This window comes from Manihot esculenta, chromosome 6 (assembly GCF_001659605.2).
Source record: "Manihot esculenta cultivar AM560-2 chromosome 6, M.esculenta_v8, whole genome shotgun sequence".
NCBI classification, from domain to species: Eukaryota; Viridiplantae; Streptophyta; class Magnoliopsida; order Malpighiales; family Euphorbiaceae; genus Manihot; species Manihot esculenta.
The window spans coordinates 9,631,250-9,703,338 of NC_035166.2; the positions used below are offsets into that span (position 1 = coordinate 9,631,250).

The 72,089-nt window shown below is 35.4% G+C and overlaps 1 protein-coding gene and 1 non-coding gene across 2 annotated transcripts; both read right to left on the minus strand.

The window, feature by feature from the left end:
* Positions 1-37,437: 37,437 nt before the first annotated feature.
* Positions 37,438-37,544, minus strand: LOC122723919. Its single transcript, XR_006351114.1, has one exon. It is a non-coding gene; the product is annotated as a small nucleolar RNA R71 (small nucleolar RNA).
* Positions 37,545-41,067: 3,523 nt separating this feature from the next.
* On the minus strand, positions 41,068-47,537 carry LOC110608059 (serine carboxypeptidase 24). Its single transcript, XM_021747272.2, has 9 exons — positions 47,084-47,537; positions 45,112-45,219; positions 44,576-44,671; positions 44,392-44,484; positions 43,711-43,796; positions 43,092-43,501; positions 42,556-42,651; positions 41,607-41,712; positions 41,068-41,529 (listed from the first exon to the last, which is right to left on the minus strand). Exons 1-9 carry the CDS (start codon positions 47,343-47,345, stop codon positions 41,386-41,388), a joined length of 1,401 nt encoding a protein of 466 aa, XP_021602964.1. The 5' UTR covers positions 47,346-47,537; the 3' UTR covers positions 41,068-41,385.
* Positions 47,538-72,089: the final 24,552 nt, after the last annotated feature.

Here is a 72,089-nt window from a genome sequence, read left to right on the forward strand (position 1 = left end):
TGTCTTTTCTTTCCTCCTCCTCCTCCTCCTCCTCCTCCTCCTCAAAAGAAGAAAAAGAAGAAGAAGAAGAAGAAGAAGAAGAAGGAGAAGAAGAAGAAGAGAAAGAAGAAAAAGAAGAGAAAAAGAAGAAGAAGAAGAAGAAGAAGAAGAAGAAGAAGAAGAAGAAGAAGAAGAAGAAGAAGAAGAAGAAGAAGAAGAAGAAGAAGAAGAAGAAGAAGAGAAAGAAGAAGAAGGAGAAGAAGAAGAAGAAGAAGAAGAAGAGAAAGAAGAAGAAGAAGAAGAAGAAGAGAAAGAAGAAGAAGGAGAAGAAGAAGAGAAAGAAGAAAAAGAAGAAAAAAAAAAGAAAAAGAAGAAGAAGAAGAAGAAGAAGAAGAAGAAGAAGGAGAAGAAGGAGAAGAAGAAGAGAAAGAAGAAAAAGAAGAAAAAAGAAGCAAAAGAAGAAAAAAAAGCAAAAGAAGAAGAAGAAGAAGAAGAAGAAGAAGAAGAAGAAGAAGAAGAAGAAGAAGAAGAAGAAGAAGAAGAAGAAGAAGAAGAAGAAGAAGAAGAAGAAGAAGAAGAAGAAGAAGCAGAAGAAGAAGAAGAAGCAGAAGAAGAAGCAGAAGAAGAAGCAGAAGCAGAAGCAGAAGAAGAAGCAGAAGCAGAAGAAGAAGCAGAAGCAGAAAAAGAAGCAGAAGGAGGAAGAATTGATGAAAAAGAAAAGGAAGGAGGAGGAAGAGGAAAATAATGAGGGGTAATTTAGTTTTTTACTATATTTTTAACAGTAAAAATAGATGAAATGACTATTTCGTTGACGGAAAAAAAATATAAGGACGTTTTAATAGGTTTCTAAAAATATAAGGACTGGCTTGTTAATAATGGTAATACCCAGAAATTAAATTGTAAATCTCCCTAAAAAAATAAAATAAATTGAGTCATCTGTTCTTCAAGATCTGTACTTCAAAGTTACAAGTAAATTAAATAAATTAAAATATTAATTTAGAATATATTTATTAAAAATAATTTGCCATTTCAAAAAAGTGGAGATATGATTATTGAAATTAGTGGAGTTTGGAGTTTTTTTAATAATTATCTATTTAATTATATTAAAATATTAATTTTAGTACCAATTAAGATGATAACGTAATTAAATTTAACTTTTAAAATTTATAGGATATAAATAATTTAATTTGTTAATTTAGAGTATAATAACTTCTATAATTTGAAATATATTTATTAAAATTAGCCATTATCCATTTTAAAATTTAGTCTGTTAATTTTTTAAAATTGTTTTATATTTATAATAAAACTAATTATATAAAATTTAAATATTAAAATAATTTTTCAATTAATTTGAGTTTAAATAGAACTCCAATATAATTAAATAATTAAATTAAATATTTTTAAACAAAAATAAAATAAAACAAAATTGTAATTATCAAATTTATGTAAGGCTATATTTGGAAATCTAAATATTTTTCCCTCCTTCTCATTTTCATATATATATATATAATCCATTATTATCAGTACTGTTATCCTGTTATGGTTGTAGTTGTTAGCACTCTATCATAGCCCTAAACATTCACACGATAGGGAATGAGATGTAAATTCTGCTAAATTCACCTTTACATCCACACCTTTCTTATATATCTTTGTAAGACAAGTTATAGATAATTTTATAACTACATATTTTATACACTTGCATTACACTAATGCAACTTTAAGTTTATCTAATATATATATTGGTAAATCATTTTTAATTATATTATAAAAAATACTTTAATATTTATTTTTTTATTATAAATATTATAATATATATTTTATAATTTAATTTTATAATAAAATATTAAAATTATAAAATTATAATATTATATATAAAAAATTTAAATATATAATTACCTCATTCAAAAATCATTTTTAAAATTAAGTTTCCTTCTGTGATTCATTTGTGAATCGATATTCTCGCCTTTTCCCTTCTTTAAACCTAATTTCTTCTTTTCTCTTTTTTATGAAAGACGATCTGCGTCAATTGACTATCGATAAAGAAGAAAATGTTGTTATCTCTATTAAGAGCTCATATTCCGATGATTTCTGTATAGTGGGGGGATATTTATCACATACAATTCAATCAATTTTCAAAATATACCAAGCTTTTTAATAGATTTATGGTGGTAATTCTCAGACAGTTAATACATTGAAAGATTTGATTCCTAATTACAGGCCGAACATTTTATTTTTGATGGAAACAAAAATTTTTAGTTCTCGTATAGAATTTTTTCGTAATTTTTTACATTTTTTTATGGTTGCTTCTCAGTCAATAGACAAATATTGGAAGGAGGTCTTTCGTTAATGTGGAAGAATCATGAGTCTGTTTCTATGGTTGGCTTTTCTTCAAATTTTATTGATTCGGTTGTTTCGAAAGGTAATGTTCGATGGAGGTTTACTAGTTATTATGGGTTTTCGGAATTCCAACGACGACGTCAGTCTCGAAACTTTATTCGAGTTTTATTTCGTAAAAGCTCTCTTCTCTTCCGTGATTTTGTTTGGGAGACTTAATGATTTATGCTCGAGAGATGAGAAAGAATAAGGAGTATTTTTGCCAAATTATCTTATGCAATGATTTGATTTGAATGATTGCAAATCTTTGTTAGACTTTAGAACTGATATTTCTGTTAAATAGATTTGTCGTAATACTACTCTAACTGCTCATATTTTGACTAGAGAATCATCAGGTATAATCGTTTCTATATTTGTGATGATATCCTTCTTTATTTGATAGAATTTTATTAATACAATAAGTAGTTTTGTTTTAAAAAAAATAATTATCTCATGCAATTTTTAATTTATTATTTATATATAAATAAATCAATTATAGTAATAAAATTTTAAAAAATATAAAAAAAATAAAAAATATTTTAAATATAATATAAAATTATATTATAAAAAACATTTTAATGGTTATACTTTTATTATAAAGATTATAATATAAATTTTATAATTTAGTTCTATAGTAAAGTATTAAAACTATAATATTATAATATTACATATAGAAAATTTAAATATACAATTAATTTAATCCATCTCTAATTTATTACTTATACATATATAAACCAATCTATAACAATAAAATTTTAAAAAATATAAACCAAAATAGAGAAAAATAATAATATTTTTACCCAATCTTTCAAAAAAGAATAATCAATAAAAATATAATATTATAATTAATTTATACAGAATGAATTTTTTTTTTTAAATTTTGTGTAGCGCTATAACTATTTTCCTTTTACTTAAATTATTTTTGATGGTGAAGAATATTTTTTCAAATTTATTCTTACTGAAATAGTATGATCATTCTAAAGAATTGATTTTGTTTTAGTGATATTTATATACAAGAGCAGTATTGAGATAAATATTAATTTATATAAGAATAATAATAAATTTATCATCTTAGGATGTGATTAATTTAATCAACCTTAAAGGACAAGTATAGTTCAACTGGTATGACTAATAGTAAGATTAAACATGATTAAAGTGAAGTGAACAGAAAAACGACATCGTTTAGCAAGATTAAACATGCATCTAGTATGTCAAAATCCTTATCACGGTCATGTTCAGGGGCGGAGGGACGGTACGGCAAGAGGGCACATGCCGTATCGGCAATCGGAAAATGTTTTGAAGGGGGATGAAGGTGCCGCAGCGGCGCAGCCGGTGGTGCCGCAGCGGCGCAGCCGGTGGTGCCGCAACAGTGCACTACCAAAAGAAAGCTCCTGACTTCGCCACTGGTCATGTTGCTCGTACAAGAAACAATAAGGATAGAATTTGGCAAATGCAATGTAGCAAATATAATGTGCCAGATTTGCCACCTTCTTTTAATAATCTAAAAAATTCAAGGAGCTTACTAATGAGTTTTGCTTGTGTCTTTTACATTTTTGCGGACTAAAGTAGACTTTAGGGGTAAAAAAAAATCGTTTCTTACACTTTATTTTTTATAACTTAGGAAAATTTTAATTTTTAATTCGTTCAAACCATTGTAACATGTATTTTAAATTTTTTTATTTCATAGAAAAATAATTTCAAAATTATTTTATTTATAAATTTTTATTTTGATTTCTCAAAAGGTTATGGAATAAAAATTTAGCTATAAACTTTTGGTTTTCAATTTATTTGAATTACTATAATATATATTTTTAGAATTCTCTACTCTGTAAAAGAATAATTTAGAAAACGCTCCATATTCAAAATTTTATTTTGGTCTTCAAAATATTTTTTTTAAAGATAGACTATATTTATAAATTTTAAAAAATTTAAATTTGTGCCAAATAATTAATTAATTGAAATTCACAAAACATAAACTAACAAATTTTATTTTGGTCTATTTCTTAAATAAATTTCCAATACTTGTACTTAATTTTCAAATTTAAAGTAATTTCATTAATTTATATTAATGGTGTACAAATTCACATAAATATTTTAAAAATTAATTAATAGTAAATTAATTATTTATTAGTATTTTGATAAGAATTAGAATATATAGATTCAACAAATTTATAAACGCTTCTAATTGTTGGTCAGATGGACTAATATTCTATTTAGATTCTTTCGAATTATGGCGATTGAACTTGCTGCGCTATATTAAATTGAAATTGCGCCTCTATTAACAATTTAAACTTTTGGCATGGTGATAAGTGCTCCACCTTGCAACCGTAAAGAAGTTGAGTTGGGCTTTTAAATCAATCTTTATTAATGAATTTTTTTATTTTAGATCAACATTTGGTTTTTGATACTGTAAGGAATTTTTTTTTAAAATAGATATTGGAAAATAGAATTTGTGACCTCTCAAATTTGTTTAGATGCACTTACCACTAAATTAAATTACGATATAGCAAGGGATTTGACCATTAAGAATTCCAAGCCCACATAACAAGAGTTTGATGTATTTATAAATTTGAATGCTCATAAAAATAATATTTACATGTATCACACATATATATAATATTAATTTTAATTAATTATATTAATTCTAATTAATTAAATTAATTACATGTTAATTTAGAGTATATCTAATATTAATTCTAATTAATTACATGTTAATTTAGAGTACATTCATTTTTTATTCTGGTTTTCTGTTTTTGTCTTTTATTTAATAAAAAAATAAAAAACTTATTCTATTATTTCATTTTTATTTTTATTACTTATTATAAAATATATAGATTCCATCAAACCATTATATTTTTTTACAATTTTTATCAAATTATTATTATTAATAATTTTAAAATCTTATTTTCATCAATTAAATTCATTTTTTAAATATATATTCATTTAATTAATTTATAAAATACATTTTTATTTTGTTATTGTAAAAAAATTTATTATTTAGTCATATATTATAAAAAATTAATTAATTAACTCCTTAATTTTAAAAAATATATTAAAAAGTACTTAAAGTTTTAATAAATTTATTGGCGAGCCTTTCTATTAGTTTTAGTTTGTAAATATTTTACTACTTAGTATTCATAATTTTAAAAAATTTATTAATTGGTTCCTTAATTTTATAAAAATATCTATTAATTATTCGCTCTAGGGTATTTTAAACTTGTTTACAATAAAATTTATTGTTTAGTTTATACGATATAACAAAACTCATTAGTAAGCTCCTCAATTTTTTAAAATATATTAAAATATCTCTAAAATTTTAAAAAATATACCGATTAGTTATTCTATTAATTTATACGTTAAGTATTTTACTATTTAGTCTCTATAATAAGAGAAAATTTATGAGCTGACCGCTTGATTTTATAAAAATATTTACTAATTAATCCTTTTATATCGAGAAAATTTTAAATTTTTTTATAACACTTAATATATAAAATTAATTAAAAAATTAATTAATATATTTTTTAAAATTTCAAATATATTTAATATATTTTTAAAATTAAGTGACTAATTAGTGAGTTTTCATATATCACAAGAATTAAATAGTATTTTTTTTTTTTTTGTAATACTTCACGGTTAAAATTAATAGAGATTAACTAGTAGACCTTTTAAAATTTAAAAAATATTTTAATATATTTTAAAAATCAATAAATTAACTAATGAATATTTTAATATCACGAAGATCAAATAGTAATTTTTTATTATAATATCACATAAGTTATAAAAATAATTTAACATTCATTTTTTATGTACAATTATTTATAAAATTATTTATATCATATTTAATAAAATATTTTACTACTTACTTTTATATAACAAAATATAAACTTATTTTATGTAAATAATTTTTAGAAAACAGTTTTTAAAAAGTAAATAATAAATATGAAAAAAATATTTTTAGCTTTGAGAAAATAAAAAGCAGAAATTGTACAATGTTATCAAACGTAATTTTAATTAATTATTTTCTTACTAATTAATGAAATTAATTAGATATAAATTGGACCAACATTTGATGGTCCGTTAAGAAAATAAGTTTTAAATCTGATTATAGTCCATCTCACATCAATTTGAGCCTATGTCCCATATGGCTCAATGAAATGTTTTATCTTCTTTCAAGCTTATGTTCTCTTCTTATATGGCTTAAATTCATCGTATAAATTTTAATTTTTCTATATTTTTTATTTTGTTCATTATATTTGAATTTACATTACTAATTAAATTAATTAATTAAATATTTTAATTAATAATTAATTAATTAATTTGACAGTCTCAAGGCATTACTTTGCCCGTTGTAGGCAGGGGTCAGCATTCGGTCGGTTCGGTTTAGAAACTGAATCAAATCGGATCGGTCTGATTCGATTCGATTCGATTTTATCGGTTTTGATTTTAAATTTTTTTTTATTTTTTACACTTTATTTTTAATATTTTAAAATTTTATTAAAATATTTTAATCTTAATATGATTTAATTTCTCAATATTATTGAAAAAATATATTATTATCACTAATCGGTTCGGTTTAATTTTTTCAGTTTTTTCTGATAAAAACCGAATCGAATCGAAATAACCAAAATTTCTGAAATTAAAAACCAAACCGAACAGAAATGTATAAAAAATCGAACTAAATTTTCAAATCGATTCGGTTCGATCAGTTTTTTCAGTTTGAACCAAATACTGCTCACCCATAATTGTAGGTGATTTTTAAGCAATGGTGTTTTCTATTAGTTTAGCTATTTCTAGCCCTAATTGGATTGTTCAGTGTTGTATTAGTTTTTGCTCAATTCTTTTATTTGAGCAAGTTAATTTGAGAGTTTACTGCCTTTTAGAGGCTTGATTTTGAGATGAAATTAGTATTTTATGAAATTTATTTTTTTATGTATCATTAGACTTGAGCCTTATAGTATCTTGCACTCTTTGTATCAATGGGTCTCTTACTTTGCTTACCACTCAATAAAAGTGTTGAAAACACATGTTGGAGAATTTGATAATTAGGTTTCAAGCCCTTTCTAAATAGCTGTGCATAAAAAACATCAGCCTCTTAGTCTAAAATGACTATATATAATTTTTCATTTTTTCACAAATGTAGTTAAAATTTTTAATTTTAGATAAAAAAATCTTAACTTTTAAATTTATTGTGATTTTAACTATGTTTAAAATAATTTTAATTAGTTTTAAATTAGTTTATATGACATGTCATATGTCATTATTATATAGATTTAATCAATATAAATAATTTAATTAATTTAAGTTAAATAAATAACTTGATTAATATGAATTAAACTTTGATTAAGATATGAAATTCATAATTACCTGAAATCCACAAAATTATATAGTTAAAATCTTTAATTTAAAAATAAAAAACTATAAATATTGATTTTCTTATTATATTTTCTATCGAACTATTATTTTTCTTTACAATTTTTATTAAATTATTGATGACCGTCTGGACAAGGTCAGACCCAAGTAAACTAACTGGCCCAAAACCCACAAAATCTCTTGGACAGGTCGGATGGATTATCCGCGACCCCAGATTCAGCAGGAAGAAACCCAACCCGGTGATGTGGCGTGAGGAAGAGGAGCTAGTTCAGTCACTTCACAGCTTGTATGCCTGACATGGAGAGGGTCTGACACGTCCGTACGTACGGGCCTGAGTAACATAGACAGGTAGCACAATACCAGGGAGGCCGTAAGACGTCACTAGCAGATAAAAAGGAGAGGGATCTTCTTTTGGAGATCTTCTTCTTCCTTCTTCCTCAGCTCCAAATTTTTATTTTTCTCTCCAACTCTTGCCTATTGATATTACACTAGTTCATGAACCTGACTTGAATGTTGGAGGGTCTTCACTGGGGCATCCCAGTAGATCTATAACCATCGTTCCTTATTTGGCAAACCATTTTCTCAAATCGAATATTGAGGGAGCCATGTGATAGAGTAAGAAGAAAATCAGATCTATCAAGTGGAGTAAGAGAAAATTTCAGATCATTAAAAAATTTTAAAATTTTATCTCATCAATTAAATTTAGATACATATTTATTTAATTAATATATGAAATATATTTTTATATTATTATTATAAAAAAATTATTATTTAATTTTTATAATATAAAAAAATTCATTAATTAATTTTTTAATTTTAAAAAATAAATTAAAATAGCCATTAAATTTTAAAAGATATACTAATTAGTTATTTTATTAGTTTTAATTATTAAATATTTTATTATTTAATTTCTATAATATAAAAAACTTATTAATTAATTTTTTAATTTTATATAAATTCTAATAATTAGTCCTCCATATTTAAAATATTTTAAAATTTTTTATAAAAAAAATTTACTATTTAGTTCATATAATATAAAACAATGATCACTTTATTTTGAAAAATACATATATTAAAATATATTTAAAGTATTAAAAAATACATATATTAAAATATCTTTAAAGTATTAAAAATATAATAATTAGTCCTTTCATAAGTTTTAGCTATTAAATATTTTATTTTTTAGTCCCTATAGTAAGAGAAAATTCACTTGTTAATTTTTTAATTTTATAAAAATATCTATTAATTAGTTCCTTTATATTGAGAACTTTTAAAATTTTTTTGTAACACTTAACAATTAAAATTAATTGATGTATTAAAGTTTTAATATATTTTTAAAAATTAATGGATTAATTAGTGAATTTTTCAATATCATAAAGATTAAATAGTAATTTTATTTTTATAATGTTTAACGAAGAAATTAATCAATAGACTTCTTAAAATTTTAAGAATATTTTAATAAATTTTTTAAAATTAAGAGACTAACTAATAAATTTTTTTATATGATACAGATTAAATAATAATTTTTTTATCACAATATCATATATTATGTAAATATAATTTATTATTTATTTTTATGTATAACTATTTACAAAATTATTTATATTGTTATTTTATTATTAAATATCATATTTTTAAAAATATTTTATTTTTTGTATTTATATAAAAATTTAAACTTAATTTTATACAAACAGTTTTTAAAAAGTAAATAATAAAAATAAAAAAACTGTTTTTAGTTTAAAAAAAAAATAAAAAACACAAATTATGTATAATACTGAATGCACTCTACAAATATTAATTTTTTTTTATTACAGATTTTATCAAAATCATTATTTTTTTATAATATTGTTTAGATGATCATTAAAAATTTTAAAATTTTATCTCCATCATGTTTTTAAATATATATTTATTAAATTAATTTATAAAATATATTTTTATTTTATTATTATAAAAAAATTTATTATTTAATTCTTGAAATTTATTAATTAGTTTATCAATTTTAAAAAATAAATTAAAACATTACTAAAATATTAAAAAGTCTATTAAATAGACTTTTAATTAGTTTTAATTATTAAATATTTTACTATTTAGTCTCCATAAAAACACTCACTAATTAGTTTTTTAATTTTGTATAAATGCCTATCAATTTGTTCATGTGCATTCAAGGCATTTTATACTTTTTTACAAAAAAAATTTACTATTTAGTCCATATAATAAATTATAACATTAGTTGGTTCATTTGTTTTTAAAAATAAATTAAAATTTCCTTAATGTAAATCCTTTCATTAGTTTTAATTATTAAATATTTTATTATTTAGTTCGTGTAATAAGACAAAATTTATTAGTTAATTTTCCAATTATATAAAAATATTTATTAATTAGTTTTTTCATAATCAGAATATTTATAACTTTTTTTTATAACATTTAACTATTAAAATTGATTGAGAGATTAATTAGTAAAATTGATAAAATAGGAAAAGAATTAAAAAACAAACAAAGAAAGGGAAAGGTAAAATTCAATATGAGGAAAAAGAAAACACCTTTCACCCTCTCAAATCGTCTCTTACAAACACCAAAACAAGGCATCGATCAGTATAGTGGCTGCCCGAGTCTCAAACCTAAACAGACTTAGTGACCGAAAAAAGTCTAACCTTTCATCATTTCCTCTGGGTATATCTCTTTCTAGATGTATTGTCTTTGGTTGCTGAATAAATTAAGCATGTATTGGTTGTTGACAAAATCAAGCATTCAAACTGACTCAGAAATTGAAAATTTTCTCTTAAATTTCTCTTCTATTGCCTATCGTTATTGCTACTGATGTTATTTTGAAATTAATTCAATTGGTCATGAGTTTATATTTCACATGATGATATTAGTTTATAGGGCTAATATGGTAAAATTAAAAAATATTGGCTCTATGTCTCTATCTATTACTCTTATTACCAGTAATTGATTAATTTGCATTATATTAGAATGCAATATTTGATTTGTACAAATTGAAAAGAAAGTAAAAGAATTTACTTTCTTTATTCATAGAATCTGATCGTACACAATTTACGATGAAAATTTTATAATATAATTGTGCTAGAAACTAGGATGTGAATTAGTAAGAAATTAAGTACAAAATTAGCTCGAAACTAAGAAGGAAAAAATATAATAGCTGTACATCTTCTAATATAGGAAAGAACGAGAGATTTAAGGTAGAGAAAGAAGAAGAAAAAAATCTCAAAACTCCTCCTCAAGTTGGTACATAGATGTTATGCATGCCTAACTTGTCAAGACATTTTAAGAATACTTTACTTGTGACTGCCTTAGTCAGAACATCGGCCAACTGATCTTCAGATCGAATTTTCGACAACTCTAAAGATTTATTTTTTAACTTTTCCTTGATGAAAAATCTATCTACCTCAATATGTTTTGTTCAGTCATATTGAATTGGATTATGGACAATGTCACATGCAACTTTATTATCATAGTATAACTGAATAGTTTGTTCAGTTGAATATCCCAATTCTTAAAGAAGGAGCTTCAGCCACCAAGCTTCACAAAGACCGAGTGTCATACCCCTAAATTCAACTTCTGCACTTGATCTCTAACAACGTTTTATTTTTTTACTCCTTCAAGTAACTAGATTACCTCCCACAAATGTGAAGTAATCTGAAGTTGATCTTCTATTGTCTCTTGCTCCCGCCCAATCAGCATCAGTATATACCTCAATATCTTGATATTTTTCATTTTTTGTGAACAACATTCCTTTTCTAGGAGCAAATTTTATATATCTCAAAATACGCATGACAACATTCATATGTTGTTCACCTGAATTGTGCATATATTGACTTACAATGCTCAATGCATACGCAAGATCTAGTCTGGTGTGTGCCAAGTACGTCAACCTTCCTATAAGCTGTTGATATCTTCCTTTGTCTACTGACACTTGATATGCCTCAATACATAGCTTCAAGCCTTCTTTTACTAGAGTATTAACTGGTTGATATGCGGACATACTTGTATATTGTAATAAATCTAATACATATTTCTCTTAGATAAGAAAATATCCTTCTTAGATCTCGAGATTCAATTCCAAGAAAATATTTCAGGGGTCAAGATCTTTCATTCCAAATTCTTTTGATAAGTATTCTTGTAGTTCATTTCTTTTTTCTGTATCATTTCCGGTAACCATCATATCATCCACATATATAAAGAGAGCAGTGATTTTACACTGTTGTTTGTTCAAAAATAAAGTGTTGTTCCTTCATTGACTTTGTGAACCTTCTAAACCATGCTTTTGGAGATTGTTTTAGCCCATATAATGATTTCTTCCATCTGCATACATTCTCACTATGTATTTCTAGCATCATACATTCTAGAGGAGGTTCCATATAAACTTCTTCAAATAATTTTCCATGTAGAAAGGTATTTTTCACATCAAATTGTTGTAGAGGCCAATCTAAGTTTGCAGCTAAAGACAACAACACTCTAACAGTATTGATTTTAGCTATAGGCGCAAAAGTGTCTGTATAATCAATACTATACGTTTGTGAAAACCTATGGTTTATATTAGGTTGTTTATGTAATTTATACTAGGAAGTTTTATTTTGCCCAATCTACAGGCTATTGTTTATTTTTTTTTTCTAATTTTAGCTATTTCTAGAACAAATTTTAGGCAAATATGCAAATGATTAGAAAATAACACTAAAAAAAAAATTTAACTTTAAATAAAATCCCAGTCTCATTACTAGGGTAGAAGTGAAGATAATCAAGAACTTCTTAAACACTCATTTTGGTGGTAATAAGGTTATTTCTTTACTATCTAATAGTTGTTTTAGTTTTAAATTGATTAATGCGAATAATATTTTATTGGTAATAAGATTATTTCTTTGCCATATTGGTGTATTTGTGCTTATTATTTAATTGTGTATCTTAATTAATTATATTTAAAATATATATTCATTTATGAATTTTGTAATTTTTTCAAAAGATTTGCATAGCGAGAAACCGTTATCATCAATTATCACAATGACATACCTATTCCATTACCTCAAACGTGGCTGCGGTTTAAATTTAAACTATGCTAATTTTGCCACAAATTTAAAAGATTTTTTTCTATATGCGCACATATGTAAAGGAGATTTAGCAGTCCACTTGTCCATCCTAGAGTTTGGGTAATGTTGAATAGATGGTAACAAATATTTTCTCGTTACTTTCAGACAATGTAAGCTTAAATGTAAATCCAGTTGGTAAGCACCATAAATCTTTGTCTGACAATTGAAAGTCCAAATATAGTAGTAGATCTCTCTTTGTACATGGTTTGTTTGGAGGAAAGAAGGACAATAATGAAAAGAGTGATGATGCATCATCAAAGATCAACCATTCTCCTTTTCATTGGATTGAAAATTAAACAAAGAATTTGAATACAAGTTTCTTTTGTTTCTTTTAATGAGTAAAACAATTATGTGCACTGCCCTGACATTGGACAATCTGTCTTTATGGGATTGTGTGTTATGATACTTGGATTATTCTTTCTGATGATTAGAGTCTCATCAATTCAATTGGTTAAGGTTCTTCTTTTTGGATAGCATATGTGTGTAGATAAAGGACTATTTAGACTCCGTCAGAAGTTTCAACCAATATCGTTTGACTAAGACGAAATAAGAGAAAAGATAGTGCCTTTCTAATAGCCAAGGGAGACTATTTATAATAAAAATAAAACCCTAATATGCAAAATTATGAAAATATCTAAAATATCTAAAAAAATAATTAAACTGCAAAATTGACCCCCTAAATGATGGAATTTCCATGTTGAACTTTGTGACAGGCCTATGGCCCTCGTCACACTTTTAAAGTCGTGCGTCTCGAAATTCCCTTTCTGAAAAGCTATCGTGGGTCTCTATCGGATGTCGGCAGCAAAAGTTAGGCCCGATTTAAGTCTGCCGTAAAGTCCAAGGCTAACTGCTCCATATCATAGGAGAACTACATAATTGATTGGTCAATAATATATATTAACTAGTCCCGACTATCATATTATTCTGGGTTCCTATAGGCTACTTATAAGTTAATAATCTATATGAAATATCTGCAGTTGTTAATATGTTATAGCGGTTGAGAATGTGAGTATTTTGCCCAACTACCTAATAAAATTTGCTGAAAGATCTTCTAAAAGCAAGTGCTGAATTGCAATTTGCAACATTATTCATCTAATCACGGTTTTGCAATTTTGTAGTTTTGCAGATGTGAGTATGATACGATGCGTAATAAAATGAAAAGACTTCAAAATATTGAAACTTTTCTTCTTGTAGAAATTTGAAAATCTGAAAGTAATAATTGGTTTATTTTAGTTTGGTTAGTGTCATGTGCCCAAATAATAAATAATTGAAACTTGAGCTCATAAAAGGTTAAAAAGAGATGAGCTTTACTCAATCACACTCAAAGCCTAGCAATCCAAAATTCTCTAAGCCATTCCATTACTATAAACTTGTTTTTGGAATTCAAGTCACTAATTTAGAACAAAATTTATCCATTACTTGATCCAATTAGTTGCCTTTGGAATAAATTGGGTAGTTTCATATAGCTGCGTCAGAGAAATACAACTAAATATTGAATTACCATTTGAATAATGCAGAAAAATATAATAAATTAAATATACATATGATTAAATGTGATCCATGTGTGCCACATGATGGATAAAATGTTACCCAATTAGTATACAAAATTCAAAATATTTCTTGCGATTTTTCTAAATTTTTAAATTCATTAAAAATATCCAAAATTGTAATTTTTTTTGTAATTGTAACCCATTTTTAAATTTAAATCAAAGGAAATGTGTCTTGTTGACGTGATAATGATACCTGAATTATTTTATTATATTTCTTAATACGTGGATAAATACTACTGTTACAAAAAAAACCAAAACTTTTTGCTTTTTGCAATTTAATTCAAATCTTTAAAAATTAATACATTCAATTCAAAATATCTAAATTTATCCTTCACCAAAAATTCCATTATTATTCTTCATCCCCATCTCATCTTATGTAAGGGGCCATAAGGTTTTTTTTTTTTTTTTTTTTTCTATTTTCTAGTTCTAGTCTCTTAATTTCTTTGAATGTTGATCATGCCTATATTTACTAGGAGGGTTGAGATTTGCAAAATCAATAACACAACTAGAGATAGTGAGGCTATAATTTTTATTTTTTACAATATTGAAATGATTTTTTATAAAAAATATAGTGAAATTTATCATAATGAATACCTGATAAAATATTTAGAAAAGGAAGAAACTAACAAAAATTATAATTTATTATAATTTTTGTTGGAACTAATGCAAAGAAGCTAAGGTTGTAATCCTTTGCACTAGAACGGATGGGGATAAAAATAATATACTTAGAGATTTTGATTTGAAATGTATTAATTTTTAAAGATTTGCAAAATAACAAAAAATTTTGAATTTTTTTATATCAATAGCCTTTATCTATGTGACATATGAGTATAATATAGAATAAGTGACATGGCAATGCCACATCAGTAAGACACTTTCCTAATTCAAGTTTAAAATTAGATATATTTGCAATTTTAGATAATTTTACTAACTTTTAAAGTTTTAGATTAAATCGCTAAATAGCGAAAAGATTTGGATTTTTTATATAAATAGGTCTAATATGTTTTTTTTATGTTGCGAAGGGATGATAGTAATAAGTAGTAACAATCATGGTCATTATCGATGTTGTTTTGGGCATAGTTAAGAATAATATGACATGCTTATGAAGTGAACTTGAAATCAGAAGGCACTACTATATATGTTCCTTACCACTTGAAACCAGTAAAAAAAAAATTTAAACTAATTAGCTTGAGTGTTACGGTCCCGGATAATGGATCGCGTTACGGGATGGTTGATAGAAAAGGAGCTCATAACACCTCAGACTCGTTAATGAAAGAGTATTAAATCTCACAATTTTAGGAATAAATTTTGCCTATTTTATTGAATAAAATTAAACTTCTTATATAGTGGAGGTACGCACAATCATAATATTTCTAATTAGAGTAGAAGTCTAAGAACTCCTAAAATAAGATAATAGAAATCTAATACCAAACGCATAAGATAAGATAAGATAATAGATAAATATAATATGTTTGCTAAGGATGTTATGGATTTAATCTATCTGTTATTCATAACATCACTCCCCTCCTGAAAAAAGAGCTTGTCCTCAAGCTCAAAGGTATAATATACAGCCTGAAAATAATTATTTAACTCACCAACTAACTAATAATTTATAAATTTGGGTGTCTAGATAAAAAATAATAACTCTATGTCTCTCTTCATCACACGAGAAAAAGTCAACTTTGACATTTTGGGGCACCACAGATCTTTATCCTCTCCAAAATTTTGTTGGCTACAGTTTGCCTCCCTATTGAAGGTGTGAACTAGTTCAAAGATTTGTTGAGCTAAGACATTCAAACGTGATCATTGTATGAAGGAATTAATCTTTTCTGGTAGATTTGTTGAATCACCCGTGACAACTGGCTTTTGTCTTTTCTGCCAAGTTTAAATGCTTAGCTATAGCTTCAAGCAAAACTTGTATCTCTTTTTGTTTATGACATTGCTATTAATACCGTTTCTCAGATAATTGGATATAGGAATCCAATTTCTGTTGTAAATTATATTAATCTCCTATGACGCCTTGCTCTGATACGAAGTTGTTATGATTCTGGGTTATGGATCGCGTCACAGGATGGCTGATAGAAAAGGAGCTCATTAGAGGAAGCTCTTAACACCTCAAACTCATTAATAAGAGAGTCTTAAATCTTACAATTTTAGGAATAAATTCTGCTTGTTTTATTGAATAAAATTAAACCTTTTATATAGTAGAGGTTCATACAATCATAATATTTCTAATTAGAGTAAAAGTCTATATAAGCAACTATTAGATAAAGAACTCCTAAGATAAGATAAAAAAAATCTAATAATAAACGCATAAGATAAAATGAGATATTAAAGATAAAATAATAGATAAATCTGTTTGTTATAGATATTATGGATTTAATCTATCCATTATCCATAATTATCTTGTTTGAGCATGTTTTTATACCCTTATTCTCATAATATGGGTTAGACTTATATTACACTTGATCTAGCATATTCAAATTTATTTCCGCACAAACTTCACCTCTATATAGTGAACTGATTCAGCTTCTATGGTTATTTGTTTCAGTTAGAACTTGTCATATTTTCCCAGTTATGATGACCACCTTCTTAATTATATACTTATTACATGGAAAAGAGAGATTATCATCTTTTTCTCATTAGTGGATGCTAACATTACTCCCCACTTGATTTTAGGCAGGAATTCTTTGAAACATGCCAAGTTTATATAAGACTATGAAGAAGGCATAAATGGTTGTCCAAGTTGAGGCAATTAAGGTTCAAAAAGAACTTGCTGCTTGTATGAATATCTTAGTTAGGTCCATCTTGTTTTCTGTCTTCCAGAGCAGAGTTTGATGGTTACGATAAAGATGAGCTAATTAAGTTATGCTATTCTCTATGTGTCCTTGTGGGAATGATGGAGATCATGCATAAGCATGTTCATATATAAGAATATACATCATGGGTTTGAGTTTGTAGTCATGTCCATCTGTAAGCATGCGTGTATCTATGTATTATGTCTTGTATTTGGAGTATAATTTGCCATTTTGATTTGCTAACAATGTGGAACTTAAGAGACTGAAGTCAATTAATGTCATGTCGGGTTAGAATATGGTTTTACCTTTAAAGTTTAGATTGAGTTGGCCTTAAACTGAACTAGACTGGGAAGAAAAGGTAATTGGCTTGTTATTCTAATTATGGTGCCTTGAACTGTGAAGGAACACAAGACACTGACTGAATCTTTTGTGTGTCAATCATTATGGACAAGAGATGAAAATGGATTGTTATTATGTCATTATGGATGGTTGTTGTTTTGAAATTTATTGGACTAATTCATTATTAATGGCTTAAATAAATGTAGGGACTAATAGTTATAGTTTGAGAACACATGGACTAAATTATAACAGTTTGAAAAGATAGGGACTAACTAATATATGCTTAAATTAAAGGGACTAAGTAGTTAGCTTTGTTAAACATTGGGACTAAATAGTAAATTTATCATTTATACACACATGTTTAACATAAAAATAACAAAAGAGCATGCAGCAAAAAAAAGCAATAAAAAATAAATCTGAAATTTCTAAAATTATAAAGAAAGGAAATAAAATTAAGAATATGCAGCCATTTTGGGAAGGGAAAAAAGGAATAGAAAAAGAGGAGAGAAGAGGAGAAGAGGAGAAGAGAGACAACAAAAAAATTATAAAAAAAAGGGAATCTGCTGTGTACCATGTCCAGCAGGGAGATAAAAGAAGAAAATGATAAAGGAAGAACTTGAATATGGGAGAATGAGAGAAAAATGAGAGATATACCTGCTGGTTGTTGTTAGGAGAGTAAAAGAGAGGAGAGAGGAAGAAGTATTTGGTGCAACTGCTATTTGAAATAGATGAGAAGAGGCTAGGGTTTTAACTTGCTGTTTAAAATAAAAAAAGGACTTAGCTGTTACTTGAGTAGGTGTTGCCTTGGGAGCCTCTTTCTTAGCACCTCACTGCTCCGAGGATCGCCTTACTGAATCCTGGCGTGCCACAGCCAGGTGAGGCAATGGTGCTTTGTTTCGCTTGACGCCTTTAATAACAGAAAAGGATATGATACTATCCTTAAGAGAGAACTAAATGAAAAAGAAAGCCAGTGGAAGTGTGAAACGATAGAATATATCTGCAGCCTTGCGGTACTTACTTTGCTTTATCTTTAGACTGCTTTTCATGTTAAGTGTATTTAAGATATCTCTATTTGAAAACCAACAACCTGTACGTATAGAGATCACTGAGGCTGCAATGGAATTAGGTCTAGAAGTGAGTATATGTTGTTTACCAGATATTATGCATGCTCATAATTTATCAATCTATTTGGTTATAAGTGTGATATTGTCAAATAATGATTTCATAAAAAATTGTTAGTATTTAAAAAGGTTTGTATTATTTTCCCTCTCACTCTTGGGTTTGCACTTCAACCACATGTTATGTACCTATCCAATTAATACCTTCAAATTAATTTTCAGTGGACTAATTAAATGTTTAAACTTGAAAAATGTGGAATGATAGCATCAATATGTAGCACTTGCATGTTTCTAGAATAAGAATACATAAAATTATGCTCCAAGTGCTTGTCCATAGCCAAACAGTGGTAAGCCTTTGATGATCTGAGATCCAATAGAATAGGGTTTTTCCAGGGTTTCGTATTACAGAATAAGGCTTAAAACTTTCTGAGGAGGGGACTCCTCTTTTATACATTGTCTTGCTTGCTGGTGACGTGTAAAGGTCTCTCCAGGATTGGGCCACGCGTCTCTGCCATACAGATTCGGGTGTACTAGGGTATCAGCTGCCTGCTACATGCGTAACGGCCTCTGATTCTCCTCATGCGTACGTTCGAGCGGATCTGCCAGGCTGTCTGGTGAGTACTGTTCTGGACCCCGGGCTGGGCCGAGAGTTGGGCTGGACGCTGGTCAGGGAGCAGGCTGGACTGAGTGAGGAAGCATGGTCGAGCCCGGCCCGGAAGCTGGAATGAGCCAAGCTTGTTGAGGGTATCAAGTACGTGGGCCTCTGTGTCGTGGGCCCTTGGCTGTGGTTAAGCCCCTGTTCTGGGGTGAAGAAATCCAGCGGTCATCAATTGCCCCTTCACCTTCTCGGGAGTTATTGCTTCAACTGCCGAGGGGGTGAATATCAAGAACCATCATGGCCGCGCCTGCTCGTGTCCAGGTGTCTTTATAATACTCTTTCATTTTTTTATCTTTGCGCAGTTTCTGAATCCTATCTGCTCTTTCCTCTTTCGGACTTTTCTTTATTCTCCGCGTTCTCGATTATTTTGCTTTCCTGTCATTGTTGTCTGGACATGTCTTTTCTTTCCTTTCTCATGAACATCTTTTAAGGATTCTGACAGCATTAATTGAGAATTCGGCTCTACCTTGTCCTGCAAAACATAAACTTTTGGATATGTATATTAACCTCACCTCTTTACCATTCCCAGGCACTTTGTTGGAACAGAGAGATTTTCTTGTTTTATCTGTGAAGGATCCATCTGGTGCTTTCTTCACGCGGGTGAAGGCGAGCTTAATATTACATTGCTGTGTTGCCCCAGGAATTTGTTTTAATCTTACTTTTATCATCTCGACGGAAAATTGTGCTAACTTATCTCTGCTTTGGGACTCTTTCGTCGTACCTGAGACGAAGGTGAGTCAATTCAAAATTTCGGAGGAGTGGATGTTACCTCTAAGGAGTTTGAATGTTGCTTTGGAGATCCGTCTGGTAGGGCGGTCGATGGGTGGGACCATTTGGCAAGTTGCTGAAATTATTTTGCCCAGATCTTCTGGCCGACCTCCCCCGTTGCTGCCTTCTTTGGATGGAAGGGGCTCAAGTGCTCGGCTTGTTGTTTTCTTTGATGTGAAGCACCAGTATTATTAGTCTCTTTGATGTGAAGTACCAGTATTATGCGAGACTGAGATCTGCTACACTCAGTCAGGCTTCTGCTGGTACCTTCACACGTTAGCCCGGCGATCCTCCTGAGGTCGTAATCTGAAGCCCGTTTTTTTTTTATGCGTGATATACACACAGCATATGACATGCGAGTTTGTCACGCGTATCACACTTGGGCAACCGAATGCCGACCTACAGAGGATCCATGGGAAACGCTTATGAGGATTAACTTCTTGGCTTTCTGCAGCTCTTTCTGCCAAACTCACATATCGAGCTGCGAGAGTTTCTCCGAACCGAAGACCGAAGTAGTAGGATAGGTGATAATGATGTAATTGTTGATGCTGATGTATGTGGTTATGTAAATCCTTTAAGGATAGTCTTTCGTCCCGTAGTGTAGGCCTTTGTAACGTGCTGTAATGTGCTCTTCTTCTTTTAATGAAGTTCTCGTTTTCGTTCATACTTGAGTTGTTCTTTCTTTACCATGGATGGAGTGCTGAAACTGCTTTTCTTCGTAGCTTTAACTGAAATTTGTTTTTTCCGAGCTAAACTAACTGTACTTGTAAGCCGAACTTCGGATCCATTTAGCCAACTGGGCTTTCATATTTCCAAACTGGGTTGCCTGACCGATCTATGAGCTCGGTCTCTACTTAGATGAATTGAGCTTTGAATCTCCTTCATCCGGGCTCTCAGGTGCGTTGTCCGAGCTAGACTAGCCGACCTGAGAGCTCTGTCTTTCGCTTAGTGAAATGAGCTCTGGGTTTCCTTTAGCTGGCCGGGCTCTCAGGTCATGTTGTCCGAGCTGGACTATTCCGACCTATGAGCTCGGCTTCGGATGAGTTGAACTCTAAGCTCTCAGCTCAGTATAGATCCGAGGTACCCTTGTTTTAGCAAGTCAAGTCTTATATATTCTATGTGATGAGTAGGTCTAACCTTTATCATGCTTTCATCTGCTTACATCTTTGAGTTTTTCTTTCCATTTCCTTGATACTTGCCATGGATGTGGTGAAGTGATGAATCTTGTGGGTTAAGTTGTCTTGGCTGGAGATCAGGTCTGAACAAGTTGGGCTTGCCTGGGCCTTTAAGTGCTGGGCTATCATTGTGAACCTGGCCCTTGATAGATGTAGACAAGCCCAGCGATCATCCTTTTGCCCTTTTACCTTCTCTCCGGTTATTGCTTAACCGTTGAGAGGGTAAACTTCGAGAGCAATTAATGATCGCGCCGCTCCAAGACAAAACTGTTCAGATCAACGTTCCGTCTCATCATTGCCTTTCATTTCGAAATCCTCCTGTCTTCCAAAGAAATTGGCTCTCTTCTGCTCTCTGTCTTCCTGCGACTCCTTTTGCGTATTTCACCTTATTGTGTTCTCAGGTACGCTCCCTTGTTCTTCAATGGCAAGTTCAAAGCTTCCTGATGTTGTTAACCTTGAGTCACGTATTACGTCTTCCAATATAACTGATCACATCTCCCGGAGGCTTTTAGATACTCCGTTGTATTTTATTCGAGCACCTCGTCCAAATGAGAGGATAGTTCTTCCCTACCCTCCCCCTCCTGGTTTAGTGGATCCCCAAGAGGGTCGTAGCATAGTGTTTTTCCTAAAGCAGAGAGAATTTGGTCTACCGTTTCCTTTTTCCCCTTTCTTTATTGAGGTCTTCGAATACTTCGGGGTAACTCCTCGGATGTTATCCCCAAACTCTATTTTGTTCATGTCCTGTTTCGAGTCTATCTGTCTGGGTTGGGGTTTCGCACCTACGGCCTGTTTGTTTGCCACTTTTTTCCGCCTGGTTAGGGCGAAGCAAAACTTCTATTACTTTTCCCCCCGTAATGGGCTATCTCTTCTTACGGGCTACAAGGATTCAATAAAGGGATGGGTAGAGAATTTCCTTGTGGCGGAGCTGAAACTGGGGTCCTGCCGATCATGGGATGTGGACCTAAGTTGGGGGGAGATCTTTCCGGGCTGTAACGATCTGCCCGAATTGAGTCTTATTGAGCAGGTCGGGTTGTGTCGACTGACTTCCGTTGAGAGGAAGTATGACGTCGAAAAGTGTATGTTCGCTGCCAATCTTAGGGATATCCGTGATACGGGTATAGTGTTTTGTCCCGTTATTCTGTTTCTTCTTTTCTTATAATATCAGAAGATATGCTGACTCTTTATAACTTCTTATTTTTTGCAGCTTCTGAGGTAAAAATGGATGGCATCAAATTCCCCAAGAACTTTGCCCTGTCTCGGGAGAATATGCATGCAATTTTTGACGCCTTTGGGGACGGGCGTTCGGTAGTTGAGATTGCTGCAGAGCTGGCTCAGGCCACTTCCTCCAAGAAGGTCAGCCATCCTCCTGTCAAGGCTGCTTCTCGATCTTCCAAGCCGGGCTCTCGCAGCTCCAAGTCAGCTCGGCCATCTAATCGTGATGGGTCGAGCTCAACTTCGACGCCCGCGGAAGGATCCAGGGAGACTTCCTTAGCTATTGTGGAGCAGGCCCAAGCTACTGGACAGGTGGGGCAAGATGTTGCCCATTCTGCTGAGGAGGTGTTAGGGGGAAAGTCTCAGTCCCCTGTTAAAGACAAAGGGACCTCTGGGACTGGGATGGAGATCATTCTCCTAGAGGATCAGAGCCCAGAGGTTTCTGTTGAAGGTGCCCCTGCCCCTGTGAGAACTGAGCCTGAGGGCACTCCAAAAACTGGGGAGAAACGTTCAACCCCTTCTGGAGCGTCTGCCCCTTCTCCTGCCCGGAAGAAACCCAGAACTGCTGCCAGGCCTTCTCCACCTCTCCCTCCTATTGGGAAAGGGAAAGGCGTTTCTGCTGTCCCTTCGTCAACCCCTACTGTCGACGTTCTAGATCCGTCAGCTATTACCTCTGAATCTCCGGCCAGTGCCGTTGCCGCACTGCTCAGGAAGCGAATGTTCAGCGGAACAACAGAGGTTTCGGATCCTCGCCTTCTGGCTCTGACTGGCCATCTGGCCAGTTCGACTAAAGAGCAGGTGTCCTTCCGGTCTCGCTCTCGTGAGGAGCTCGGATCCACAATTAGAGAAATGCTCCTGATGGTAAGTTATTTTTTCATTTCTCTCTGTGTTTGGTTTATTTCTTTTTCCTAAATGTTGGCTTCCCTTACCAGGTGACAGGTCTTTTTATGGAAGTTGATGCTCGCGACCACTCTCTCCGAGAGTCCGTGGACCGCCAGATCGAAGAGGCGCGACGCGATGAGAACCTGACTGCCACCAGCGACGCAAGAGGTCACCTGGTAGCCGCCCGGGAGCAGATCCAGACTCTCCAGGTGGAGTTATATTCTGCGCGGGAAGCTACTAAAAAGGCTGAAGACAAAGCGGCTGAGGCAGCAGAGCACAGCAAATCCCTGGAATCAGAGCTGTCCCGTACTTGCGGGATTCTCCAGGAGACTGACAAGAGGGCAGCTAAAGTGGAAGCTCGTTGTGTAGAGGTTGTGAAACAGCTGTCCTCTATGACAGTGGCCCTTCAGGAAAGGGATGATGCTATTGGCCAGAAAGCTGAAGTCCAGCGCCAACATGAGGCCTTAAAGGCTGATTTCGAAAGACTTCAAGCTTACCTGGATGAGGTGAAATCTCAGAAGGGAGGTGCCCTAGCCCGGGTGGAGGTCCTTGAGCAGGAATTGGGTGCAAGTTCTGTGGAGTTCAACCTTCGCCAACAACAGCTTAAAAATGAAGTCAGGGCTGTGGAGCGTAAATGTTTAGCCCTACTCGAGGTGGTAAAGTACGCCGAGGGGAAAGCTCAGCTAAATCGTGAACGGTATATAGCGGAGTATCAGGAGTCTGATGAGCTGAAGGTTAAAATTGAACAGGCCTGTGAAGCTCATCTTCAGGACTACAAAGACTCTTCTGAGTTTGAGGAATTTGTAGCTGAGGCCTGTGAAGAACATCTCTATGAGTTTAGAACTTCTGGTGAGATGAAAAAGGCTATCCTTGATAAGGCCTTCCGTATGTATGCGACTGGCTACAATCGCGGTTTGAGAGAAGCTAGACAGGCTCCTGATATCCCTTTGGCCAAGCTTCGCAAGCGTGAAGTGGACTCAGATGGTGAGTCAGTGCTGTATGGGGAGGATGATTTCCCTATGCCTCGAGGAGATTCCCGGAGGAACCGAGATCGGCCAGCTGAGTCTTGTTCAGAGGGGTCCGAGCTAGGGTCGGAGGAGGACGATCTTGATTCTGTAAAAGAAGGCCTTCATCCTGGGTCAGAAATTGCCCCTACTATTGAGAGTTCTGGTCCGAAGGACACCGAGCTTCCTTCAGGGGTGGCTGTAAACAGGAATAGTGAGGGTGTTCTTATTGATGTAAGTCCTTTAAGGACTATTCATCCTCCTTCCTCACCGGAGAAATAAATTGTAATAGTTATTAATGGAATCTTAGTTTCCTTTTTGTTTTTCATATTCTTTGACATTTATCTTTACTCTTCGTATGTGTAATGTAGACTGCATATGTTTATTCAGAAGCTCTAATTTAATCTTAAGTTGTGAGTTCAGCTCTTAGCTGTCGTCTGAGAGATCAAATCTCGTACCCATTTGGTGGCAACTGTCATGCTAGTTTTTGACTTCTAGTCCTTCTTTCTTCGTTGTGACTTTGTATATTTATTTTAAATAAACTGATTTAGGCTTCTGATTATAGCCTCAGTATCCTCCTAAGGTTTTGTGAGTTCTTCTATGGAGGGAGCTCGGCCTTTGTTTTTGGCTTTCGTATCTTGATCTTATGAAGAAATGAATCTATCCGAGCTAGGAGCTCGGTTTTGGGCTTATTGGTCCGAGCTGGGAGCTCGACTTTTTTTTTTTTTTTTTTTTTTTTTTTTTTTTTTGGCGGGGCCCTGAAGTCCTTCACCAACTATTCTTTTGCCAGGAGATCTTGGGGATCCTGGTCTTCTACCTCCAGGAGGTCTCTATGTCTCAAGGAGGTCTTCTTTTGCCAGGAGATCTTGGGGATCCTGGTCTTCTACCTCCAGGAGGTCTCTATGTCTCAAGGAGGTCTTCTTTTGCCAGGAGATCTTGGGGATCCTGGTCTTCTACCTCCAGGAGGTCTCTATGTCTCAAGGAGGTCTTCTTTTGCCAGGAGATCTTGGGGATCCTAGTCTTCTACCTCCAGGAGGTCTCTATGTCTCAAGGAGGTCTTCTTTTGCCAGGAGATCTTGGGGATCCTGGTCTTCTACCTCCAGGAGGTCTCTATGTCTCAAGGAGGTCTTCTTTTACCAGGAGATCTTGGGGATCCTGGTCTTCTACCTCCAGGAGGTCTCTATGTCTCAAGGAGGTCTTCTTTTGCCAGGAGATCTTGGGGATCCTGGTCTTCTACCTCCAGGAGGTCTCTATGTCTCAAGGAGGTCTTCTTTTGCCAGGAGATCTTGGGGATCCTGGTCTTCTACCTCCAGGAGGTCTCTATGTCTCAAGGAGGTCTTCTTTTACCAGGAGATCTTGGGGATCCTGGTCTTCTACCTCCAGGAGGTCTCTATGTCTCAAGGAGGTCTTCTTTTGCCAGGAGATCTTGGGGATCCTGGTCTTCTACCTCCAGGAGGTCTCTATGTCTCAAGGAGGTCTTCTTTTGCCAGGAGATCTTGGGGATCCTGGTCTTCTACCTCCATGAGGTCTCTATGTCTCAAGGAGGTCTTCTTTTGCCAGGAGATCTTGGGGATCCTGGTCTTCTACCTCCAGGAGGTCTCTATGACTCAAGGAGGTCTTCTTTTGCCAGGAGATCTTGGGGATCCTGGTCTTCTACCTCCAGGAGGTCTCTATGTCTCAAGGAGGTCTTCTTTTGCCAGGAGATCTTGGGGATCTTGGTCTTCTACCTCCAGGAGGTCTCTATGTCTCAAGGAGGTCTTCTTTTGCCAGGAGATCTTGGGGATCCTGGTCTTCTACCTCCAGGAGGTCTCTATGTCTCAAGGAGGTCTTCTTTTGCCAGGAGATCTTGGGGATCCTGGTCTTCTACCTCCAGGAGGTCTCTATGTCTCAAGGAGGTCTTCTTTTGCCAGGAGATCTTGGGGATCCTGGTCTTCTACCTCCAGGATGTAACGACCCGGAAACCGATACCCCTCTGTAACGGCCCGAACCGCCACCGGCGCTAGGATCCAGATCGGCTTAAGGCCGCCGAGACCCGTAGCAAGCCAAACTTACATACTATTACCTGGTCAAATCCCATACATGATTAAAACTTAACCATAAAAACATGAAAACTGAACATCTGCTGAATCCAAACCTGACCTGTGCATGTATCCTGACATGAAACATACATCATAAAATCATAAAACCTCCACTGGAGTCCTCATCATATACTCCAATGGGGTAACATTACATGCCTCAAGTTTGGTTCTCAACTCAACATATAACATAAACATAACCATGCATTAACAGGGATTAACCAATCTATAGGGCCAAGCACACTCTAATCCATAAACATTAACTCTACAATCAGTTACATACATTATCTAAACTTATATTACATGAACTTATATTACATGTCCACTTCTAAAACTACTAAACTGATACATAAACATAAACTATTACATAAAACACACGTCTCTTAATCTTTACCCTGCTGACTTCTGAGCTCTGACTTACACCTGCAACACTGGGGTTAGGGGATGGGGTGAGCTACAAGAGCCCAGTGAGTAGAAACAGAGAAAACAGTTCATTACTTATGATTTCATTTTATTATTCATTATTTATTTTATTTTATTTCATTTTATTAAAAACATTTGCTTTAATTCCTCCATTTTTAGGTATATTATTATTCATTTAACTTTTTCTTTCTTTCTTTTTCTTATTCATGCTTTCATGAAATGCGTCATATCACAACGAATACACATCAAACATTTCTTCCCCGCTTGAGTTCACGCTAGCAATCTCTTCCTCTTGCGGGTGATTTTAGAGGGTTCTCGAAACGTCCTTCCCCTCAGGGTTAGACATGACCCCAACATTCCCTCTGTCAAAACTTGGTCCCGAAGGAGCTCTCATAGGGCTTTCCTACATGTACTTGCCCGATTGACAAAGACTCATTGACAGACTTGTGGGCTATTGAGGTCGCCTTGGTCCACCCATCACATCATATACACAGCAATTTATGCAATGCGTCATATTCGTGAAACTAGTGCAATCATCCTATTACATATAAACATGATGCATGCATATGCTTTAGGCATTTGAATTCCTTAAAATAAAAGATTAGGTTTAGTTCTACTCACCTCCTGGCAGACGCTGACTGACTCTGCAACTGTTAGCACTACTGGCCTCCTCGGTCCCTCGGGTCCGATCCTACACAGGTGGACTCGAATGAGGTGCCAAACATACTCTAGACAACTCATAAACATACCCCCTAAAACCCCTCTAAACATCACTTAAACATACATAGAAAACACCCAAGAAACGGCTGGACAGGGCACTTTCGGCGGCACCTTCGGCGGCCGAAAGCCCCTTCCAGAGACGAAACTCGGGTAAGTTCGGCGGCAGGTTCGGCGGCCGAAACCCTTGGACAGAAACGAAAGTCCCTCCTTCGGGGGCACGTTCGGCAGCCTAAAGACTGCCTCCCATGCAGGTTCGGCGGCCGAAACTCCTTTCGGCGGCCGAACCTAGTCCCCTCTGGACGACAGGTCCGATTCTGCCAAGCCAAAAACCAAACTCAAATATACCCAAATCCTCACATACTCTCTCCCAATCATGCATACTCACTCCCACAAGCATAAAGGAGCATAAACTAACATAAACTCCTCAACACAAACATCACATAACATACATTGGGTATAAAACCCACATAAACCTACATATGCATTTCTACCCCAAACTCAACCATCAAACTCATTAAAACTTCATGAAAACACTAGGGAAGCAAGGATCTACACTAACCTCTTGAAGATCGAGGGCTGGTGTGACCCCTAACTCGGAGGTGTGGAGAATCCAAGCTCCAAAAGCTCCAAGCTCCCAAAACTCCTTTTAAGCTTTAAATCTTCAAACACAAGGGTAGGAATCATGAAAAACTTGAGAGATGGATAGAGAAAACACGAAAACGACCAAAGGGAGGCGTCAACTCACCTGAGCTCGAGAATGGGGAGAAAACTCACCCATTTCCGATCTGAGGGCCCTTTATAGGTGGCCTGGTCAAAGACCTTCGGCAGCCTAACGTGCCCCCTAAACTCATGCATGTTCGGCGGCCGAACTTGACTTTCGGCGGCCGAACCTTGGCTCGTTCAAACAAGACTTTCGGAGGCCAAAGGCGCTCCCGAAGCCTTCCCATGTTCGGCGGCCGAACTTCACTTTCGGCGGCCGAACCTGGCAAACGCCTCCTTGGTCTTTTCCCTTTCAAAACTCAATTCATTTTCATCTAAAACCATGAAATCATGTGAAAACATTTTAGAAAACACATTCTACCCTTCTAGAGAGATCCAACACCCTAGATTCCGCCGGAAGGCAGGAATCCCGATGCCGGATTCTAGCCGGGTATTACACAGGAGGTCTCTATGTCTCAAGGAGGTCTTCTTTTGCCAGGAGATCTTGGGGATCCTGGTCTTCTACCTCCAGGAGGTCTCTATGTCTCAAGGAGGTCTTCTTTTGCCAGGAGATCTTGGGGATCCTGGTCTTCTACCTCCAGGAGGTCTCTATGTCTCAAGGAGGTCTTCTTTTTTTTTTTTTTTTTTTTTTTTTTTTTTTTTTTTTTTTTCAAAGAGAAGTAACACGCTTAATGGAGATAACATCATTGCGTAAAGAATGGCGTTATTTTATTTATTTGTGCCTTTCAGAGTACATATATTTCAAGGGAAGTACCTTTTTAAGTGCTGGATGTTCCAGGCGTGGGGCTCGGGGTTTCCTTGCATATCTTCAATTCGGTATACCCCGGGCTTAACCACTTTTGTCACCTTGAATGGACCTTCCCAGGTCGGTGCTAGCTTGCCTGCGGCTGCTCTTTTTCCTGTAGCTTCCAAGTTTCTTAAAGTCAGGTCTCCCACCTTTAGGCTTCTTTCTCTGACCTTTTGATTATAATATCTTGCCGCTCGTTGTTGATAAGCAGCAGTTCGGACTTGTGCTTCTTCCCTAACTTCTTCAAGAGCATCCAGGTTGCTTCTTATCTTGTCCCCATTGGTGTCCTCACTGAGAAATTGAACTCGATGAGTGGGGATCTGTAATTCAACTGGAACTACGGCCTCGGTACCGTAAGCGAGTGCGAACGGTGTTTCCTTAGTGGGTGCTCTGGGAGTAGTTCGGAGTGCCCATAGGATGCTATTGAGTTCTTCTGCCCAATTTTCCTTTGCACCGTCCAGCCGCTTCTTTAATCCTTGGAGGATTGCTCTGTTAGTGACTTCCGTTTGGCCATTGGTCTGAGGATGGGCTACAGAGGAGAACTTATGCCATATGCCAATGTTTGTTGTGAAGGCTCTGAAAGTGCTGCAATCAAATTGTCTACCATTGTCTGAAATAAGTACTCTTGGTATGCCAAATCTGCAGATGATATGTCCCCATACGAAATCTATCATCTTGCGAGCTGTGATTGTGGCTATTGCTTCTGCCTCTGGCCACTTCGAGAAATATTCCACAGCCACTACTACAAATTTCCTTTGCCCCGTAGTCTTGGGGAAAGGTCCCAGGATGTCAATTCCCCATTGTGAGAAAGGCCATGGACTGGATATGCTTGCTTGAGGAGTGGCAGGGGTTCTGATGGCATTAGCAAATCTCTGACATACGTCGCATCTTCGGACGAACTCTTCTGCTTCTTTTTTCACAGTGGGCCAGTAGTATCCTTGTCTGAATATTTTGTTAGCTAATGTCCCTGCTCCCTCGTGAGCCCCACATAGGCCTCTATGTATTTCCTCCATTACCTTTACGGCTTCTGCTGGACTCACACATCGGAGCCATGGGATGGACTTCCCCTTTCTGTACAATGTTCCCCTTATTACTTGGTAGTTGGCAGCTCGAGCTGCTATCTTTTTGGCTTCGTCTTTATCTTCAGGAAGTTCGCCCTTCTCTAAATATTTCAGATAGGGGCTCATCCAAGTTAAGCTCTGTTCCACCTGCAATACAGTGTTTGTTTTCTTGTAAGCAGGTGTGAGGACATGCTGTATGTATACTTCGTCAGGGAGCTGCTCTAACTCTTCTTTGGTCAATCGACTAAGCAAGTCTGCCTCCTCATTTTCGTCCCAAGGTATTCGTTGAAATCTGACGATAACTCCCCGTTCTGTGAGCTCGGCTTCTATGGTTTTTACTTTATCAAGATAGTTCTGCATGACTGGATCTCTGGCCTGATATACCCCCGTTACCTGGTTGATCACCAGCTGAGAGTCACTATTCACCTCGAGGTCGGTTACCCCTATTTCCGAGGCTACCAACATCCCATTCACCAAGGCCTCGTACTCGGCCATATTGTTAGAAGCCTTGAATTCTAATCGCAAAGCATAACACACTCTGAAGCCCTCCGGCCCTTTAAGCATTATCCCCGCACCGCTGCCCTCAGAGCCTGATGCTCCGTCTACATATAGCTTCCAGCTGAATTCTTGGGAAAGCTCTCCCTCTTCTTCCTTTCTAGGTATCTCCGAGGATGATCCTTCCTTCTCCTCATTGAATGAGCATTCTGCTATGAAGTCAGCCAGCGCTTGAGATTTTATAGCTGTCCGAGGTCGGTACTCCAGACAGTAAGGGCTGATTTCCACGGACCATGCTAACATCCGTCCTGAAGTTTCCGGCCTGCGTAAGATCTTCTTTAAGGGTTGGTCCGTCATCACAACTCCTTGGTGGCCTTCCAGATAAACTTTGAATTTCCGAACTGCCAACAGCAAGGCATAAGCCAGTTTTTCAATGCTCGAGTACCTGACCTCAGTGTCTCTGAGTACCTTGCTGATGTAGAAAACAGGTTTCTGCTCTCCTTCTTCCACCCTTACTAGTACCGCGCTGACTGCCTGTTCTGAGGCTGCCAAGTATATCAGAAGCTCTTCCCCTTTTATGGGACTGCTGAGCACATGAGGCGAGCTAAGATACTTTTTAAGTTCCGCGAAAGCTTCTTGGCAATCCTTTGTCCATTCAAAATTCGGAACCTTCCTCAATTTTTTGAAGAATGGCAAACACTTTTCTGCCGACCTCGACATAAATCGGTTGAGCGCCACTACTCTCCCGGTTAATCTCTGGACGTCCCTTACGCAGGTCGGCTCTGGCATATTCAATATGGCTTCTATTTTCTCCGGATTGGGCTCAATGCCTTTTCCACTCACCATGTATCCCAAGAACTTTCCCCCTCTGATGAAGAAAGCACACTTTGCTGGATTTAACTTCATTCTGTATTGATCTAACACCCCAAATATCTCCTTTAGATCTGCTACATGCTGTTGAAAAGTTGAACTTTTAACCACCATGTCATCCACATACACTTCTACATTCCTGCCAATCTGTTTCTTAAAGATTTTATTCATTAATCGTTGGTAAGTTGCCCCGGCGTTTCTTAATCCGAAAGGCATAGCTTTGTAGCAGTAAGTCCCGTCTTCAGTTATAAATGAGGTTTTCTCCTCATCCGACTTCGCCATTGGGATTTGGTGATAACCAGACATAGCATCCAAAGAAGACATATAATCAAATCCGGCCGTTGAATCGACCATTTTATTAATATCAGGGAGGGGGTAACAATCTTTGGGGCAGGCTTTATTTAGGTCGGTAAAGTCTATGCACATCCTGTATTTGCCATTGGCTTTTTTGACTAACACAGGATTTGCCAACCATTGTGGGTACATTACTTCCCTAATAAAGCCTGCCTCTTCTAACTTCTGCACTTCCTCCCGGGTGGCTTGCTGTTTTTCTCTTCCTACTACTCTCTTCTTTTGCTTCACTGGTCTGGCCTCGGGGAGGACATTCAATCGGTGTGTCATCACTTTGGGGTCAATTCCTGGCATGTCTGAGGGCTTCCATGCGAAGGTCGACGCGTGACCTCGGATCAGAGTCATGACTTCACCTTTTTGTTCTTTGGTGAGGTTGGCGTTAAGACTGAAAACCTTGCTTGCATCTGCTTCTGATAAGGGGAAGGTCTCCAATTCTCCGACTGGCTCTGTCCGGGCTTCTTTTGTTTCATCTCTGACCTCCAAAACTTCCGAGTCGAGTGCTTCTCCAGTTGAGCTCGGTTCTGTTACTGTGGCTAAGTATACCGTCCTTGCTTCTTCCTGGCTGCCCCGAACCATTCCCACTCCTTCTTCCGTTGGAAACTTGAGTGCCAAATACCTGATGCTGGTGACAGCTTCAAAGCTAAACAACGCCGGCCTCCCTAAAATCGCATTGTAACTCAGTGGGAGTTTAACCACCAAAAACACCTCATGATGGGTGCGAGCTCTGGGTGCTTCTCCCAAGGTAAGGGCCAGCTTCACCTTTCCTTCTACAAATACCGGTGCTCCTCCGATCCCTTTGATGGGTGACTGGTCCCGAACCAGCTGTTCCTCCGGGATTCCCATCTGTTGGAAAACCCGATATGGCAATAAATTGACCTTACTCCCATCATCCACCAGGACCTTCTTCACCCGAAAATTATGAATGACTGCTTCAATAACAAGCGCGTCATCATGGGGCATCTGAATGCCCTGTGCATCTTCTGAAGAGAAAACGATGGCCATGGGTGAGTGTTCAACAATCTGCATGACCTCGCCATTGCTGATCTCTCCTTCCTGGTTTCTCTTCTTTCCTCGACGGCTCATCCGTCCTCCAGTTCCTCCAACAATCATATTAATAGTCCCACTAGACCCATCATTCACTGGTCCAGCTCCGGTTCTCCTGGGCATCTGGGCTGCCGGACTGGGCGGAGGCCGCTGCCCCTCCGGTTTCTTCACAAAATTTTTGAGATGCCCCCTCTTTATCAATCTTTCAATCTCCGCGATTAACTGAAAACAGTTATTTGTATCGTGGCCATGTGTCCGGTGGTACTGACAATACTTGTCAGGATTCCTCTGATCTGCTTCCGTCCTCATGGGTGTAGGCCACTGGAGGAACTCCTTATCCTGGACTGCCATGAGCACTTCGGCTCTGGAAGCGTTAAGGGGAGTAGGCTTCTCAGGAACCCAAGGGGGGAGCACTCGTGGTTCATGAGCCCTGGGAGGAGGGGGGGGCCTTTGATCCCTTCTTTCCCAGGCCTGCTTATATGGCTCAGGCCTCTTCCCACGCTTCTTCTCGTGTTTTTCCAGCCTTCCTTCCTCCGGGGCTTTCTCTTTTCCTGCCACCCCTTTGGCAAATCTACTCGTTACTAAGGCGTCATCCTGCCTTATGTATTTTTCCGCCCTCTTCATCAACTCGGCCAGTGAGGTCGGAGGTTTCCTGCTCAAAGAACCAAAGAACTCGGCAGAGGTTGTTCCCTTTTGCATGGCCTCTACCGCCCTTCCTTCGTCGAGCTCGGAAATCTGCAGGGCCTCCGTATTGAAACGGGCGACATACTCTCTGAGAGATTCACCAGCTTTTTGCCTAACTGTTTCCAGATAGCTCGTCTTCCTATCTGCTGGCACCCCGGCTACGAACCGGCTGATGAAGCGGAGGGCAAGATCTCCAAAACTTTTAATGCTTCCGGCCTCCAGGCTGTTGAACCATGCCCTCGCTGGTCCCGAGAGCATTGTTGGGAACACCTTGCACATCAGGGCATCTGACAGAGTTTGCAACTCCATGAAGGTCTTATAGTTCATGACATGTTCTCTCGGGTTTCCAGCCCCATTATAGGCCGCCATTGGTGGCATCATAAACTTTTTGGGAACGGTCTCCTGCTGCATTACCTTCGAGAAGGGAGAAGAAGTAGGCAAGGAGGTTTGACTCTGACCTTTCTTATCTAGCTCGGCTAGGAGCTGCTCCTTCAACCTTTTCAGTTTTTGGTTCATTTTCTCGTCTTCTGGGTTGGATCTCTTGCCCAAACTACATTCTTCCTCCTCTGTTTCAGTTCCCGTTTCCCTGGTTGTTTCAGCAGAATAGTCGTCCACCTCTTCATTTTCTATCATCTCTCTTGCCCTTCTCCCATGGATTCGGGCCTCCAGTTCTTCCTCTCCTCCGGCATCGTGGCTGTTGGTTTGGAAGCGGACAGAGGTAGGTCGGGGTTCATCGGTTCTGGGTTCCTCCACTACCGGGAGTGCGTTTACTGGGGTGCTAAGTCCCCTCTGTTGCATTATCTGCCCCAACCAGTGAGCAGTGGTCTGTAACTGGAGAGCCATGGTTTGAATGTCTTGATTAGACAGGGTCATGGTAGGAGTATTCCCTGCCAAGCTTGGCGAGGGAGTAAGGGAAATAGGGGTTTGGTTATTCATTGCTGTAGGGCTAGAAAAAGAGAACTGCTGCCCATCTTGGGCAGAGCTCAGATCATTTGGAATGTTAAGGTTACTTTCTTGGTGGTTTGCCATCGTGGATCTCAGTGGGTTTTGAAAGTGAAAACTCCGGTGATGAAAAGATCTCCTTCGTTTCCCACAGACGGCGCCAATTGATGATCTGAGATCCAATAGAATAGGGTTTTTCCAGGGTTTCGTATTACAGAATAAGGCTTAAAACTTTCTGAGGAGGGGACTCCTCTTTTATACATTGTCTTGCTTGCTGGTGACGTGTAAAGGTCTCTCCAGGATTGGGCCACGCGTCTCTGCCATACAGATTCGGGTGTACTAGGGTATCAGCTGCCTGCTACATGCGTAACGGCCTCTGATTCTCCTCATGCGTACGTTCGAGCGGATCTGCCAGGCTGTCTGGTGAGTACTGTTCTGGACCCCGGGCTGGGCCGAGAGTTGGGCTGGACGCTGGTCAGGGAGCAGGCTGGACTGAGTGAGGAAGCATGGTCGAGCCCGGCCCGGAAGCTGGAATGAGCCAAGCTTGTTGAGGGTATCAAGTACGTGGGCCTCTGTGTCGTGGGCCCTTGGCTGTGGTTAAGCCCCTGTTCTGGGGTGAAGAAATCCAGCGGTCATCAGCCTTGATAGAAATTTTGAAGCAACATTCTCTAATTCTAAAAACTTCAGGCAGCAACAACGTTTTGTTTCCAAGCCCTCTGTTCTCCTTAACCTACTATTGGAAGCCAGGAAGTCTTCTTTCCTGAGAAAAAGAACAGGAATGAATAGTTTTAAACAACTGGTTGGTTCTAGTTTGGTGAGACAATTTCATGGATGGGCTTATGATTTTGTGATAGAATTGGGGGTTCTACAAGATTGATCCATGATGTGGTGAAATTTTATACAATTATTTTATACAATTATTCATATATTTTTTAGATTCGCATCTTTTTAATTTAATTGATTTTTCTTATTCTTGTTAGGTTTTATGTTTAATTATAGAATTTTTAATTTTAGCCTGTTATTGATGTTTTCAATTAATTTTTAGTGTTTTTATAGGTCAAAACAAGTCAAAAAATGAAGGATGTACTTTGGAAAGAAATTCGGAGGAGTTTGGAGAGGTTTTTAAAAGAGCAGATAAAAACATGGGGTAGACCTGTGTTTTTACCTCTGCTCCGTGTTTTGGCCTCCTGCCCCATGTTTTTCGCAGGACAAATTTTTTGAAGCCTGAATGATGTAGTGGTAGACCCGTGTTTTCATAATCTACCCCTGTGTTTCAGTCCCTTCCATGCGTAATGCCCTATGTTTTTATCTGAAATCCTAATTTTTTAGGTTTTCCTTTAAGACCACGGATTAGGAGTCTCAAAGGGGTATAAATATATCATAATTGACGGGAGAGTGTTTTTGCCTACTTTTGAACATATATCATAATCTAGAAGGAGATATTTATCTAGAGTTTTTCTTTCTTCTCTTATTCTTTTGATTTATTGTTCATAATTATTTTAGAATAATTTTGGATAATTTCTCAATAGACTTTATTGTTGAATTCTTGAACATGAGCAACTAAATTCCTTTGCTAGAGGATTTGATGTAACTTGGATTATTGATTCTTTTTAATTTATTTGATTTGATTTTCTTTACCAATCTATTATTCAATTCTTGAGATCAATTCTTTTGAGTACTTACGAGATGCTCGAATGATTTGACCTTGAGATTAATACTAGAAGGGAATGTTTTAGGACTGAATTAAGAATTGAATATCACAGTAATATTAATTGGATTGGAAATGAAGATTTGTTTTGTGGAGTCTTACACAAAATAATCACAGTATTTACGAAAATAATTAGAGAATTATCAGATTATTAAGAGATAGGTGACGATCTTTAGTTAATTAATTTGGTCTTACTAGGGAGAAAGAGTCAATTACCTTAAAATTATTTGCTCTAGATTTGGTAATTAAAATTGGATTGTTAACAAAATGAATCAATTGAATTAGGTTCAAGTAAAATCATAGTATCATAATACTTAATGTTAATTGTTTCATGAATTTTGATTTGTTATGTGTTTAATTTTATTTTTTTATTTTATTTCAAGTTTACAACCATCCTTCACAATTGGTAGTCTAAATAATAATTAAATTTACAAATATTTTGATACTTAATTTTCAATCCCTATAGATACGATACTCTACTCCCTCTTTAGACGATTCCATACACCTGTGGATATCGCCAGTACAGCATTGCTAAACTCTGTTATTACTTTAGACATTTTATTTTATTCTATTAATTTTTATTTTTATCTTTATTTATTATTATTATTATTATTTTGACAAATAGTGCATGAGAAATAAGAGTATTGCTAAACTTTTGCAGTACGACCCAGAGATCAAATTCACTTATCGTCAAAATAGAAAAAAAGTTAGAGAAAGCAAGAGTCTACTCCAATAGCAAATGAACTGAAAATTGAACCAAACATGGCTGAAAACAAAGTTGTTATTGAAGCTGGTGATGGAAACAATAATAATGCAGTAATTTCAAATCCAGTGGTTGAAGAAGAAGCTAGACCACAGAACCATAGAACACTTTGAGACTATGTCAGACCTGACATAAGATATGTTGGGTCAAGCATTGTTAGACAAGGAGTGTAAGCCAATAATTTTGAGTTAAAACCTTAATTGTGCAAATGTTTCAGAATGCACTTCAGTTTTGCAGGTTACCTAGTGAGGATCCAAGTAACCATTTGGAGCAATTTTTGAATCTTTATGATAATTATAAGCAGAATGGTGTATCGGATGAAGCGATCAGATTAAGGTTATTTCCTTTCACATTGAAGGATAAAGCCAAGAAGTGATTATAGAATCTTTTACCTAGATCAATCACTACCTGGGATGATTTAGCAGATAAATTTTTAAAAAAACTCTTTCCACCAACAAAGACATCCAAATTGAGGAATGAAATCTACCATTTCCTGCAGATGGACTCAGAGCCACTTTATGAAGCTTGGGAGAGAATGAAGGACATGCTCAGAATATGTCCTCCCCATGAATTATCAAATTAGATGGTTATAAAAAAAATTTCTACTATGGACTCAATGCCAACATAAGAAATATGGTAGACATGTAGCTGGAGGGTCATTTATGAGAAAAGAAATACCTAAAGCCTTTGCCCTTTTATATGAATGGGCTACCACAAACTTTGAGTTTCCCATAGATAAGATTCCACCTAGGAGACTTGCAGGAATGCATGAGATTGATACTATTTTTTCACTACACTAGAAGTTCTAACTATTAGGTTGGACAAATTTACTAATGTTTCTGTTAATTCTGTGGTGCAAGTTTGTGAGAATTGTGCTGACAACCATGATTCCAAGAGCAAGTTTTCTATGGAGTACTCTCTTTTGCAAGCTGAGCATATTAATTATATGGATAATCAGGACGCTAGCAAAATAATCTATACTCAACACTTACCATCCAGGTTGGAGAGATTATCGAATCTCAAGTGGAAAACTCGGCCACAAACTCAAGTTTTGCCACCTTCACAGAGAGCACCACCTGGATTTCAGCCACCTGAGAAGAAGAGTAGTTTGGAGAGCATAGTTGAAACTCTTGCTAGAGCCACTAAATCCTTCATGGTTGAAACCAGATCCAACCTTCAAAATCAATAAGCTGCTAAAAAAAATTTGGAGGTAGATGGGACAATTGGTAAATCTGATATCCAATAGAATTCAAGATACTTTGCCTAGCAACACTGAAATAAATATAATTACCTTAAGAAATGGCAAGTAGTTACCTCCAAGGGAGCAAGCAAAGAAAGATGAGCAAATAGTTGAAGCTCCTGCTAAAGAGGAGGTAGTAGAAGAGCCAAAGGTAGAGGTGGTTGTACCCTCCTATAAACCACCAAGTCCTTTTCCTCAGAGGCTCAAAAAGAATATTGAAGATAAAAAATTTTTGAAATTCTTAGAGGTGTTTAAAAAGTTTCACATTAATATTCCTTTTGCTGAAGCATTGGCTTAGATACCTAGCTATGCAAAATTTATGAAGGAAATTCTTTCCAAGAAAAGAAGGTTAGATGATCAAGAGAGTGTGATGCTTATAGAGGAGTGCAGTGTCATTATTCAGAATAAATTGCCTTCTAAGCTTAAGGATCCAGGGAGCTTTACTATTCATTATAACATTGGTAATATGGAATTCACAAAAGCCTAAGTGATTTGGGTGCTAGTATTAACTTGATACCTTTATCTGTTCAAAAAACTTGGGCTTGGAGAACTGGAGCCTACCAGAGTATCCTTGCAGCTTGCAGATCGTTCAGTGACATATACTAAAGGTGTGATAGAGGATGTATTAGTTTGGATAAACTTATCTTCCCAGTTCATTTTATTATTCTTGTTATGGAGGAAAATCGAGAAATTCCATTGATTTTGGAATACCCATTCCTTGCAACTGGTAAGGCACTCATTGATGTTCATGAAGGAAAATTAACTTTGAGAGTGAAGTAAGAAGAGGTAAATTTTAATATTTTACAATCTACTAAATATCCTAACGCTACTGATGATTGTTTTAGGATTAACACTGTTGATAAATGTATTAAAAGTCATTTGGACGATTGTGAAATAAATTTGAAAGTGAACATGAGTGCATGCTTGATGATGTTATTGATACTAATTTTGAACCATTGGTTGTAAATATTGCTATAGTTGATGATAGGAAATCGATGCATTAGAAAATTGTAGATACACCATACCATCCAAAGATGAGTGGACAAGTAGATATATCTAACAAAGAGTTGAAACGATCCAAAAAATTAAATGATGTACTATGGGCAATTAGGTTGCTGAATTTCAACATGAAAGCTGCAGGAGAAAAACATTTATTGTAGTTGAATGAGTTAAATGAACTCTGTCTATATGATTATGAAAATGCCAAGATATATAAAGAAAGAACTAAGCGATGGCATGATTAGCATGTTGCTAGACATGAGTCCCACGTGGATTAGAAGGTTTTACTCTTCAATTCTAGACTTCGACTTTTTCCAGGTAAATTGCATTCTAGGTGGTCTGGTCCTTTAGAAGTAGTTTAAGTACTCCCCATGGAGCAATGGAAGTAAAAAATAAGGACTGTAATGATCAGATATTGAAGGTGGCTTAGAACAGCATAAAACCTCCATAATTTTTACATAGCAACCTTGGATGATATCAAGCTAGTAACTCTAAAGAAGCGCTCCTACTAGGAGGCACCCAGATTGATTTTAATTTTCTTTAATTATTTGCTTTTTTCTATTTTGTTAGCTTAATTATTCCTCTTTAATATGTCTTTTGTTTTGTTTTTATAGGAAAAGAAAGTCGAAAAAGGGAAATTACAGTCAGGATCTAAGATCAATGGAGATGAATAAAGAGTAAAGCATGCTTCAAAGGATTCCTAATTCTTCTATTTTATCTTTATTACTTATGTACTTATTTGTTTATCTTGATGACATCAAGAACAATGTCAAAAATAAGTTTGGGGTATAGTTTTGTATCTTGTTTTGTTTTATTTTTTTTTATATAATTTTTTTCTTTTTCAGTAGTATAATAAACTTTGTACATTTGATTAAGCTTAATGATTGCGTTAAAATTTTTTGTCTAAATTATTATAATTGTGCATTTTTGTTTAACTTAGTTCATCCATTGCATTTAGATATGTATCTACAAATAGATTATATAGTGTTTATCATGTACCAGTTAATATGCATGTATAACCTTGATATATATACTGCCTCTCTAGTACTAGGATAAATTTTCATAAATTAAAAAATAATCAGTACTCACATTAGAGAGAAATGATATAGGTATTTTATGTTTTAACCATTAGACCTTAGCCATTTTTTTGTGTGTTTCTCTTTGTTCACTATTTTGAGACTTTATCACCGGTCTATTTTCCTTTCCCCTTAAGACCTACTAAGCTAAAAAAGAAAAAATCACATTTTGAATGGAAGTTGGATACAAATAGAAAAAGAAGAGTAACTTTCTACTCCAATGTTTTGAGTTGCTTAGTAACTAGGAATAGGCATGAGTCCATGTGTAATTTTATATCATACACTAGCTCAAAATAAGAGTATGCAAAACACATTAAGCAGTTTGATCTGTTGAGCAACTGAGTATAATATTATAAATTTGAATATTCAAGATAAGTATCAACTTAAGAAGGATGTTACAAAATAAATAAATAAATATTTAAGTTATATGTATGACTTTCATTAAATTTTATTGTTATCAATGATGAATTTGCTTAGGAATGGAGAATGAGAGAAAGGTTGAACTACAAAAACTAAGTTGAGGTGGTTAAATTGTCAGTAAATACATGTCTTTAATTATATGATACATATTATGTGATTCATTTGTGAATATTTATTTATAAATAGAGATTTGAATTTTGCTAAACATTAATGTATAAAAGGTTATAAATGAAGTAAGTCAGCGGTAGAATTTCCAAGAGCTATCAATTGCAAGTCAGAAAATTGTTCCTTAGTCTGCAATGAAGTATGAACTATCAAATGCAATTTTTTTTTTTTGTTAAGAATGGTATCTCTGAAGAAGTGAAGATGGAAAGAAGTTTTCCATTTTGTTTCTCTGGGAAACCTCCGACTGCTAGTGTTCTTGCATTATAGATTCTACAGAATACAGATGTTATGAAACATTAGCAGGTGGGTTTGTCTTCAATGAATTAGAATTGAAAAACAAATTGTCTTAGAAATATGGATTATACTTTGAATGAATTGCTTCACCCATCATTCTTATGGTAGGGGCATGGGTTTAGGGATTGCTCCAGAAACCTTGTTGTATCAAAGACCAATTAACTTTCAAATGTTTTTGTTGTTTCATGATTGCTTCTGAATAATGAATGATATGGCATTGTCAATATTTTGGCAATTCTTTCTCTGCCAAGAATGATTTGAAAAGAGTGAAAGCTCTCCTTGGTTGAAATAATGGTACTTCATGGCCAGCTCCTCTGACTGTTGCAAAGGTTAGCCCATCGTAAACTTCTGACCATCCTCCAACCTATTTGTTAAAGAATTATATTAATGATTTATTTGTATATAATATTTAAGATAATTATATAATAGATAGATTTATACCTGGTTGTCCGAGTACCAAGGATACCACCGAGTTTTGACGGTGAGGTTGAGGTGGCTCAGGGAAAATCTGGTGGCAGTCACAGGAACCACCGAGTCTGTGTCACCACTGCATGGAAACGCAATGTACAGTTCAATTTTATTATTAAAATAAAATTATTATTATAAACCTATGTTTTTAAAAATTTTATTTATTAATTTACCCTTTTTCTTTAATGGGCACTTTTTCTTGGGGATGGATGGTCTGTGACTAGGGGAAAAAAAAATGTAAGTAAACTTTTATTTATTTATTGTTATATGTAGTTGTATGTCACTTCCCTAGAAAATACAGATATTTATTAGTTGCAGTTTCATTTGGGTCATTTCAATTCTTTAATGGATCTTCTATTCCCAACAATCAACATAGTTGACAATACTGTAAAAACATGATTCTGATGTGTGGTCAAATGGCCAGGCCACAGGCAATACGGAAGGTAAAACACTCAATCTACCTTAAAGTCTAAGGGCAGCACAGTGTTAGAATAGAAAAGAAAGAAGAAACCTACTGATTGTTCATTTATTTGATTGGACGTGTTCACAGAATTCATTGTAGTAAACAGCTTCATGTCTTGTTCTGCTTTTGCTGGACTGTTCAACACTGTGTATTTGGTATTGAATTGCCTAATAGTTAAAGCTGTTGGTTCCTAGTTGACTATGAAATTTATTTTATAAAACATAATTTAAAGTAAATTCTTAAAATCTCTTTGATATTTTATGAAGTTAAATAGATTTGAGTTTACCCCATCTAGACCTAATTTTTGTTTCTTGCAACAACTGACTTGTTTCTTCTGGTTGATTATGAGTAACATGATCAATGAATGAAAAGAACATATTATTTTCAGCATCAATTTATTAATGGTATTAATAAATAGAAAAATCAGTACCACATAGAATATATTTATTTAGGATTTACCTGAAAACCCAGATTCTTAACCCAGCTGTAATTAGCTCCTTGTATATAGGTAGCATGGTTGATTCAGAATCCTTCCAGTTCTTGATCAGCTCATCACTGCCCAAACGTATAAGAAAAAAAAAAAGAATTTACTAATTAATCCTTAGGTTTTATCATTAGTAACAATTTGGTCCTTGTATTTTAGAAATTAGACTGTTTAGTCCTTTAATTTTGCTTCTGTTCTACATTTGGATCCTTTCATTTATTTTTGCTGTTAGTATATAAAGATAAATTACCATCTAGCCCCTATATATTATTATTATTTACAGCTTCATCCTTAATTTTGCAACTATTTATAATTTTACCCTTTAATTTTTAAAACTTCATTCTCATCTCTCCTAGAGGGGAGAGAGGCATAGAGAGATGAAAAGATGATATGGTGGATGAAATTTCTTATCATAGCATCACATCTTGATATAACGTCTTTCAAGTATATGTATATATACATGTATGTATGTATATGCATATGTATATATATGAGCATGTATGTAAAATACCTGCAAGCGGTCCATTTGTAAGGAATTCCTGTAACATTTGCATGCATAGCCTTCTGCACATCAGGTCTGTTAAAGTATTTCTCTGCATAATTCTCACTGCAAGGATCATAACCAAAAACCCTTCTTTGCAAAAGGCTATTTCTGAGTCTTAAAGACCTTACAGCAGTAGTAACATTTTTCAGCTGTATACAAGCTGGTGTATAAATGCTGTATTGATCAATATAGCCAAATTCATGGTTTATGGCATAATTCACTGAATCATCACATCTTTTTGATGTTTTGTTATCTTCTTTGAAGTTGCAGTTTTTAAGAATTGATCTGTATGTCCTGTCTGATATCATTGAATGGCTCCACCAGTATGTAACTGTTCCAATACTATCACGGTAGTTGTCTGTCACAGCATTTCCCACCTGCATTTTTTTAAATAAAATTTCAAATTATTATCATTATTTTTATATGGAAATGTGTGTATCTAGTGTATAGATTTTATACAAGAATGAATTAATAACCATCAGATCACTATAATTACTCGATATAAATATTTAATCTGACGATTGTTAAACCATTCTTATATATTTGCAAAATTCGCAATTGATGTGCATATATTGTATATACTCACAATGAATCCTTTGAGATTGATGATGGGATGTGGATGCCCTTTATTATAATCATGGATTTTCTTTGCCAATTGAGGAACATAATGACCTAAGCACAGGAATAAGGGCAGATATTAGTAGCAGTAGTATTTACAGTGTTTGGACAGAGACATAGAGTAAGGAGTTTTATAAAGTAAGGTAAAGTAGGATAGCAGAAGATAAAATATCAAAAACAAATTTATTTCACCAAACACTTTAAGAAAAAATTACTATTTAGTCTCTGTATTATGGGAAAAATTCATTTATTGGTTCTTAATTTTGAAAAATGCTTTGAAATGGCTGTAAGGTTTTGAATGTCTATTCATTAGTCCCACTTTTAATTTAACTATTAAGTATTGGAGAAAAGTTTAAAATGCTTTCAATATGGATGGATTAATTCATAGATTTTTTTCTCTTTACTAATATTTTAATATATAAATGAATTTTTCTATATTATAAGGATTAAATAATAAATACTTAACGGATAAAATTAATAGATGAATTAATTAGTATAATTTTAAAAATTTCACGGATATTATAATATATTGCTGCTAAAACTTGCTCTCAAATAAAATGTCAAAAGAAAAGAAGAAAACATTGTTTGTTTTTTTTTTGGAAAAAGAAAGGGTTTTGATTAGGTTTGAATTCTAAAATTCATTATGTACCTGCATAACTTTCTCCAGCAATGTAGAAATCTCTAAATTTGTATTGAGGAAATCTTGAAAACCATCTGATGAGAAAAACTAGAGCATCCTCAGCTGTTACACAAAAGTAGTAATTTTACAGTAAAGCTTAGGGAAATAACTTTGGTTGCAGAAGAGGAATTGGTAGATGAAGCATCAAGTGTACCTGTTCTTTTATCACCAGAATCTTTCAAATCAGAGCTTGTATTTGTGTATGAGAATCCCACACCAGCAGGTGACTCCAAGAACAGAATATTTGCTTCTGTAAGCATTTTGTATGTTTTTAACATGTAATTCATGCACAAGAAATTAGTAAACGTCCGAATTCACCGCTGTGCTTGTTGCAAAAGTGTAAATTATATTTTAAATCTTAAATTTTACTATAATTAATGGATTCAGTACGTCTACTTTTAAAATCAAATATTTTGAAAAACATAATAACGTACATGTATTATTCAACATCTCTATAGGACATTTTATCAAACAAGATACATGCATCTCTCAATCTGCTTTTTCTTTCTTTCTTTCTTTCCTATTCACTTCAGTAAAAATTACTTAATTTTTTAATTAAATTAAATATAAATTAAAATTTAAAAAACTAAATATAAACTCAGAAGGAATATATCATAGTCTAATTATTTCAACGTAAAATATTTACAAGAAAAAAAGAAATATTACTGCATAATTAGTAATGAGGAATACCTGAGTTCCATGAAAAGTTACTAAGATAAAGAGATGAAGCAGTTCTGTTAATCCGAAATGGTCCAATTTCTTCTGAAGCTCCATATGCCACTGAGGAACAACCTGGACCTGCACCATTTACACATCATTCATTATATTATGTCAGAACACTCTGACTTTGTTCACATTTATTGTCGGATAAAAATTGATCGGATTGTACTTAGAACAAGAAAGTAAAAGTTGGTCGATCCTTGAGAGTTTATTTTCCAATATGGGTATTAGAGCATCAACGTTAAGAGATAATTTTACTAAAAAATATTTAAATATGTTTGAGATTGGGGCTTTGCAGAGGGACACAATGGGTGGCAAAGAAGCCAAAAGAAAGACATAGAATCCAATGACAACGAGTGATGACTGGGTAGTACTAGTAAGTATTGGCATCATTTCTAACAAGAAAGAAAAACAAAGAGAAACAGAAAGAGAATGAAGAGAAAAGAAAATGGTCCAGTTCTATCTCTTGCTCATCTTGTTTGCGTCTCAAGCTCAACAAGTGGGGGCGTGACGTCGTTTAGTGGAGCTGATTGCAGTAGCATCGGCAGACAAGTCAAAAAGCCATTACTATTACTACAGTAATTATTAATTACCTTATTAAATTCAAAAATTCTAAATTTATATGTAATTAAGCATAATTATTAGATGAAAGTAATGACAATTAGTGATTGGTGTAACTGCTCAGTTACGTATGTGACAGACAATAGAAAGCAGCCAAAAACTCTAATAGTTTTTTTTTTTTATAATTTTCTAATATTTTATCTTATAGAAATAAATTAAGGATAATTTTATTATGATTTAATTATTTTTTAATTATAACCCAAAAATCTTAACTTTCCTCCGTTTCCGGGTGGTGATGTTGATATGACCATTTTCTTCTGAGTCTGAATGCGCGTGCTTCAAACAAAAAGAGAAGGATGCACAAGTCTCTTTCCTGACCTCCTTTTCTTGTTTATTTAGCCTTTCAGGTCAACAAAAAGAATCAACAAAAATGGTAGAAGAAGCAGAGAGTCATGAGAATTTGCAAAATTCAGGACACTGTTCTACAGTAAAAAGCTACTTCACTTTACGGTGGCGTTTTGGTGTTTTCTTTCCGTGCCAAACGGACATATTCCACAAAGAAACAAAATAAAAAAAAGAAACTGATACGTTTACTGTTATTAGGGTTTTTCTAGAGATGAAATAAACGTCAGTTATGGAAGGGATAAACCCTAAAAAGATGGAGACAGAGAGAGATCACAAGGACCCCATGTGGGTTTTTTTTTTTTTTTGTTTTGGGTGGTGGTGGTGGCGGATGCGGTGGTGTAGTGGTTTTGTTTGCACCTTGAGTAATTTGGTCCCTCCTTGACTCAGCGTCCTTTCCGTGGAGACTGACATTTTTGGTGCATTTTAGCGTGGGGTATATGATTTTTACTAACGTGTACCAGGAAAATGGGTGCCTCAGATTATTAGATAACGTGGTAATCTCTGAGGCAGTTGTATTAGGGATAGAGTAAGGCACGTGCAGGAGGTGTGTAGACAAGGATGGGATTTGGACTTGCCCTTGGCCTGCATGTTTCTTCCATAGAGGGAGAGATGTGGATATTTTGGTTAATCATTTGGGCATCAATGACATTTTCATTAATAAATAAATAATTAATTTATCTCAATTAATACTTAAATTTTATTATCTACTCATAAAAAATTTTATAATAAATTTCATAATAAATCATGAGACTATAACACCAAATTAAAAGTTATACAGCTTGTTCTAAACTGCATGGTTCATGGAAATAAAAAAGCTGAATTTGACATTAATATAAAATTTGGATAATGAATTGATGGGTTGGAAAATTAAAATATACCAAATTTGCAGGCAATCAAGAGGAAAGAAAATTAAGAAAAATAATAATTAAAAAAAAAAAAAGCAACATGCTTCAGAAGAAGAGAAGAGTTATCTGACCTCCATTGAGCCAAAGAACAAGAGGCTTCTCATGGGGAAGTGAAGTAGCTTCTGTGAACCAGTAGAACAATGCACGCCCGTGTTTCTCATTGACAGTAACATAACCAGAAAACTGTGAAAATGAGACAGGTGGTTGGCCAGGAAGAGCTGAGATTCGATCTAGTTCTTGTTCTTTAGTCAAACCACCAATGGGGATGAACCAGAATAAAGAAAGAAACAATAAGCACAAGAACAAGAAATGGATTTTGCTTTGAGCTGCCATTGAAGCTCTCCAAAAACCAGAGGAGTTAAGTGATGCTTCAATTATAATGCTGCAGCATTACTGTACAGTAGATAGTGCAGGTACTGGGTAAATATAGTGAACTCTGCAGCACCGTTTCCTTTCTCTCTCTCCTGAGATTCTTGAGAGAGAAAGAAAGAGAGAGTTGGGCGTGAGGAAGGTGGGAGGGGATCTAGATTATTATAAATTTTTTTTGGTTGATATTTTTATTGAATTTTCTGATAAATTAAAAGTATAATTTTTCTTAATAAAAAAATAATTAATTTTTCTCACCGATAAATTATTTTTTGAAAAATTTACTTTTTAAAAAATAATCAATTTAAATTAAATAATTTAAAATTCACTCGAATACCAATGAATGATGAGAAGGTAACCATAGAAACCATGCCCCCTAAAGCCATCATAAATGCACCATCTCTCTCTCACAGGTCCTTATCCTTTGTATGAGCTGTTACATGTTTATTTCCTTTCTTCTGTAAATGGTTCAAGTACAACTATAGCCTAACTTTGGAGAAATTATTTAATAAAACAGTTGTGTAACTGATAGATATTGGTAATTCATTATAATAAAATTTATACAAGAGACTTGCGTAACGTTGATCTCAATTATCCGTTATATAATATATAAGGAAAATTTATTTTTTAGTTCCTGAGATTTAATGTAATTAACACTTATATCATTCTATTTTGACGATCCAATACTTAAATCCCTCACTTTCTCTTCCGTTCAAATTCATAATCCTTCTGTCCATTTAAGCCGTTTGGTCAAAAATTCAAAGATAAAAGGTGATAATTTTTTTCACAAGTACCCTCCTATCAATGTGAAATTCTTATTTTTCTTCTTTTTCATATCTTCTCCATTTTCTTTTATCCAGTGTTAATTCTCCTCTTTTTTTTTTCTCTCTCTTTTTCATCTTTCTTCTCCCTCGTATGTTCTCTATTCTATTTTGACATTGTTGATTTTTCTTTTTTTTTTTCTTTTTTTTATCTTTTTTCTCCCTTATATTTTCTCTTTTTCATTTTTGTTCTCCCTCATATTTTCTCTATTTCTCTTTGACATTGTTGATTTTTCTTTTTTTTTCTCTTTTTCATCTTTCTTCTCCCTGAAGCATTATTTGAGAGTTGCAGAAAGGGTAGGAGTTATGGTGAAGAAGAAGAAGAAGAAGAAGAAGAAGAAGAAGAAGAAGAAAAAGAAAAAGAAGAAGAAGAATCTACAGTGAAAAGGTATTGGGTTTGGATTTCATAATTTTGAAATAGCGGAACTTTTAGTGAGGGTCAATTTTGTCAATTCACATATCCCAAATGACTATTTTGGACGGAAGGATTACGAATTTGAACAGAAGAGAAAGTGAGAGACTTAATTGTTGAGTCGCCAAAATAGATGGACAAAAGTGTTAATTATGTTAAATCTCAGAGATTAAAAAGTAATTTTTCTATATATAAAATTATTATATCCTAAATTTCTCGGAAACTGCTTATTAGCTTTTCAGGATTCATTTTCTTGCTTTCAAAAATTTTCGAAAGAATTATTATTTAATTTTTTATTATAAAAAAATTTATTAATCGATATCTTAATTTAAAAAAATAAGTTAAAATATTCTAAACATCTACTAAAATTGGAAAAATTGGGAAGAAATTAAACTGTTTTGTATGCACATAAATTTTATTTTATTTTCATTTTTCAATTTAATTTTCCCAGCCATTAGGGTATAAATTTTTTTTCTTAAAATAATTACTATTTGTTGAGAGCTTTCAACATCTACAAAAATGCTTAAGCTGTACGTATGCAATGGTATCTATGTGGTCACTCCTGAGGATTAATGGGTGTGGGGCTGTCTCCACTAACAGCCTGTCTCTATTTGCTTCCTTCAATTTAGCTTTCAACTCTTTCTTCTTATAGTGAAGCACTTTGCCTTGGATTGAAATATTCAAAGCCGGATACCATGGTAAGATCTAGTGCACTTTCAATAGTTGATTTTAAATTCAACTCGTACAGACAATATTATTGAAAGAAATAGCCATAGATTTCAAGAGATTAATTTTCTGTACATTATAAAAAAAATTAATAGTCAAAAGTTAATAAAGAAAAATCTAAAAACTCACAATCATTTTCCTACTATTATCATAAATTGAAAAAAAAAAATCAGTATCACGTTGATGTAATGCCGAATATTAAAGGGTTAGGACTATTAAGTTTCATGTTCAATTTGGATAATGCTATATTAGTTTTTCTATTAATTTTATTGTTAAGTATTTTATTATTTAATTCCTATAATTTAAAAAAAAATTATTAGTTGATCTCTCAGATTTTTAAAAAAATTTATTAATTTATCCTTTCATATCAAAGATATTTTATATTTTTTTATAATATTTAATAGCTAAAACTAACGAAAAGACTAATTATTAGATTTTTTAAAATATTAGAGAATTTTTAATATATTTTTTAAAATCGAAAAATCAACTATTAAATTTCTCCGTACCATAGAGATTAAATAGTAATTTTCTCTTAATTTTATTTTATTTTTAAAAATCTCTTAAAATATCACTTAGTATTTAATAAAATTTAATATTTTTAAGATTGATATAATTAAAAGATTAATAAAAAAATTATCTTTCTTACTAAAAAAATAAATTAAACAAAAATTATGAAACGAAATAATAATTGAAAGAGTGTATTATAAAAAATTATTTTTATATTTTATTTTTATTATTTTAAAATTCATTTAGTTATAATCTAATTTCTTTGTATTATAAAAATAATATAGTATTATTAATTAATAAATTCAATTTAATTTTATTAATTTTTTAATTAAAATTAAATTAAATTAAAATAATATATTTTTTAAAAATAAAAATCAAATCAAATGAAAAAAAATTATATTTTTAAATTAATTTAATTAAATTAATTTTTTTTAATTTAAATCAAACAGTGGAGGTGCTAATATAAATTCAATGTGATTCCTGAGGTGGTTACTCTGCCCTCATCAGAAAAAGTTTCAATAATTAAGAAAAAAGGAGAAAAAAAAATTGTATGACAATATAATCTATCCTATGCTGGTGGGGTCCAGATTCATCCTATTCCTATCCGGTTGGAGTGGGTCTTTGTTTTTGAACTTTTAACTGGAGTTCACGGCAGCTTGAACTTAAAGTTTGGGATGGAGACGAGTCGGTATATTATGGTATCTCCCACCTCGTATTTTGTTAATTAAATATAAAATATTTAATTATTCATTTTTTTTTCTTATAAAATATCATAGCAAACCAATTTTTATTTAACCATCTTAATGTATTTGATTATATTAATTTGATAAAAACAAGATAATTTTTATGTATATTTGAATTAAAAATAAATATAATTATACTTTCCATTAATTGTTTACCTATCACTTAAATATTTAATTTAAAAATATTTAAAATTTATAAGTTATATATATTTTTTTATGACTTAATACTTTACGCACTTATTCAGAAAGAAATGAAATTTTAGTGGGAGTGAGTAAATTTAGTTTGAATGGTTCACACATTTCTCTTTTATTCTTTTTTCATTTGTCTTCTATTAACGCATAGCTGTTATCCGGTCGTAAACGTACCTGCCTTTTTACTATTTAATTTCTCTCTGACGCTCGTACTCTATACCGATAGAGTCGTGGTATAATTAATTCTACTCTTCTAGTTCTCATCACGTTAGATGAGTTAAATTTTTCTTGAATGAGTTAAATTTTTCTTGAATGAGTCTGATCCACTCGATTGTGAGTTAAATTGCATGCTAATGAATTAATTTCCATAATGAATTTTCATGAATTTTGAGATTGGGTTTTTTATAAGAGTTCGATTTCGGCTCGAATGTCAGTGGTGGCCTGATGGATACTTATCGGTACATTTTACTCTTTAATTTTTATTTTTATTTTTTTTTATCCAAATTAATAAAAAAAAAAAGTTTCAATCTCAATTTAGCCTAGAGTTGAAAAACAATTTTAAAAAATTGAACATTTTGAATTTCTAAAACAAATTCAAAAATTTTAAAATTTAACCTAAAAATAATAAATTGAACTGCTTAATTTTTTATTTTAAATTGAAAAATCAAGAAATTTCGGTTAAAATTTATAATTTTTAGAATAAATTAAACTTACAATGAAAATTTAAGTTAATTAAATAAAAGTTAGAATAGTATAGATTTAACAGCCTAAACAGTGATAAAATTAAACATTTAATCAATTTTGTACATTATATTAACTATTTAAGTCAAAGCTAGCTTCTAGGAATTTCAATGCTCGAAGATAATTGATCCCAATGGAAGCATGATTATAACTATTTTTTTAATCAATTAATTCATTATTTAAAATTTATTAACTCAATTAATTTAAATTACATTTAAATAAATTTACTAAATAAATTTTTATTCTAAATTTTAAAAATATTTAAATTTAAAATTTTTAATTAAAAACTAAAAAACTCTTAATATATTTTGAAATTTTTTTTTGAAAAGAAGAGAAATATTATTAATTCAAAGCGATTAAAGAAATTAAACGAGGAGGAGGGATATGAATCCAAATTTCTTGATCTGATTGAAGCTGACCTGATTCAGAATGAGCCGATATTATTAGAATATGAGTGACATCATTCGCAGACCTGTGAATAAAATCACATTTTGCTTTTTTATAATTGAATAGAAGTAATTTATAATTTTGAACCAAAATACCAAAAGGTTGAAATTAATTAATTATGGTGTTAGCTTTGAAATTAATTGATTACTATTAACAATGAACTTAATAATTATGGTGTTTTGCAAAAAAGAAAAGTTTAATAATTATGGTCAAGGGGAGTTGTTAAAACTTAGTTCAACAAACCACCTTCCAAATGGAGTTGTTGATTTTTTTTTATTTGTTTTTTAAATTTTGATGCTATCTTAAATATAGTTTGGCATATATGGTTGACTAAATGATTAGATCTTGACATGACTCTGATTTTGGATCACCTTGATTTACAATTTAGATTAATTTTAGAGTTAATATTCATTCACTTTTATTAATATAATTAAGGATAATTAGGTTATTGCTTATTATTTAATTTTTTATTTTAAAAAATATATTAAATAATTTTTATTTAATAAAACCGTTAATTATTTAATCATTTCATTCGTTTTAATCATTAATTATATATATAAAATAATTAAAATATTTTTATTTTTAATTAATACCTTTAATTCTAAAATATAACTATTTAGTTCATTCATTTTAAAAAAAATAATTATTTAGTTTTTATAATTTTATAATAATAACTATTTAGTTCCCACAATTAAAGGGAAGAACTATAGTTAATGATTTAAAATGATAAAATTATTTAATATAATTTTAAGAGTAATGTAAATAATTCATATTTATATCCAATATTTAAAATTAAAATTTTTAATTTATTATAATTATAATAAAAAAATTAAATTAAATTTATATAAGTTAATAGTAAATTATAATATGATCTCTAAAGTTTTATTTAAATAATAAAATAATCTTTAAATATATATTTTTATTACAATAATATTATTTTTTATTAATCACATTATTCATTTTCTATTTCTACTTTTATAATATTATCGAATATATTAATAAAAATTTCAAATATGAAAAAAATAAAAATTTATAATTTAAAATATATAATATTTCATTTTATTGAGAATATTATTAATGAAAGTAAAATTTTTCAAATATAAATAAAATACACATAATTTATAATATTGATTATAAACAATGAGTGAAATACTTTAATCTATATTATTAATATGTAATATTTTATATAATAAATATTTATTTAATATTGTATAAAATAAATATAAAATATATTTAATTTAATATAAAATTTAAATTAAAAAATTATATATTTTATTAATAATATAAAACTTTAATGATTATATTGTAATTTATCATTAATTTATATAAATTGAACGTAGTTTTCTTGGTTATAATTATTATAAATTAAAAAAATTTAATTTTATTATCTAAAATTTTAAATGTGAGATACGTGTGAATTACCGTAAAAGTTTAAAGTTTTTTGGTCCAATATCCCTAATTTTAAAAATAAAAAGATTAAATAGTTAATTTTAGTTAATTATAGAGATTAAATAATAATTATCAATTTAATTAGAGATTAATCTAAACCAATCATATAAATAGTTGAATCTAGTAGCTAAAAATTAAGGGAATGAAAATTGGAATTGAAATTTAATACGTAAATGTTATAACTTTAAACAATAAATGAAGGCAGATTTAGGGGCGAGCATTCAGTCGGTTCGGTTTAAAACTGAACTGAACCGAATAAACTGAAAATTGAAATTTTAGTGTTTATGAAAATCGAATCGAATCGATTTTGGTCAGAAACTGAATCGAACCGAACCGGTCTGATTCGGTTTGATTCAGTTCGATTTGATCGGTTTCAATTTTTAATATTTTTTTTATTTTTACACTTTATTTTTAATATTTTAAAATTTAATTAAAATATTTTAATCTTAATATGATTTAATTTCTCTATATTATTGAAAAAACATATTATTATTACTAATCGATTCGGTTCGATTTTTTTCATTTTTTTCTAATCAAAATCCAACCAAACTGAAATAACCAAAATTTTTAAAATTAAAAACCGAACTAAACTGAAATATATAAAAAACCGAATTAAATTTTTAAATCGGTTCGGTTCGATCAATTTTTTCAATTTGAACCGAATTTTGATCAGCCCTAAGCAGATTAGGTGAGTTTGAGTTGAATTATTAGTTTCCTAACTAGCTGGAATTTGAGTTATTTAAATTTTGTAAAAATTGAAATGTTGCAAATCACCTCTAGTTGAAAAGTTTCATCGTCTCCCAACGAGCTACAAAGCCAAACCAATAATTTAAAAAGTAGGTATTTGACTAAATTTGTTAAATAAATTAAAAAAAAAAAAAACATGATCCTATTCTTTATATTGAAACAATTGAATTAAAACCCACATGTGGTGAGAACAATTGGATTCCTGTAATGAAATCCATCCAAATATTAGTGTAAGAGTTAAGGTTGCTTGTTTCCTAAAATATTTTCTCCGTTAGATGCGATCTGCCCATGATTTCCGAGATGTGCTTCCTCACTCGTTTTTATTAGCGTCACGTGTATATGCACAGATTAATTCCATCCTTTTTATATATACCCTCAACCCTGGAACTCCTACATTTTCCTTATATATATATATATATATAAAATAAATCTATCCTCTACAAATTTTTATAGTTACATTTTATTATTAATTAAATTTTAAATTTTTATTTTATTTTAAATAATAAAATTTTGACGTTGTTCCACGTGTTATTATCTATTATTTTGCCATACTATTAAAATTTAGAATACAATAAATAAAAATTTTAAAATCTAAGATTTTATTGATAATATACTCATGAGTTTAGTATGATAATAAGTATATCTGAGTAAATTTGAAAGATCTCGTATTCACTCCTCTAATTCCCAATCTCTATTTCAAATGAAATAGATCTTATATTCTATCCCATAATTCTCAATCTCTATTTTAAAGAAAAAGAATATATAAAGTGATGACCGATAGATTTCTCCATCCCATTACGAGGCCGGGCCGATAGTAGCAGCCCATAATCAGGAAACTCCTAAGCCCCCGAATAAGGCAGGCCCAACCCGTTCATCCTCCTAATCGGACTCTTATTTAAGTCACTCAATCAGACCAGCCCGACCCATCTCAGCCTTAAAGCCAGCCCTTTCCTAGATTACGGTCCTTTCCCTTCGAACCCAGTCACAAGAAGAAAAGACTGCGGGTCCAGTCATTTCGCAGCTCTGCCCACTCGCACGTCGAAAGGAATTAAATGATTGCCTGACATAGGAATGGTTCTGGGATTATCCGTACATACAAACCTGCACCATGGGATAGATGGTCCTATAGCGGAGAGGCCATCTCGCGTGAAGGGGGAGAAGAGGATAAAAAGGAGGATTGCCTCCCTCGAGACTTAAATTTTTTAGCTAAGTTTACAGAACTATTGTAAAACTCTATTTTTTGGATTTCCTATCATCATAAAGAATATATAAATATTTAATTATTATTCTATTTTAACTCAAAGCATATCCGACCATTAATTTATTCGGTAGGTTTATAATTTGTTATATATAAGTATAAAATATTAAAACTTGATTTAAAATTACATTTCAATTAATTTAATTTTAAGAATATAAAATGATAAAATAGTTATAACTATTTTTCTATAATATATATTTTTTTAAATAATACTTTTTTATTTTAATTTTTAACCATATTATTAATTATATATTTCTTAAACTACAATAATAATTAAAGTAGATTTCAGAAAGAGAAAATTTAACAGGTGGATTAAGCCACGATTGAATTAAAATAAATTGATATAGTTAAGTAATTGAAAACACTTTTTAAAAAATAAAAATAATAATATAAGTTACTTTTTAATATTATAAATTTTAATTTTAGAAAAAATAAAAAAAAAATCTTGAGGTTTAAAAATTTATAACTACATCCTGAATTTTAAAATTTTATCAATTAAATTTTAAATTTTTATTAATTATATACTAAATTTTGCTGATGTGATAAAATAGTGTGTTAAATAATAAAACATTATCATTAGTTTTTAATAATAAAAATAATGATAGGATGATAAAATATAAAATTTAAAATTTAATTGATAATAAAATTAATGTAAGGTGGAACTATAAAGATTTGTAAAAGATAAATGTTTTGGTGATGGACGGTGCGTAGTATTCGGTTCAAATTGAAAAAATTGATTAAATTAAATTAATTTAAAAATTCAGTTTGATTTTTTTTTATTTCGGTGCAATTTTTAATTTCAAAAATTTTAGTTATTTCGATTCAATTTAATTTTATTAAAAAAAGTTAAGAAAATCAAATCGAACCGATCAATGATAATAATATATTATTTTCAATAATATAGAGAGATTAGATCATATCAAAATTAAAATATTTTAATTAAATTTTAAAATATTAAAAATAAAATGTAAAAAATAAAAAACTTATTAAAAGTTCAAATTGATCAAACTGAATCAAATCGAACCGAATTAGATTGTTTCAATTCGATTCGATTTCTGATCAAAATCAGTTTGATTTAATTTTTATAAATATCAAAATTTTGATTTTCAGTTTATTCACTTTGATTCGGTTTTAAACTGAACCGATCGAATACCCTCCCGTAATTGACTCTCTAGATATATTCGAAAATGTATGTGAGTGCAAATATGGAGACAACTCCGAATTAAAGACAAAGGGCTTGTTTAGATGGTAAATATTTCACATCATATTAATCGTTTCAAATATAAACTACCACACGAGTGGATCTAAAGTTTCAATAATAAATTATTTTCTTAAAATTTAAACAATAGTTTAAATGGTTGCATTTATTTATGCTCTTTGAAAACTAGTTATAATCCTCTTTGAAAACTAGTTAGAATCCTTCTTGAAAACTAATCAAAATGCTAACATCACCTAGTTAGAATCCTCTTTGAAAACTAACCAAAATGCTCTCAAAGCTAAAGTCTATTGAAGCGTCCCTCGCAAAATAACATCGAACCTAAAATAAAGAAAAGTAATAAAAAAATAAACAAAATAAAAAACCATCATCATGTCTATCATGGAAGGGGAAACCATATGGATGAAGCCTAGAAAAAAATAAACAAATAAAAAAAAACTTTCGATGGAAAGAAAACCATAATCACATTGGGAAACCAAATGCTGATGATAAAAAAAACACTTCAAATTTTTTTATAAACTATGTTTCCTTTCTGATTCCTTTTTGATAATTTTCTTCTTTCTCTCTCTCGTTCTGTTTTTCTCTACTGGAGATAGTGAAGTAGATTCTTATTTTCACTGATTTGTTATAAAAGAGAAAAGCCCAAAACGACACAGCATAAGAGATATGACAAAACGATGTAGTATTGAATAACACAAGAAACGACACCTTTTTTTTAAGCAACTTATTTTGCTCCAGATCCTTCCACTTGTTCACATGTTTAGTACCAATAAACCACTCACTCACTTTGTATAGCTAGCAGTAATTATTATGATGTAACAAACTTATTCTAAAGGATTTTTACCATGTGTATATATAGAGGTGTACAATAACGAAATCACAATTCATGTTTCCTATATTTTTCTAGTATTTCTTTTTTTCTTCATAGTATCAGAGCTATGCCTATGCTGGTACTGTGTGTTTTAGCCTTTTTTTTCTCTCATCTCCAAATGGTAGATGACACTGAAACTGTACAAACTAAAAGGAAAGAGTAGAAACCTAGTTCAAGAAACCTCTGCAAAGTTATTATTGATATGCTTGCTTTGCATAACTCTGACCACCCGAGAATGTAGCTTGTAAGCGTTTCACTAGATGGCAGCAACTATCTGACTTGTAGTAGATTAATGGCAATCACATTTAAAGTAAAAAATGAGCTAGCTTTCATCAATGGAAAGTATGAAATGTCAAATCCAGATTCAAAAGCTTATGACAAATGCAAAAGATGGATAGCATGGTAACTTTCTGGCTATTAAATTTCTATTTCTAAAGATATTGTTGATGATTTCCTATATGCTTGTTCTGCACAGGAATTCTGGGATGAAATTAAAGACAGATTAGGGGGGAGTAATGGGCCTTTACTTTACCAATTGAAGAGTGAAATTAGCTCAAGTTAATATGACTGTAATAGTCTACTTTATCAAAATAAAGAAACTATGGAATGAGTTAAACTGTTTAAGCCCTCTACTAGTGTGTACCTGTTGTGCATCTAAAGTTATCTGTGATATTGAAAATGGGGATAGGCTAAATCAATTTCTCATGGGATTAAATGACTCCTATGATCATGTCAGAAATCAAGTTGTGATAATGGAGCCTTTGCCTTGTTTAAATAGATCTTATTCCATGGTTCTTAGTGTTGAAAAACAGAGGGAGGCCCTTAATGTGAGTCCTACTGAGTTTAATATTGCTATTATGAATGCAAAAGTTGCTAAGGAGGGATTTACCAGAACTCAACTTAAGAAGAAATAGTTTTTTTAAGAAAGAGAAGGATGAGAGAATTTGTGCACATTATAGAAATCCTGGTCACACAAAAGGAAACTTACTTTATGTAACGACGCGGAAATTGGACCGCTATCAGTGTTAGGGCTCAGATCGACTTAAGCTCGCCGAAACCCGTAACAAGCGTACTGTACATCATGTCACTTCCGATATAATCCCAAATATGATCTTAAAAACATACAAAAATTATATTTTATCTCATGAGCCAAAACTCGACATGTTCATAAAAACATAACTGAAAACATAAACCCATACTAGAGCCCTCATCAAATGCTCTAGTATGGGTTTGAAGAGCAGCCTTCACAAGCATGTTTGGTGCCTGAATTTTTTCTTTTATGATCAAAGTTTTATTTTTACACATTCAAAAGTTAAATTTTCGAAGGTAGGTTAGGCGGCTTGAAGAGCAACCTCCATAGGCATGTTCGGTGGCCAAACTTGGCTTCAGTAGCCAAATCTGGGTTCTTCTGTAATGCAGAACTCAATTTTGCCTCAGCCAACAGCACTCAAAATGCAATTAAACTCACATGCAACAACTTAAAACCATATATTTACAACTTAAAACACAAAAAATCATTTAGAACTAAATTAAACTTCAACATGCATCAGCAAAATAATAAATCATCCATTATCTCAAATCTAAAAACTTAAACCCCAGAACTTTGCTTGTATTATCAAATCCTTGAGACAAAAACAACTTACATTTTCTTTAGAAAAAGTACAAGACCGAAAAGAGACAAAGATTTGCTGACCTCCTTGAAAAATCAATAACCACAACAAGGATTTTGGAGAGAAGAAAGATGTTTGAACAATTTTGACTTTAAGCTCTTAATGTAAAACTTTGATCTTCAAAATCGAGAGGAAGAATTGTGAATTCTTTGAAGAGAAAATGAAGGAATAACTCAAAAGCATTAAGGAAGATGCTTGGACCTACCTTTGCCCGAAAACAAAGAAAGATTTCTCTCCTTTTCGGGCAGGTTTATAGGTGGCTGGAGAAGATACCTTCGATGGCTGAATCTTAAAACTTTTCTAAAATAACCTTTTTAACACATTTTATAAAAATTCATTTCATCCTTCTAAAGTTTTCGGTTGCAAGATTCTAGATTCCAATAAAGATTTCGTGGGAAAATTAAAATTTCGAAACTGGAGTTTAGCCATGTGTTACACTTCAAGTTACATAGCTATCCTAAATGGTTCACTGAATATAAGTGTAACGACCCGAAAATCGGACCGCTACCGGCGCCAGGATCCAGATCGGCTTAAGGCCGTGGGGACCCGTAGCAAGCCTGACATCTAACCTGTAAACCTGTATAATCCCATACATGATCAACAACATACATAAAAATTAAAACTTTTCTTTCCATATACATCAACCAAACTCAACCTGTGCATATACATTAACATAACATTGATCCCTCAGTGGAATCTCATCAATGCCCCCAATGGGTGACATAACATATGCTGAGTTGGTTTACATAAACATCATAAAAATCTCTAAGATCATGTATAAAAAGGGATACACATAGATTGTTGTATCCCTTTTTATACATGATCTTAGAGATTTTTATGATGTTTATGTAAACCAACTCAGCATATGTTATGTCACCCATTGGGGGCATTGATGAGATTCCACTGAGGGATCAATGTTATGTTAATGTATATGCACAAGTTGAGTTTGGTTGATGTATATGGAAAGAAAAGTTTTAATTTTTATGTATGTTGTTGATCATGTATGGGATTATACAGGTTTACAGGTTAGATGTCAGGCTTGCTACGGGTCCCGACGGCCTTAAGCCGATCTGGATCCTGGCGCCGGTAGCGGTCCGCTTTTCGGGTCGTTACAGAATGGTATCAGAGCCCTAGGTTCATATGGTCGGACCTAGAGTGTCGGGCTCATAGATGTTATAGAAGGTCAAGCACAATAGGAAAGATCATGTCCACTAGGATAGGATGTGGAGGTCTTGATTAATAATGTGAAATGCCATGATGATATGCTATGATATGTGATGTGTGATGCGGGTTCATGTGTGCCCACATGAACCATATGGTGCTAATGTTGTGCTATGTGTGCTGTTTTTCAGAAAACAGAATGAGAGGAACTCGTCGATCTGCACGATTGACTGGAGTACCACCTGAGGATGAGGGCACGAGCGCCCATCCTCCAGCATTGCCGAGGGCAATGTCTAGTAGGTCTAGCAGAGAAAGAGCAGTAAGAGACCCTAGGAGGTCTCTGGATCTGGGTAGGAGCAGATCAGTCAGAGGAACAGTTCAGGGAGGAGCGTCAGAAGGTATGGGGGATGAGATGGATGTAGAACAGAGGAGGGATGGCAGTTTGGGAATTAGTATGTCGGAAGAAGGTATGGGAGAGTCCCAAGGAGGCACTCAGGCCTCGGGATTTGTTCAGCCACCTCACTACCCACACTTCTCACAACATCCCGGGTATTCGATGGGAGGTACATCAGATTACCCTAGTTTCACCCCTTATCTCACACAGATGCCATATGTAATACCCGGCTAGACTCCGGTATCGGAATTCCTACCGTCCGGTGGAATCTCGGATGTCGGAGACCTCTAGAAGGGCAGAAACATGTTTTTATAAAATGTTTTAATGCATTTTATGGTTTTAAGTATGAAATAAAAATGAGTTTTTGCATGAAAATAGCTTTGGAGGAAAACCCAGGTTCGGCCGCCGAAACTCAAGTTCGGCCGCCGAACATACATGCGTTTTGGAGGCACGTTAGGCCCCCGAAAGCATAAGTGAGGGACATCCAGGTTCGGCCGCCGAACTTTACCTTCGGCCGCCGAACTTGCATGTGTTGCGGAGGCACGTTCGGCCCCCGAATGTGGCCTGGCCAGCCACCTATAAAAGGGTCCCTTAGCCGAAATGGGCGAGCCTTCTCCCCATTTTCGGCCACAGCGAGCTTCCGACCTCCCTCTTGAAAATCTTGTGTTCTTCCTCCAAATCCCCACCATTTTCTTGAGTTTTCAACTTTGCATTGAAGTTTTCTTGAGCTTAGAGTAAGTTTGAAGCTTGGAAGACTCAGGAACTCATTTCCTTGGATCTCCCAAGTTCAGGTCGTCTCTCTCTCGATTTTTAAGAGGTAAGAGCCGATCTTAAGCTCATTATATGTTTTAAACAAGTTTTATGAAGTTTCTTTGGGTAGAAATGCATGCTTAGGATATTTGACCTTTGATAGGGTTTTATGTATGTTTATGGACAATGTGTGCTTGATGTATATGTTGAAGTGTTGTAGTTGGGGTTTAAGTAAGTTTGATGCCCCTAGGAGCTTGTATGCATGTTTTGGTTGAGCTCTATGCATAATGAGAGGTTTGGGAGGCGAAATGTGCATGAGGAACCAAGTTTCTGCCCTTTTGGCAGAAACCAGGTTCGGCAGCCGAAGGGATTTTCGGCCGCCGAACCTGCCTGTGAGGTAGCATTTCGGCTGCCGAACCCCTGCCCCCGAAAGGTGACTTTCGGCTCTGTCTGGGACTTTCGGCCGCCGAAGGTGCCACCGAACATGCATGAGTTTCGTCTCTGTCTGGGAGTTTCGGCCGCCGAAGGTGCCGTCGAACCTGCTTGACTTTCGGCCCTGGAGGGACTTTCGGCGGCCGAACCTGCCGCCGAAAGTGCCCTGTCCAGGCCTCTTTTGCATGTATTTCTATGGTTGCTTCATGATGTTTTAGGGGGTTCTTGGGGAGTAGTTTATAGTTATGTTCAGGTATATTTGGTCCCTCATTTGAGTCCACCTGTGTAGGTTCGGACCCGAGGAACTGAGGACCCCAGCAGTGTGTTCAGCTGCTTTGGTGTTGTCAGAGTCTGCCAGAGGTGAGTGGGACTAAACTTAATCTTTTAAATTAAATGTTTTATCATGTTTCATGCATCATGATTATGCAATAGGATGATTGCATTAGTTTCACGAATATGCCGCATTGCATCGATTGTTGTTGATGTGGGTGAATGTTGGATGACCCAATTAGTCCATGACAGGAAGACCAGGACCCCATTCTACGGCCTGGCACATAGTAAGGAAAGACCAGGACCCCATTCTACGGCCTGGCACGGTTATGGGACTCGAAGACCAGGAGCCCAGAGGAGGCCCTGGGGCAATGGTAAGTTATGTATGTATGACAGGAAGACCAGGACCCCATGCTACGGCCTGGCACAGAGTTAGCTTGGACTAATTGGTGACAAGTTCACCCAACCCTTATGTGAATTGTCTGTGTTATGATGCATTTCATTGGAGCATAGTGTTAATATGTTTTATAGTTCTACTCACTGGGCTTTTAGCTTACCCCTCTCCCTTTACCCCCAGGCTTGCAGGTACAGTATAGAGCAGGAGTCCGGATAGAGTAAAGAAGTCATGTTTATGTAATAGCTAGCAATGGACATGATCGAATTGTAATGTAATGTCTTAATCAGTATAGTTATGTAATGAGATGATGTATATGGATGATAGAGGTGTGCTTGACCATAGATTGTTGTATCCCTTTTAATACATGATCTTAGAGATTTTTATGATGTTTATGTAAACCAACTCAGCATTTGTTTTGTCACCCATTTGGGGGCATTGATGAGATCCCACTGAGGGATCAATGTTATGTTTATGTATATGCACAGGTTGAGTTTGGTTGATGTGTATGAAAAGAAAAGTTTTTAATTTTTATGTATGTTGGTGATCATGTATGGGATTAAGCAGGTTCACAGGATGCATGTTAGGCTTGCTACGGGTCCCGGCGGCCTTAAGCCGACCTAGATCCTAGCGCCGGTAGCGGTCCGATTTTCGGGTCGTTACAGAATGGTATCAGAGCCCTAGGTTCATATGGTCGGACCTAGAGTGTCGGGCTCATAGATGCTATAGAAGGTTAAGCACAATAGGAAAGATCATGTCCACTAGGATAGGATGTGGAGTCCTGTCTCGTATCATGATGTGAAATGCCATGATAATAGGCATGTGCATTAATGATATGCTATGATATGTGATGTATGTGATGCGGGTTCATGTGTGCCCACATGAACCATATGATGCTAATGTTTATGTGATGTGTGCTGTTTTTCAGAAAACAGGATGAGGGGAACTCGTCGATCAGCAAGATTGACTGGAGTGCCACCTGAGGATGAGGGCATGAGCACCCGTCCTCCTGCATTGCCTAGGGCAATGTCTAGTAGGTCTAGCAGAGACAGAGCAGTAAGAGACCCTAGAAGGTCTTTGGATCTGGGTAGAAGCAGATCAGTCAGAGGAACAGTTCAGGGCGGAATGTCAGAGGAAGTGGGGGACCAGATGGATGTAGAACAGAGGAGGGATGGCAGTTTGGGAGTTAGCATGTCGGAAGAAGGTATGGGAGAATCCCAAGGAGGCACTCAGGCCTCGAAATTTGTTCAGCCATCTTACTACCCACCCTTCTCACAACATCCCGGGTATTCGATGGGAGGTACATCGGATTACCCTAGCTTCACCCCTTATCCCACACAGATGCCATACCCACCATACTACCCACCATACTCACAGTACCCGATGTATCCACCACCACCCTACTATCCAAATCCAGCAAACCCTATCTCAGAAAATGTTGCACCACCTCCACCACCTACAGAACCAGCAGCCCCAGTTACTCAACCTTCTAGACCTAGTTCAGCCAGTGGGAGCAAGGTCAGGATGACAGATTACATGAAACTGGGTGCTCCTAAGTATGAAAAAGGGGATGACCCATTTGTGTATCTTGAAAGGGTTAAAGTGATCACAGAGGAGATTGGGGCTGATGACAGTAGAGCCATTTAGATGGCTGGGTTCACGCTTAAGTGCAAGAAGGCACGAGAGTGGTTCAAGAATTATGTGAACCCGAGAGTGGACAGCATGTCCTGGGAAGACTTTGCAAACGAGTTTGCAGGTTGGGCTTTTCCCGATAGTTCAAGGGAGTTGAAGATGATAGAGTTTGAACAGTTGAGGCAGACAGAGGATATGAGTGTAGAGGAGTACACCGACAGATTCTTGGAGCTGTTGCCTTTTGCTGGGCAGAGTCTGGATACAGATTCGAAGAGGTCAAGGAGGTATGTCATGAAGCTTCATTCCAGGTATTCCTCCTTGATTCAGTCCGTGGACAGGGAGAGCTTCCATGCCATAGTAGATATGGCCAGGAAAATGGAGGCCAGTGCCATCATTCAGGGGACAGTTAACCAGACAGTGGCACAGCCTTCTGGTTCCAAAACTCCGGGTGGGGGAAGATTAGATCCTTCTACCCTGAGTGCAGCAGCTTCAGGCAGTAAGAGATGGGGTAAGTCCAAGGGTAAGAAGAATAAGTTCTGGAGTAAAGTCAAGTCCAGTCTGGGATTTGGGAGTGGCTTAAGCTCTGGTGCGGATAATGCAGTTTGTGCGAAGTGTGGTAGGCCACACAGGGGAGTATGTCGGTTTGGGACGAACGCCTGTTTCAGATGTGGTTAGGAGGGGCATATGGCTCGAGATTGTCCAAGAGCAGTCCCGATGGCTCAGTCCCAGCAGACAGCTTCAGGCAGTGTAGCGCAGCCAGCAGCTCCAGCCATGACTCAGGCCAGTAGCAGAGGCAGAGGGAGAGGAGCAGCCTCTTCTTCAGCGGGTTTCAGAGGTGAAGGTCCATCAGCTCCAGCACGGATCTTCACAATGACACAGCAGGAGGCAGATGCATCTAACACCGTGGTGGCAGGTAACTTAATCATTGGTTGTTCAGATGTGTATGCCTTGATGGACCCTGGTGCATCTCATTCTTTTATTGCTCCGAGAGCCGTGGAGAGGTTAGGTCTGATGACTTCTGGGTTAGAGTGTCCTCTCTGGGTCAGTGGACCCAAGTGTGATCCATCAGTGGCAGAGTCAGTCTGCCAGTGTAGTCCTGTGTTTGTTGAGGGAAGATGCTTGTCCGCCGACCTAGTGGTTCTAGATTTGATAGATTTTGACATCATTCTAGGGATGGACTGGTTATCTACCCATAGTGCTACCTTGGACTGCAGGGACAAGGTAGTCAGGTTCAGAGGTCAGGATGGGTCTGAGGTTGTCTTCAGAGGAGACAGGAGGGGTACACCTAGAGGTCTGATATTAGCTCTTCAGGCTCGTAGGTTGCTCAGGAGGGGATGTCAGGGATATTTGGCTCATGTGAGAGAGCTTAGCAGTCAGGTTAGAGAGCCCGCCTCAGTGCCAGTGGTTAGAGAGTTCTTAGATGTGTTCCCAGACGAGCTGCCAGGTTTACCACCTGCTAGGGAGATAGAGTTAGAGATAGAACTGATGCCTGGAACCCGACCGATCTCTATCCCTCCCTACAGGATGGCGCCAGCAGAATTGAAAGTGTTGAAGGAGCAGTTGCAGGAGTTGGTAGACAAGGGCTTCATCCGACCGAGTACCTCACCCTGGGGTGCTCCAGTTTTGTTTGTGAGAAAGAAGGATGGATCCCTTAGGCTTTGTATCGACTACAGACAGTTGAACAAAGTCACTACCAAGAACAAGTACCCATTGCCAAGGATCGACGATCTATTCGACCAGATAGCAGGAGCGGGTTGTTTCTCCAAAATAGATCTGAGGTCCGGGTATCATCAGTTGAGGATCAGGGAAGAGGATGTGCCAAAGACGGCTTTCAGGACCAGATATGGACATTTTGAGTTCCTTGTGATGCCGTTCGGGTTAACCAACGCCCCTGCAGCATTCATGGATCTCATGAATAGAGTGTTTAGTCAGTACCTGGATCACTTCGTTATTGTCTTCATAGATGATATCCTAGTGTATTCCAGGAATGCAGAGGAGCATGCCCATCATCTGAGGATGGTTTTACAGACCTTGAGGGAGCATGGCTTGTATGCCAAGTTCTCCAAGTGTGAGTTCTGGCTGAGGAGCATTTCCTTCTTGGGGCATGTGGTGTCAGAAAATGGTATAGAGGTAGACCCCAAGAAGGTAGAAGCTGTGGCTAACTGGCCTAGACCCACTTCAGTGACGGAGATCAGGAGTTTCTTGGGTTTGGCAGGTTACTACAGGAGGTTCGTTCAGGACTTCTCAAAAATAGCAGCTCCTCTGACCAGGCTAACCAGGAAGAACCAGAAGTTTCTGTGGACTGACCAGTGCGAAGAGAGTTTTGAAGAGCTTAAGAAGAGGTTGACTTCAGCGCCAGTTTTAGCTCTGCCATCTAGTGATGAGGACTTTACAGTCTTTTGTGATGCGTCCCGTGTGGGACTGGGTTGTGTACTGATGCAAAATGAGAGGGTGATTGCTTATGCTTCGAGGCAGCTAAAGAAGCACGAGTTGAATTACCCCACACATGACCTGGAAATGGCAGCAGTAATCTTTGCGCTCAAGATGTGGAGGCACTACCTCTATGGGGTAAAATGTGAGATCTTTACAGATCATAAGAGCCAGCAGTACATCCTGAGTCAAAGAGATTTGAACTTGAGACAGAGGAGATGGGTGGAGCTGCTGAGTGACTATGATTGCAAGATTCAGTATCATCCGGGTAAGGCAAATGTCGTGGCAGACGCCTTAAGCCGGAAGTCACTAGGCAGTCTATCCCACATCACGGCAGAGAGGAGACCAGTGGTGAAGGAGTTTTACAAGCTCATTGAGGAAGGTCTACAGTTGGAGTTGTCTGGTACAGGTGCCTTGGTTGCTCAGATGAAAGTGACGCCCGTGTTTCTGGAGCAGGTGGCTCAGAAACAGCATGAGGACCCAGAGTTAGTGAAGATTGCCAGGACTGTTCAGTCAGGCAAGGACAGTGAGTTCAGATTCGACAATAAGGGGATCCTCCGCTATGGGAGTCGATTGTGTGTACCAGATGACATAGGGCTAAAAGGAGACATTATGAGAGAGGCTCATAATGCAAGATACAGCATTCACCCCGGGGCCACCAAGATGTATCAGGATCTGAAAAAGGTTTATTGGTGGCCAGCTATGAAGAGAGAAGTGGCACAGTTTGTGTCAGCCTGCGAAGTGTGTCAGAGGGTGAAGCTGGAACATCAGAAGCCGGCTGGAATGCTTAACCCGCTACCTATTCCAGAGTGGAAATGGGAGAATATAGCTATGGACTTCGTAGTGGGGCTACCGGCGATGTCCAACAGATTGGACTCCATATGGGTGATTGTGGACAGACTCACCAAATCTGCTCACTTCATCCCTGTCAGGAGTGGCTATTCTGTGGACAAGTTGGCGCAGGTGTACGTTGAGGAGATCGTCAGACTGCTTGGGGTTCCTGTTTCTATAGTGTCAGATAGAGGACCCCAGTTCACCTCCAGGTTTTGGCGGAGTCTGCAGGATGCCATGGGTACCAGGTTGGATTTTAGCACTGCCTTCCATCCACAGACAGACGGACAGTCAGAGAGGACCATCCAGACCATAGAAGATATGCTGAGAATGTGTGTGATGGACTTTGGCGGTTCTTGGAGGCAGCATCTACCTTTGGTGGAGTTTGCCTACAATAACAGCCATCATGCTAGCATCGGGATGGCTCCATATGAAGCGTTATATGGAAGGAAGTGCAGGTCACCTGTTTGCTGGGAGGAAGTTGGAGAAAAGGCCTTGGCAGGGCCTGAGCTGGTAGAGATCACCAGCAGGGTGGTACCCTTAATCAGAGAAAGAATCAAGACTGCTGCAAACAGGCAGAAAAGTTATGCAGACATCCGCAGAAGGCAAGTAGAGTTTCAGGAGGGGGATCTGGTATTGCTTAAGGTGTCTCCAATGAAAGGAGTGGTTCGGTTTGGGAAGAAAGGTAAGCTGGCTCCGCGGTACATCGGACCCTTTGAAGTCTTGCAAAAGATTGGGAATGTATCGTACAAGCTGGATTTACCTGCTTCAATGGAGAGAATCCATCCGGTTTTCCATGTTTCTATGTTGAGAAAGTTCGTGTCAGATCCGGGCAAGGTTCTTAGTGAGCCTGATGTGGAGATCCAAGAGGATCTCACCTATGTGGAACAGTCAGTACGGATCCTAGACACCCAGATCAGAAAGCTGAGAAACAAGGAAATCCCGATGGTGAAAGTCCTTTGGAACCACCACAGTCTGGAAGAATGTACTTGGGAGACACGGGAGTCCATGCTCCGGCAATATCCTCATCTCTTTTAAGGTTAGCCTCTATGTGTTTTATGTGTATGTTGTGATGACTCTATGCATGTACTAGTTGAGGAACATTCGGGGACGAATGTTCTTAAGGGGGGGAGAATGTAATACCCGGCTAGACTCCGGTATCGGAATTCCTACCGTCCGGTGGAATCTCGGATGTCGGAGACCTCTAGAAGGGCAGAAACATGTTTTTATAAAATGTTTTAATGCATTTTATGGTTTTAAGTATGAAATAAAAATGAGTTTTTGCATGAAAATAGCTTTGGAGGAAAACCCAGGTTCGGCCGCCGAAACTCAAGTTCGGCCGCCGAACATACATGCGTTTTGGAGGCACGTTAGGCCCCCGAAAGCATAAGTGAGGGACATCCAGGTTCGGCCGCCGAACTTTACCTTCGACCGCCGAACTTGCATGTGTTGCGGAGGCACGTTCGGCCCCCGAATGTGGCCTGGCCAGCCACCTATAAAAGGGTCCCTTAGCCGAAATGGGCGAGCCTTCTCCCCATTTTTGGCCACAGCGAGCTTCCGACCTCCCTCTTGCAAATCTTGTGTTCTTCCTCCAAATCCCCACCATTTTCTTGAGTTTTCAACTTTGCATTGAAGTTTTCTTGAGCTTAGAGTAAGTTTGAAGCTTGGAAGACTCAGGAACTCATTTCCTTGGATCTCCCAAGTTCAGGTCGTCTCTCTCTCGATTTTCAAGAGGTAAGAGCCGATCTTAAGCTCATTATATGTTTTAAACAAGTTTTATGAAGTTTCTTTGGGTAGAAATGCATGCTTAGGATATTTGAGCTTTGATAGGGTTTTATGTATGTTTATGGACAATGTGTGCTTGATGTATATGTTGAAGTGTTGTAGTTGGGGTTTAAGTTAGTTTGATGCCCCTAGGAGCTTGTATGCATGTTTTGGTTGAGCTCTATGCATAATGAGAGGTTTGGGAGGCGAAATGTGCATGAGGAACCAAGTTTCTGCCCTTTTGGCAGAAACTAGGTTCGGCAGCCGAAGGGATTTTCGGCCGCCGAACCTGCCTGTGAGGTAGCATTTCGGCTACCGAACCCCTGCCCCTGAAAGGTGACTTTCGGCTCTGTCTGGGACTTTCGGCCGCCGAAGGTGCCGCCGAACATGCATGAGTTTCGTCTCTGTCTGGGAGTTTCGGCTGCCGAAGGTGCCGCCGAACCTGCCTGACTTTCGGCTCTGGAGGGACTTTCGGCCGCCGAACCTGCCGCCGAAAGTGCCCTGTCCAGGCCTCTTTTGCATGTCTTTCTATGGTTGCTTCATGATGTTTTAGGGGGTTCTTGGGGAGTAGTTTATAGTTATGTTCAAGTATGTTTGGTCCCTCATTTGAGTCCACCTGTGTAGGTTCGGACCCGAGGAACCGAGGACCCCAGCAATGAGTTCAGCTGCTTTGGTGTTGTCAGAGTCTGCCAGAGGTGAGTGTGACTAAACTTAATCTTTTAAATTAAATGTTTTATCATGTTTCATGCATTATGATTATGCAATAGGATGATTGCATTAGTTTCACGAATATGCCGCATTGCATCGATTGTTGTTGATGTGGGTGAATGTTGGATTACCCAATTAGTCCATGACAGGAAGACCAGGACCCCATTCTACGGCCTGGCACATAGTAAGGAAAGACCAGGACCCCATTCTACGGCCTGGCACGGTTATGGGACTCGAAGACCAGGAGCCCAGAGGAGGCCCTGGGGCAATGGTAAGTTATGTATGTATGACAGGAAGACCAGGACCCCATGCTACGGCCTGGCACAGAGTTAGCTTGGACTAATTGGTGACAAGTTCACCCAACCCTTATGTGAATTGTCTGTGTTATGATGCATTTCATTGGAGCATAGTGTTAATATGTTTTATAGTTCTACTCACTGGGCTTTTAGCTTACCCCTCTCCCTTTACCCCCAGGCTTGCAGGTACAGTATAGAGCAGGAGTCCGGATAGAGTAAAGAAGTCATGTTTATGTAATAGCTAGCAATGGACATGATCGAATTGTAATGTAATGTCTTAATCAGTATAGTTATGTAATGAGATGATGTATATGGATGATAGAGGTGTGCTTGACCATAGATTGTTGTATCCCTTTTAATACATGATCTTAGAGATTTTTATGATGTTTATGTAAACCAACTCAGCATTTGTTTTGTCACCCATTTGGGGGCATTGATGAGATCCCACTGAGGGATCAATGTTATGTTTATGTATATGCACAAGTTGAGTTTGGTTGATGTGTATGAAACGAAAAGTTTTTAATTTTTATGTATGTTGGTGATCATGTATGGGATTAAGCAGGTTCACAGGATGCATGTTAGGCTTGCTACGGGTCCCGGCGGCCTTAAGCCGACCTGGATCCTAGCGCCGGTAGCGGTCCGATTTTCGGGTCGTTACACCATACCCACCATACTACCCACCATATTCACAATACCCAATGTATCCACTCCCACCTTACTATCCAAATCCAGCAAACCCTACCTCAGAAAATATTGCACCACCTCCACCACCTACAGAACCAGCAGCCCCAGTTGCTCAACCTTCTAGACCTAGCTCAGCCAATGGGAGCAAGGTCAAGATGACTGAATACATGAAGCTGGGTGCTCCCCAGTTTGAGTCAGGTGATGACCCGTTTGTGTATCTTGAGAGGGTCAAGACTATTACAGAGGAGTTAGGGGCTGATGACAGTAGAGCCATTCAGATGGCCGGGTTCACGCTTAAGTGCAAGAAGGCACGAGAGTGGTTCAAGAATTATGTGAACCCGAGAGTGGACAGCATGTCCTGGGAAGAGTTTGCAAATGAGTTTGCAGGTTGGGCTTTTCCCGATAGTTCAAGGGAGTTGAAGATGATAGAGTTTGAACAGTTGAGGCAGACAGAGGATATGAGTGTAGAGGAGTACACCGACAGATTCTTGGAGCTGTTGCCTTTTGCTGGGCAGAGTCTGGATACAGATTCGAAGAAGTCAAGGAGGTATGTCATGAAACTGCATTCCAGGTATTCCTCCTTGATTCAGTCCGTGGACAGGGACAGTTTCCATGCCATAGTAGATATGGCTAGGAAAATGGAGGCCAGTGCCATCATTCAGGGGACAGTTAAGCAGACAGTGGCACAACCTTCTGGTTCTAAAACTCCGGGTGGGGGAAGATTAGATCCTTCTACCCTGAGTGCAGCAGCTTCAGGCAGTAAGAGATGGGGTAAGCCCAAGGGTAAGAAGAATAAGTTCTGGAATAAAGTCAAGTCCAGTCTGGGATTTGGGAGTGGCTCAAGCTCTGGTGCGGACAATGCAGTTTGTGCAAGGTGTGGTAAGCCACACAAGGGAGTATGTCGGTTTGGGACGAACGCCTGTTTCAGATGTGGTCAGGAGGGGCATATGGCTCGAGAATGTCCAAGAGCAGTCCCGATGGCTCAGTCCCAGCAGACAGCCTCAGGCAGTGTAGCGCAGCCAGCAGCTCCAGCCATGACTCAGGCCAGTGGCAGAGGCAGAGGGAGAGGGGCAGCCTCTTCTTCAGCAGGTTTCAGAGGTGAAGGTCCATCAGCTCCAGCACGGATCTTCACAATGACACAGCAGGAGGCAGATGCATCTAACAC

Coding starts and splice junctions, on each gene's coding strand:
- LOC110608059 (XM_021747272.2), bottom strand. CDS start 47,345: ATGGCAGCTCAAAGCAAAATCCATTTCTTGTTCTTGTGCTTATTGTTT. Junction 45,220..47,083: donor TGTTCTTTGGCTCAATGGAG/GTCAGATAACTC, acceptor TAAATGGTGCAG/GTCCAGGTTGTTCCTCAGTG. Junction 43,797..44,391: donor TGCTGGAGAAAGTTATGCAG/GTACATAATGAA, acceptor TCCTGTGCTTAG/GTCATTATGTTCCTCAATTG.